This window comes from Ricinus communis, chromosome 6 (assembly GCF_019578655.1).
Source record: "Ricinus communis isolate WT05 ecotype wild-type chromosome 6, ASM1957865v1, whole genome shotgun sequence".
NCBI lineage: Eukaryota > Viridiplantae > Streptophyta > Magnoliopsida > Malpighiales > Euphorbiaceae > Ricinus > Ricinus communis.
The window spans coordinates 18,842,709-18,907,956 of NC_063261.1; the positions used below are offsets into that span (position 1 = coordinate 18,842,709).

At 30.9% G+C, this 65,248-nt stretch overlaps 12 protein-coding genes and 3 pseudogenes across 12 annotated transcripts in view; 7 read left to right on the top strand and 8 right to left on the bottom strand.

The window, feature by feature from the left end:
• LOC8268868 (protein trichome birefringence-like 13) overlaps positions 1-2,169 on the top strand; it is a 3,441-nt gene extending 1,272 nt beyond the window's left edge. Inside the window, exons 2-6 of the mRNA XM_002522011.4 lie at positions 1-141; positions 396-536; positions 750-870; positions 1,529-1,663; positions 1,830-2,169. The exon at positions 1-141 is cut by the window's left edge and continues 37 nt beyond it. Coding sequence (XP_002522057.2) covers positions 1-141; positions 396-536; positions 750-870; positions 1,529-1,663; positions 1,830-2,093 — 802 coding nt within the window. The 3' untranslated portion in view covers positions 2,094-2,169. The remainder of the gene's footprint in view (positions 142-395; positions 537-749; positions 871-1,528; positions 1,664-1,829) is intronic.
• Positions 2,170-2,227: 58 nt separating this feature from the next.
• Positions 2,228-5,364, bottom strand: LOC8268869 (branched-chain amino acid aminotransferase 2, chloroplastic). The gene is made up of 10 exons (XM_015721115.3): positions 5,226-5,364; positions 5,019-5,041; positions 4,491-4,674; positions 4,028-4,204; positions 3,765-3,896; positions 3,527-3,616; positions 3,323-3,439; positions 2,862-2,957; positions 2,648-2,760; positions 2,228-2,551 (listed from the first exon to the last, which is right to left on the bottom strand). The coding sequence occupies exons 2-10, from the start codon at positions 5,030-5,032 to the stop codon at positions 2,437-2,439; spliced, it is 1,038 nt and encodes a 345-aa protein (XP_015576601.2). The 5' UTR covers positions 5,033-5,041; positions 5,226-5,364; the 3' UTR covers positions 2,228-2,436.
• A 4,516-nt stretch (positions 5,365-9,880) lies between these two features.
• LOC8268870 lies at positions 9,881-12,340 on the bottom strand (annotated as a pseudogene).
• A 1,244-nt stretch (positions 12,341-13,584) lies between these two features.
• LOC8268872 (basic form of pathogenesis-related protein 1) lies at positions 13,585-14,518 on the top strand. Its single transcript, XM_015721112.2, has one exon. The coding sequence runs from the start codon at positions 13,884-13,886 to the stop codon at positions 14,373-14,375; it is 492 nt and encodes a 163-aa protein (XP_015576598.2). The 5' UTR covers positions 13,585-13,883; the 3' UTR covers positions 14,376-14,518.
• Positions 14,519-16,320: 1,802 nt separating this feature from the next.
• On the top strand, positions 16,321-17,040 carry LOC8268873 (basic form of pathogenesis-related protein 1). The gene has a single exon (XM_002522016.4). The coding sequence runs from the start codon at positions 16,362-16,364 to the stop codon at positions 16,872-16,874; it is 513 nt and encodes a 170-aa protein (XP_002522062.3). The 5' UTR covers positions 16,321-16,361; the 3' UTR covers positions 16,875-17,040.
• An 8,199-nt stretch (positions 17,041-25,239) lies between these two features.
• Positions 25,240-25,605, top strand: LOC125370312 (pathogenesis-related protein 1A-like). The gene has a single exon (XM_048375334.1). It carries the CDS (start codon positions 25,240-25,242, stop codon positions 25,603-25,605), a length of 366 nt encoding a protein of 121 aa, XP_048231291.1.
• Positions 25,606-27,224: 1,619 nt separating this feature from the next.
• LOC125370313 lies at positions 27,225-27,868 on the bottom strand (annotated as a pseudogene).
• A 1,883-nt stretch (positions 27,869-29,751) lies between these two features.
• On the top strand, positions 29,752-30,500 carry LOC8268875 (pathogenesis-related protein 1). Its single transcript, XM_002522018.3, has one exon. It carries the CDS (start codon positions 29,813-29,815, stop codon positions 30,293-30,295), a length of 483 nt encoding a protein of 160 aa, XP_002522064.1. The 5' UTR covers positions 29,752-29,812; the 3' UTR covers positions 30,296-30,500.
• A 1,854-nt stretch (positions 30,501-32,354) lies between these two features.
• On the bottom strand, positions 32,355-33,127 carry LOC8268876 (basic form of pathogenesis-related protein 1). The gene has a single exon (XM_002522019.4). The coding sequence runs from the start codon at positions 33,092-33,094 to the stop codon at positions 32,609-32,611; it is 486 nt and encodes a 161-aa protein (XP_002522065.1). The 5' UTR covers positions 33,095-33,127; the 3' UTR covers positions 32,355-32,608.
• Positions 33,128-39,683: 6,556 nt separating this feature from the next.
• On the bottom strand, positions 39,684-40,632 carry LOC8268877 (pathogenesis-related protein 1). The gene has a single exon (XM_002522020.3). It carries the CDS (start codon positions 40,345-40,347, stop codon positions 39,847-39,849), a length of 501 nt encoding a protein of 166 aa, XP_002522066.1. The 5' UTR covers positions 40,348-40,632; the 3' UTR covers positions 39,684-39,846.
• Positions 40,633-47,900: 7,268 nt separating this feature from the next.
• Positions 47,901-48,641, bottom strand: LOC125370314 (basic form of pathogenesis-related protein 1-like). The gene is made up of 2 exons (XM_048375335.1): positions 48,379-48,641; positions 47,901-48,021 (listed from the first exon to the last, which is right to left on the bottom strand). Exons 1-2 carry the CDS (start codon positions 48,639-48,641, stop codon positions 47,901-47,903), a joined length of 384 nt encoding a protein of 127 aa, XP_048231292.1.
• Positions 48,642-50,288: 1,647 nt separating this feature from the next.
• Positions 50,289-52,172, bottom strand: LOC125370469 (annotated as a pseudogene).
• A 131-nt stretch (positions 52,173-52,303) lies between these two features.
• Positions 52,304-55,934, bottom strand: LOC8268880 (V-type proton ATPase subunit F). Its single transcript, XM_002522023.4, has 5 exons — positions 55,760-55,934; positions 55,388-55,469; positions 55,112-55,193; positions 54,114-54,196; positions 52,304-52,693 (listed from the first exon to the last, which is right to left on the bottom strand). The coding sequence occupies exons 2-5, from the start codon at positions 55,448-55,450 to the stop codon at positions 52,529-52,531; spliced, it is 393 nt and encodes a 130-aa protein (XP_002522069.2). The 5' UTR covers positions 55,451-55,469; positions 55,760-55,934; the 3' UTR covers positions 52,304-52,528.
• Positions 55,935-59,073: 3,139 nt separating this feature from the next.
• On the top strand, positions 59,074-59,802 carry LOC8268881 (pathogenesis-related protein 1B). The gene has a single exon (XM_002522024.3). The coding sequence runs from the start codon at positions 59,087-59,089 to the stop codon at positions 59,573-59,575; it is 489 nt and encodes a 162-aa protein (XP_002522070.1). The 5' UTR covers positions 59,074-59,086; the 3' UTR covers positions 59,576-59,802.
• A 4,036-nt stretch (positions 59,803-63,838) lies between these two features.
• Positions 63,839-64,491, top strand: LOC8268882 (pathogenesis-related leaf protein 6). Its single transcript, XM_002522025.3, has one exon. The coding sequence runs from the start codon at positions 63,881-63,883 to the stop codon at positions 64,373-64,375; it is 495 nt and encodes a 164-aa protein (XP_002522071.1). The 5' UTR covers positions 63,839-63,880; the 3' UTR covers positions 64,376-64,491.
• The last annotated feature ends 757 nt before the right edge of the window (positions 64,492-65,248 follow it).

Consider the following 65,248-nt stretch of genomic DNA (forward strand, 5'->3'; position numbering starts at 1 on the left):
CTCTCTCTTTTGCACACTGAAAAGGGTGTCAAGTGAAGTGAAAAAGTGGCGTCCTGCTGGAGCTGATCGTGGGTTTACATTTCTTCGCTATAACTTTACTATTGCATACCATAGAACGAATCTCTTGGCGCGATATGGTAGGTAAGCTATACATGCTATGGTACTGAAAATTGTTGGTCGTTGTTATGTGTGTTATTTTGTATTCAGTTTCAGTCTTCCAATGTGACATTTGTTGCCTCACATTGTATACTATTTTCTTTATTGCTGCTTATGATATGCAATCTTGTTAAGCTTCTTAGTCAACTACTAATATTGTTCACATTCTTTTTCCAGTTAATTTTTTTCTTTTTCCAGTGTGAATTTATCTAACTTTATTCTACTGGACTTCGATGCAGGTGGACAGCTGATGCTAATGGCGGTAAGTTAGAATCTCTTGGATATAAAGAGGGTTACAGAGTTGATGTAGACATTCCTGATGTCACATGGACAGATGCTCCCAGCTTCCACGATATTCTCATCTTGAATACAGGACACTGGTAATTTCATGGTTTACTTGTTACAATTTTCATGATAATTTGGACTGTTGCTGTCAACTTCAAGGAATTTGTCTTATGGTTTACTGTATCATGAAACAAAATGCATCTAGTCATGGATCATGTAAATCCATGTGGTTAATTATTGTTATCTTCAGGATTTGCAGGATATTTATTTTCTATTTACTATTTGTATGGTTTTTATCTTATTAATAGGTGGTGGGCTCCTTCAAAATTTGACCCTGTAAAGTCACCCATGCTTTTCTTTGAGAGGGGTGAGCCTGTAATTCCTCCAATACCTCCTGATGTTGGCCTGGACAAGGTTTTGAAAAATATGGTATGGAGTTCATAAAGTTATAGAATTGCATTTTACAGAGTCGTGATACTGCACACAGAAGTTTTCTGTATGATTAGAGGCTTTATGCTTTTCAAATGTGCACTGATCTTAAGAATTTCCGATAAATAAGAATTTCGGTATGCATTATAGACTAATTGTAAATCTTATTGTCTGAATAAATCATATTAACTTATCTGGTATAAGTATGGAAATACTTCCAGAAATGCTCTCGAGTACATAATATTGTAAGAAACTTTTTTTTTATCTTTTTCCTCATTTGTTGGTACTTTCATGTTTTGAAAATTGGAACACTACTTGCTAATAGACATCACTTATATTCCTTAACAATTGTGAATAGCAAAAAACAAAAGAAGAGGAAAAAAGAAATGCTGACCACCACTGATTGGAAAGAATCAACTGTTATATGTTATTGGATATCCATCCATTTATCTGTATTAAACATGTATTGTATCGGTTTATGAGGTGATTCAAATACTGCTGGATAAAGGGGCAGCAGTTTCTCTCCCTTGCCTCTTACTTTCCTATTGTACAGGATGCATTGCAAATTGGCGGTATGATGCCAAGACAGGCTTGCTTGTGCATCTTCATGCTTTAATTCACATTTTTATATTGTTCATATTGCGCGGCTTTGTTGTAGATGCTGTTTGTTGAGAAAACAATGCATCCAGGTGGGATCAAGTTCTTCCGCACACAATCACCTAGACATTTTGAAGGAGGACACTGGGACCAGGGTGGTTCATGTCCACGAGTACAACCAATGTTGCCTGAGGAAGTGAGTAACATCCAGGATAATGAGCTTGAACAATATACTCTATTGGTCCAAATACTTATTGAATACTTCTGTATACTTAGCCATACATCCTCATATAGTTGTATAGCGTTTCACTTTCATGTCGCATTATTGTACAACATTAAGAGTTGCTTCACTTGCATTTCAGGCTGAAGAACTCTTCTCTATAAAGAATAATGGGACAAATGTGGAAACGCGTCTGGTGAATCAGCACCTCTTCAAGGCCCTTGAGGGGTCTGATTTCCATATTTTAGATATAACCCCCATGAGTGAGTTAAGGGCAGATGCCCATCCATCAACAGCTGGTGGGAAGAGACATGATGACTGCATGCATTGGTGCTTGCCGGGAATTACAGATACTTGGATTGACTTGTTCATTATGCATCTAAACAGTTTAAAGGTTAGAAATTAATGTGTAACTAATTATTCTTTTCAACAAATTTAGTTCTTGAATCGTCGATCTATGATATGATTTACTAAGCGCGCAATTGTTGTGTGTGTTTAAGCACCATAATGATGAAAATGATGAAGCTAAAAAATTCCGAGTGAAGAATATGAGATACTGAAATTTTATTTATTATAATTTTGTACTGCAGTCTTGATGATCTTTCCTTCCTCTTCTGTCCCCGTTATTTATCAATATGGCTTTCTTACAGAATTTTGTACTAGTGAAATAAAACATGTGAACTGGAGAGACCTTGCCTATTGATAACCCACATAAATGATGAAACACAGTTGAATAAGGAGGGAGAAGCTCAATCAATCATCACAGTCCATCCCTTCTTGTCCTCGGTACGACCAGTTTGAATTCCTGTTAGTGTAGCATGCAATTTCTGAGACACAGTTCCTTCTCCTATTTTATACTCAACCCTGCATTGAATTACCAGTCAGTGCAATCCCAAAGCCACAATGAAGGGAATATACTGTTGCCTTACAGTGGTGGTATAAAATGGCAATGGAATGTACCTCTTTCCACGATAGGTTATGCTACTAACAGGCTTAACAACCATGGCAGTTCCTGTGCAGAAAGCTTCATCGGCATCAATTAACTCCTCTAGTGGAACAAGACGTTCCTCAATCTGATAAAGAGCTTGTTGATTACTTGCAACCGCCAACGTGTTTACTATGTAAAAATTGAAGTTAACAAATAAAGTTGCTAGTGAATTGATTAGATAATTACTTGGTACCCAAAATCAAGAGCGATTTCAATAATGCTTCTCCGGGTGACTCCAGGGAGAATAGTTCCAGTTACTGCTGGTGTAGCGATCATATTTCCCTGCAAACGAGAAACAGGGTAATTATTGAAGTAAGAGAACTAAGAACCTTTATAGTTCTGGAAAAGCTTTCCTAGTCCAATTTTTTAGTTGTTGAATCTAACTTGAAAGGCAATATTTTCTTAGTCTTATTTCGTCTGGAGAAGGCACTATCCTTTTATTTTGGAGTTTCACTGAGAAGTTAAATCTAGGTCCCAAATTTACTTGTATTCTGATTAGAAAGATCAACCATTTTAAAGTTGGTTAAGCGAAGCAAGAAAGATATAGACCTAAACTAACATGGAGAAAAGGGATACAAGATAATCTAATAGCCTTCAGGTTCAAAAGTCTGATTTCAAAGTTAGGTTTAAATTGAGTTATTCTGTACCTTCACAACGAATATATTACATGCAGTACCCTCCTCAATATTTTTGCCACCCTCTGCGTCGAGGAATAACACATCAGAGAAGCCTTTTGCCTTTGCTTGGGTACTTGCTTTGTAAACCTATAGTAACCCGAAAGAAAAAGTACTAAAAAAATCAGGAACAAAGCCGTCAATAATGTAACACAGGGGAAGTTAAAACATGCTTACTGGTGAGTAATTGGTGATCGCTTTGATGCCGCCAGTTCCACCTGGAATGGCTCTGTGTACATTTTCTTCTACAAGGAAATGCAAGGGACCCTGTTAAATGATGAAAATAGACATCATCAGATGCATTTACTTCCCTTCAGGTAGGAACAAAACGTTGGCGAAAGTCACTTATTAGGCTTTCATAACGAGAACTATTTGTACAACCTCAAATGAATGGAAGTGAACGAAATAAACCAACCTTGCTGTAATTTCCTACAGGAGAAGCATAGAGCAGAAATGTATACTCCGGTGCTGGCCCTACACCAAGAATTGGTCCAGTTCCCATGAGCAGAGGCCTAATATAAAGTGACCCTTTTCCTACAGGAGGTATCTGAACCCAATTCAGGAAACAAAATCAGAATTCCAGGACATGTAGGGGTGTGTATCTACACTTGCAGAACACATGTATATGTGCGTGGAAACTCTGGAAGATATGGTACAGGGAAATGAAAAAAGCAATACCCATCTCTTGTTGGCCAAGGCAATTTGTTTCACAGCATCAGCAAATTGCTCAACAGTTGGACATGGCATACACATCCTTTCTGCACCCATTTGCATCCTCAGAGCATTCTCCTCCGGCCTGAACAGGCGAATATGGTTGTCTTCTCCTCTATATGCCTTTAGCCCCTCAAATAATCCCTATTACACACAACAGTTTGTGTTAGCATAACAAGTTCAATCCAGTGTTCTAAAACTAAACCAAAATTAGACTTATTCAAATCTCAGTTTGAATTTGAGTAAATCTGTTGCCATCGTAATTCAAGCATATAATTTAAATGATGTGAAATTAGAAAAAAAACAAATGTAGAATTTAATATAGTTCGCTACAAATAGACAGACCGTGATTAAATCTCAAATGCATTTAATTATAATGCCTGAGTTTTGGATTTGAATGTGTGAAATAGTGCAATTACATAGGACTCACTTGCCCATAATTTAGAATTCCTGAGGAAGGGCTCAGCTCAATATTTCCATAGGGAGTGAGGTTTCCTTGTCCAAATGCAAATTTCTCGTCATCAGAGCAACTCATTATGTACATGTAATCGGTTGGAATTATACTGAATCCAAGTTTATCCCAGTTGATTAAGTTGCCATTTTCTCCACCATTGCTGCTTTTATCAAACCCAAAAAAGAAAACGATCACAGTGTAAATTACCAAGGAAAACAAAATTGGCAAACTAAAAGAAATATATAATCTTGTTTTATCTATTTAAGCCTTTCTACTGCCCCTCAAGTGCTTCTAATTAAATTTGTCTTCACCCTTTGTTATACCTGATAAAACAATAAACCAAACAAACATTTATAAAGTAAATTATACTAGAAGGTCTCGGTTTTTGAATTTCATTTCAAAGTGATGCGAAGAGACGGCTACTCCAGCTATTTTAATATTTTAATTTACATGAAAAAATAAATTTATATATATATGTCTATATGGCATATAAAGATAACTAACCTTTTTCTATACATTTTGGTATCCTGAGAAAGAAAAAGAGAAGAAATTAAAGGATGAAGAAGATATGAAAGTGTCACTAGAAATTGTAGAACTTGTTTTTCTTTAATACAATGACATGGTACATATGAAAACAAGAACAGAAAGGAATTTGTAAATATTACTAACACAAGATCAATGGAATCAGAAACCAAGAATGAGAGTAGTAACCTGTTGGTGTAATGAGAAGAGTGTTTGTGTTTTCACAAAGAGGCTGCAGCTTGCAAAAGAAACCAAACAGCAGCTGCCTCTCTTTTACATTAGTGCCCTAACTGCTGTGGCCATGCTTATATTATTCAAGGTTTTTGGGTATCTCACGTGGAACTTACTATATTGAACAAAACTTTCTACCTCGGGCAAATCAATTTCCTTTTAAATATATAATTTCATTATTTAATAATTTTTTAAAAAATAATTCCTTATAATCACCGGACTTTAACGAGGTTGAGAGATATTTAGTGCCGGAGATTGATTTTTCGGTTGTAAAATTTTTATTTTATAAAATATGGTCTTTCTATAAAAACATAATAATTACTAATTATTGAAATTTCTTTCTAAAAAGATATTATATATCTATATTATTTTTTTAGTGTTTATTGTTTTCTCATGATTATGTATAATTTTAGGAATTATTAAATATAAAGAAAGCTGATTTTAATAAAACAAGTACAGTTACATGAAATTATGTTTTAGAATGATTTTAATAAAAAAAGTATTTGACTTAAAAAATGGTTTTCTTTGAATACATTAGCTTTATATTATTTTTTTATTTTTAATTTTTATAAACATTAATAAATTAATATTTCAAATATTAAACAATTTGTAGTTCACTAAGTATATTAATGATAAAAGAATCAACTATATATAATATATATAATTTTTTTATTATTAAATCTAGAAAGTTTCATAAAATTCTAGAAATTTTATTGAAAATATAAACTTCAAAACCTTTTATAAGTAAATTTCCTTATCAACTATTTCTAAGAAAAGAAGAGGACCGATTCAACTTTGCATATAACAAAATCATTTCATTTTTTTAAAGGTACTTTTCTTTATGCAAACCTTATTGTATGAAAGGTTTCTATGGTTCTAATTGTTCATTTAGTCAATAAATAATTCATGTTTCACGAAATAAAAAGATAATCTCAAAATTGGAAGGTGATGACTATGAGATCACGAGATACACAAAAAAATATATGAGATTAAGAAGACAAATTATAGTCAATTATTATATATTTAATTACTATTAGTTAAATATTCATAATTATATAATTTTAATTAGTATCTTAATTTAATAGTAAGAAAAATCATTTTAATTAATTCGTTTTTAAATCTTACTAAATTTTAAAAATAAACTTATAAAATGTTAAAGATCTCTTATTAGAATTTATATTAATATAATTTTAATTGTTAAATTAAAAATATTTATAATTAAAGTAACATGCGGACGGATAAAATTTATATATTTTACTAATTTTATTTTGTGTTTGATTAGGGTTTTTTTTATAAATATTTTTATTATTATTTAAACCAAGAAAATCATACAAGGCTCAAATTTCCCAAATATATGGTGTATATTTCAATTTCATATGCATTTTAATCAATTCATTTCTTCATGCAGTCCAAGGGAGTACCCTCGTATATGATTAGGCCATTCATTTATTATTCGTCCAGGAAATCAAAATTTGATTATTTCGGATTTGAAATCTTAATTTATTGCAATTATCATTTGTATAGTTTGAGTTTATTTCCAAATAAAGAACAAAAAATAAGAAAGAAATCTCCAACAAAAGGAGATTTAAAATTCTGAAATTTGATTTTGAATTTTCAGTTGAAAACTTGAAATTGAACAAATAAGGACATCTGCTAATTACAATGAAAATTGTATACATCACATACAATATATTATTCTGAACATAAATGCTTATGAAGAATCCATTAAAGAAAAAGGTAATCATCATAATAATAACATAAATTTGTAGTCCTTTTATATAAAAATCTAATCTCCCATTCATTAAAAAATATTATTTAATCGGTGAAAAAAAAAAAACAAAAAGAAACTACAATTAAGAAGTAAAATAAAAAAATCTTTAAATAATAAAAAATTTGTATTTATATTTTTTTCTCTATTAAATGTTTATATTCTTTAACAGCATTAACTGGCTCTTCTGTTTTATAATTCGGTTTATTTTATAATTCGATAGTCTGCACTCCACTATATAGCTATTTTATTATTTAATCATTTCTAATATTTTAAATTATGATTTTAAATTCTATTAAACTCAGAACGAATAACAAAAATAATAATAATCACTGGAAGGAATGTGATTCCCTCGTGCATAGAAGAATTCTTAAACTGCAAAAAAAAATATTATTTATGTTCAATAAAGAAAGCTAACAACTACATACTTTTTTTACCAATCGATGATTAACTGACTAAATTGTTCGATATTTTCTTAGTTTGTAGTTTTAATTTAGAGAGTTGCTGAGGTTAATTTAGTTTTAATTGACTCAGTTAAAGTTTAATATTTAATCAAATCTTTTTAATAAGCAAAAAGTATTTAATTGGGTTCAAAACTAAATTTTTTGAGATAATTATATATTTATTTTAAAATAAATTTAAAACATTTATCAAATTAATTTTTTAAATCAATATTTGATACTATTAGTATTTATCACTTAAAATTAATTTTGAATTATTTTTAATTACATCTAAATAATAATTTTTTATATATAATAATTATCAATACTTCTATAAATAGAAGAAAAAAGTTACTGGAACTAGCAATTAAAAGCAAAAGAGATACATGTACTTGGCATTCTTTATTGATCTAAATATTGTAGAAGATTGAAAATTTGGATATGTACCTAACAATGACTAAAAGAGTTGGCCAACCTTTCCTTCCTTTTCTTTATTTGGTTTTAGCTTTTTTTTTTTCTCTCTTTAGTATATTTTATTTTGACATTTTTAGTTAGATAATTACTAAAATAGGTTAAAAGATTTTCTAGATTAATATAAACTATTTAAAATTAACTCACTTGAATTATATTAATTATTACTTTTACTTTTGAAGATTATTAAGTGACTAAAAGAGTTGCTAAATAATAAAATAAATTAAAATTAAATAAAATTTTAGAATAAACTGGATTAAGAGTGTATGCTTTTTTGTTATTTTTATAATTATTTATTTTATTTATTGAAATTAGATTGCGGGTGTTTTTTATTTATTATTATTCTTATACCAGAATTGCCTTATTATCTTTCATTTATATTAATTTAATAAAATAGTTGTTGGTCATCCATTAGTCTCCAAGATATACAAAGTTAGTTAACAGGTATTTTTATCAAAGAATAAAATCTATTTTATAGTATGAAAAGTTAAGAGATCAATTGGACTGTATAAAATAAGAGTCAGGAAGGAATCAAATTGAAAGATGTCAATTTAGATACACGAAAAGCTTCATAATAATAAGCAAACCTAAACAGATTTATTTAAAAATAAAAAGTTGAAATAGCAATTGACAAGAGGAAATACAATATGTTTAATAATTTAGCATCTTTAACTTTAAGTTTAATAATTATTATTTTCCTAAGTTAATTCTTATTTTTTAATATTATATTGAACTCTTTGTATAATTTATAATATATTAATTTTTGCTGCTAATTTTTCGGTTAAATTAAAATGAAAATAAAAACATGTCCTTTTATTCGCTAAAATAAATTATGAAGGGGTTATTACTATTTCTCCAAGGAGGTTTACCATATTGGACTATTTCGTCCCTTATTTTTTAATATATAGTAATTCCCATGCAATTGTTTCAAAAAAAATAAAATTCTCATGTAATTTGTAATCTATATATATTATATTAATTTTTGAGACTTAAAATATTTTTGATATGTGTACTTAAATTTTGATACATAAGATTTCTATTTTGACACATGAGATTCAACTTTATATGTAATTTTATAGTTTTTTTTATTAATTTATTAATTAATAAATTACATTCACATTTAAAAACTGATTCTAAATTTAAGAAATAATATATTAATAATAAATTAGTTTTTTAATTAAATAATAACTTAAATTATAGAAATAAAATAATAATAACAGTTGTGTACACGGATAAATAACTAATAATTTTTTTAATTCTCTATTCTGTTAGATTTAGTTCAATTTGTTCAAAACATTTTCTAAATTTTAATATTTATTGTAAACTGTAATATCAGTTTTTTAAATTTATAATTGTAGCTTATTTTGGTGTTCTATTTGGGTTTGGAGATTATTTGAGATAAGTAGAATGATAGGTTCAAATATATGTGATTTTAGCAGCTATTTTTAAAAATTTATATTTTTATACATATTAATATAATTATTACTTAGTTATTTCTATGAATTTAAATAATTCAATTTAAATAATTATTACTTACAAATATTACGATGGAGAATGAGATTCCCCCTCACAATTCAGCAGGGACAATGAACTTCTTGAACTGCAAATACAATATGTTATCTGCCAAAATAAAGAGGGATAATAATACTATCATACTTCTACATTCTTCTTTTTAGCCTGAGACCTTTGTTTTGATGCCCTTTGGCCCTTTAACGGTGGAATATAGAATCAGCCCATAAAATATTCAATCTTTATACACTGTGTTTCACATTCTCTTGAGTATCTTGAAATTTCTTTCTGCACATGTGAATATCTTATAGAGAAAAGAAAAAGTGGTTTGTGATTAAGGCATTAAAGGTTGGACGCAAAATCTCTTCCGTTGTAGAAATGGACTTATTCAAATGATGCTAAGCTACAGATTAGAGATTAGAAGCTCAATCAATTAGAACAGTCCATTCTTTCTTGTCCCCAGTAAGACCTGTTTGTATTCCTGTTAATTTTGTTCTTAGTTTATGAGAGACAGATTCTTGTCCTGTCTTATATTCAACCCTGCAATAAGAACACATCATTATTAGTCTAAATTAGAGTAAAATGTATAAATGGTACTATAATTATGTCTAATATATCTATTTGGTACCGCAATTTATAAATCAAAATTAATAAATGACGTGACAGTACATGTATATTTCTCGATTATTTTATGCACTTTTTGATTGTTTTGTACTGATATGGCAGACGAATTTCTCATCAGATAACATGTCATTTTATCTAATATATCAATTTCTGGTGAGATGTTATCTGGTGATAAATTCGGCTGTTGCATTAGTATAAAACAACTAAAAATTATCAATTAATTCATTAATAGGGAGGAAATATATTATTAATTTGAATTTATAAATTATGGTACTAAATATATACATGAAATATAATTATAGTGCCGTTTATACCTTTTACACAAAATCACCTCACAAAATAAATAAATAGATAAAACCAACGTGCAAAATACTATATAATATTGTTGTTTACCTCTTGTCATGATAGGTGATACTACCAACAGGAGTGACAATCATTGCTGTTCCCGTGCAAAATACCTCATCTGCATCAAGAACATCTTCAACCGGTATAAGGCGTTCTTGGACCTGATCAAAATTACCAGAACTATTGCTTCAGTAAATCATATTTTTCTCCACAGCAGTTAATTAATTTCCATGTATTTCTTTTCCATGCTAACATTAATTCCTTGAGAGTGAAGTTTAAAGAAGATTGGCATATAGTTAATCTAATTACCTGATAACCAAAATCTCGAGCAATATCCATCATGCTTTTTCTAGTGATTCCTGGTAGAATAGTTCCTTGTAATATTGGTGTTGAAATGATATATTCCTACAACAAATAGATATACATATAAATTAGATCATTAGTTCAGGATAATTTAATTTAATTAATTAGTTTTGGATACTTGAAAAAAAATAAAATAAGGTTGAAATATGTAAGAAAAGAATTCATAGTAAACTAAAAATTTATTTAGAAATTTAAATTGTAATACCTTCAATATGAAAATATTGCATGTAGAAACCTTTTCCAGTTGCGGCATCTAAGAAGAGAAGATCATCAAACCCTTCAGCCTTAGCTTGCTTTACTGCTTCAAAAACCTACAATATACATGTAATGCACATCAAGCTCGGACACTCTTAACAAGATTTCTGGTTTAAATTGGTAGTGTTTTAGATCTTTAGAGGTGTACAAGGTTCTTACTGGTCCATAATTTGTAATACTGTTGATGCCGCCAGTTCCTCCAGGCGATGGGCGGAAAACCCTTTTCTCAATATACAAGTTCATACACTGTCGGCCCCGTAAAACATGAATAACATTCATGATTATTTTACTGCACTGAAGGGAATTTGACATGGTTATAGAACTCCTAAGACAACCAAATATATGTTTACCTTCACTTCGTAAAAGGTTCCAATTGGAGAAGCATACACAACGAATGTGGTTTCAGGTGCCGGTCCAATGGCCAAAACAGATCCACTTCCAAATAGTAGAGGTCTAAGATAAAGTGTTCCTTTTCCATGGGGAGGTCCCTGTTGCCATCTCACCATCACCTTCTTTATTCACCTCAGAATATAAGTCGTTTATTAATGTTTTATTTGCTTTCTCGGTGTTAAAGTTTTTAAATAAAGTCTAATGGAGATGTATGAATCTGAATTTTGATTTTCTGCAAATGTGAATTAGGCACTTGTCCATTAAAACGTATATAGTTATAACCATGGTCGGGCCCTAAAGTTCTTTGCTTTACAAAAAAACAAAATTTCGCGTCTTCTCTTTTGAGGTCATGTTCCTTGCCTAAAGCTCCTCTTCTGTTGAGCAGGTCCTGAATGGGAAAGTTAGTATAGTACCTATCGCCTGTTGACTAGGGCAATTTGTTTTACAGCATAAACAAATTGCTGGACGGATGGTGCTGCCATGCACAATCTCTCTGCTCCCATTTGCAAGCTTAGAGCATTCTCTTCTGGCCGAAAGAGCATGATTCTACCACCTTCCCTTCTGCACGCTTTCAAGCCTTCAATAAGCCCTGTAAAAAGTATATCACTGACATTTATTTAATTCATGACAAGAAGTATAAACTGATCAATCAATAACATAATGTTCGAATAAATTGCATTAATGGTCGTTTTGTCACTAATCTTCAGTTCTATGTACAACCTGTCACTTTGTTAATTGCTATAGTACCACAAAGGGTCGCATAATCACAGAAGAATAGAATGATAAATTAGTGATCAGTTACCTGTCCATAGTTTAGAACTCCAGCAGCTGGACATATCTCCATGTTTGCATAAGGAAGGAGATTGCCCTGTGAAAACTTGTCCAACAGGACATTTCATAATGAACATGAAATCCGTTGCAGTCATGCAAAAACCAATCTCATCCTAGTTCACCTTGACATACTCTTCATCAGGGTCACTGCACAGCAAAACAAGAGGACAATGATCAACTTTGATAAACTAAAAAATTGAAAAGAAAAAAAACCTGATGATCCGAAACTCATAGAAATCCCAAAATCCAAAAGCCAGTAGACTATGATACGGTACCTGTTGTTAAGGGTTGAGTTAGATAATTGCACTGAGGTTGGAGCCATATATGCAAACTAAGCTCTTAGCTGCAAGGAAGCTGTAGGAAAAGACTTGCTAAATATACGCAACTTTGAAGGAAGTTTGTAATTTTTGTAGTAAGAGAGTAATTCCAATAGTTTGAAATAGCAACTGTAGTTGAGAATAAAACAAAATAAATTTTGTACATTCTGAATAATAATAATAATAATAATAATAATAATAATAATAATAATAATAATAATAATACAGGAGATTCTTACCTAGGCCTGGTGTATACACCATAACTAATATGAGAGTGACACGTATGTATGAGTGATTTATATTTTGGTATTGGATGATTGACACATACCCCATTATTTAATATGTAAATTTATCGATTTAGTGTATAGGTGAGGACATACATCAAGTCTAGATAAAAAGATTTCTAATATTATTTTAAAATTCTATTTGGTATATTCGCCTATAGCTATCTCTTACGGCACAACTATATTAAAAAGTTTGAATCGATAACTAGTTCAATTTTAATCAATTGCTAATTATATCAGTTCTATTTTAAATTTTTTTTATTACCTGATAACTGATTTGATTTATTTATTTATTTGGATTCTATTATTTTTATTATATAATTTTTATATTTTATAAATAATTATTATTGTAAAGTTTTTAATAGTTAAAAAATTATAATATTTATAATTACGATATTTAAAATTAAAAATTTTTATTAGTAGAATTTAAATTTGAATTTCTACTTTTAAATTAATTTTTATAAATATTTTAATAAAAATATAATTGAGTAAAAAAAGTAACTATAATATTTTAGTTATTATAAATTATTTTTATTAATTTATATTATTGAATATAATAAAATAAAATAAAATAAAATAAAATATATTTAAAAAATTTATACTCTCAATAGTCATTTAACATATTAATAACAATCACTAATAAAATCTTATTAAATGGTTTACTTTTTATGGCATAAAAACAAACTCGTACCAGTTAGTTATATTTATCAAGCAACTCAAAGAAAAGTACTATGATTAAGTTATTGGAGTAAAATTTATTGATTTTATTCATGACATAAATTATAAATTACCTGGGGCCCTTTATTTCTTAGACAAAGAAACTTATTTGTATCCAAACATTAACATCTAGTATTAACATCCATCAGTTTGTTGTGTCTAAATTTGTAGTTGTGAACGAATTTTAAGGATAAGTTCTATTTTTTTTTTTTCGTTTTTGTCCCCTAAAGTCTCTCTACCTACAAATACGTCAAATTAAACCATATAAGAACCTCAGGTGTTCCTTTGAAGAGAAATAGAAAATGGGTTTCACCAATTTGGTAATAGCTCTATGTTTGGTGGCATCAGCCCTATCTCCAACATGTCTAGCTCGAAACTCCCGCGGAGACTACCTTGATGCACATAATGCAGTTCGAGCAGAGGTAGGCGTTGACCCACTTGTATGGAACAAGACATTGGCAGACTATGCCAAGGGTTATGCAAAAACAAAAATTAATAATTTTGTGTATGAGCATTCAAATTATCTTCAATTTGGTTATGGTGAATGTTTGGCAGCAAGTCCTCAACCCAACTTCAATGCCAAAGATGCAGTGAAAATATGGGCAGATGAGAAGAAATTTTATGATCGTAAATCAAATTCTTGTAAAGGTGATGAATGTGGGCATTACACTCAAATCGTTTGGCATGACACAAGTCAAGTGGGTTGTGCTAGAGTTAAGTGCAAAAATGGGCATACATTTATCAGCTGCAACTATTATCCCATAGGGAATGTTCAAGGTCAAAGCCCTTATTGATCAATTTTTAATGGTTAGGGTAGATATATGTATATCATCATTTGACATATATCTGTCAATACATTAATATAGTGATGATATAAATTTTCTTTTAATATTTATATATTTTTAATACGAACTAATTATTGTTATTATTTTGATTATAGGTATTTTTTAATTTAAAAATTAGAAATATATTTCTTTATTAAAAAATCTATATATATATATAAAATTTGTTGATGAAAAAAACGCTTAATCTAATATAATTTAAATATTTTAGGATTGTTTGCAGTGTTTTAAGAACCCAAATTACAAATTGTCGCTAACCTTTAAGACAAAGATTATAAGGCAGATGTTGTGGTAAATAGAATTTTAGATGAAAGTTAATCAAAACACTTCATTCAATTCTTTAATGTTTCAAGGGTTTTACAATTGTTATTAGTATAGAACAAAATAGTTGTATTTTTTAATATTAAAATGAAGTTGTTCAAAGGGCATTTCTTTTTCTTTTCTCTGAAAGACAATAGATTTATATATGGTCTTTTCTTATGCTAATTAAGTGGCCAATTTGTATTCCAAAAGTTCCTGCGATAATTCCGGGTTTGATTAGGAATACAATACTTACCAGCTGCAATCTTTAATTTCCACCGATCATCATATTTTAAAATAGAAACAAACACGGCCTCACAAAGTCATCTCTCTTCGTAAGAACAAGATCATGTACATTTCAAGCTATGACCATAAACTGTCAAAACATTGAATTTAGACAACTATACAGTCATTTCTTTTTCACTGCTGTAAAAATATAATATTAAAATTTATTTAAAATAATTAAAATATTTAAATAAAGATTTTAAATTCAAATCTTGGCCTGCCTCTGCGTTAAACGAGTTTCACAGTCATATCTTAATTTACATTTGGAGTACTTTCTTATGCATGAGATGAAAGAGTTACCATAACTGACATAAGCATGACAAGGTTTCCCTACCACATAATTAAGTCTGTTGTGAAACATCATAATTTGCATGGTCCCATTAGTATTATGTGTCTGATAATTGACTGTCTTCCTTGTGTTGGCAGGTTATTTATTCTAACCTTATATTATATGATATGACAGTGACTTGGGTTTATTTTAATCCTTTTACTCTATTTATCTTTTTCTTTTCTGATAACAGGTACAAAGAGTAATAACCTAATCTATAATCACCGCTCATTCCAAGTTGAACAAGAAATTCAATTTCTGTTGATACTTCCTTAATTAATGGCTTAAAACCTGACAAATAACCTAACTGTACTATGATTTGTAGAAGAATATTAAACCGATAACAGTAAACTTGACAAGTGGCAAATAACCCAATTACCATGATTTCTAAGAATCTATTCGTCTTGTGAATCTATAGAATTCAGATAATGCCAAATAAAAGCATCTTCTTCATTATATTTTCTCATCCTTATACAATGTCAAGCATTGCTACAAGCCAAGAAAAATGTTCCATAAAATAGAAGAACTGGTCGAGAAATTAAGATTTTCTTTGTCCCTTCTAAGTTTTAGATATATGAATTCTATTTATCCAAATTCTTGCCAATAAATATGCACATTTAATATTATAATTTAATATAAAATAAATTCACGTATTTACAATTAAAATATGATTATATCCAACTCTATTTCTAATCCACATAATGACGTATTTGATATTCTAATTGCTTGATTAATTTAAATATTATATTAAAATAATAATTGATACTTAATATTACTTTATAAAGTGACTAAGGGCTCAAAACAAAATATGCAATTATTTTATTCTTTAAAGATTTGTTCCTTTTTCTACAATTTAGAAAAGCTCTTCACAAGGCAGTTAAACTAAGTCTTTAACGTGCAAATAAAGAAAGATGTAAAGACGACAAAACTAGCCATCAGACTATGCTATTTAGTCATCTTCTTCTATAAATACCCAAGGTTTTTGTTCTCCATCTTAATCAAGAATCTTAAACCTCTCCATTTCCATGCCCTGCATAGAGATTTTCATAAAAATGTATTTGAACGACTTCTTTGCAGCCACAGTTATGGTGGGAACAGTCCTAGTTCACATCTCTCTAGCCCAAAATTCTCCCCAAGACTACGTAAATGCACATAACACAGTTCGTGCAGAGATAGGAGTCGGCCCAATTACTTGGAACAAAACAGTAGCAGCCTATGCTCAAACTTACGCAAATTCAAGAATCGAAAGCTGTGAATTTGAGCATTCATATGGACCCTATGGTGAAAACATTGCAGAAGGTTATGGTAACTTGAACGGGGTTGATGCAGTGAACATGTGGGTGAGTGAGAAGCCTAACTATGATTACGGATCAAATTCTTGCAAAGGTGGGGAAGATGAGTGCTTGCACTATACTCAAGTTGTTTGGCGAAACTCAGTTCATCTTGGATGTGGTAGGGCTAAGTGCAAGAACGGATGGTGGTTTGTAACTTGTAATTATCATCCTGTTGGGAATATTGAGGGTCAGCGTCCTTTCTGAATTAAATTTTTCTCGTTTGTTTTCATTGTATATTTTTGTTGTTAGTCAAGAAAATGTTGGAGAATTAAAAGGTTATATTAAATATTGATCATTATGTAAAAGAAGGATAAAATTACTTTACAATTGTGTCTCTATTGAATGAAGCTAAATTATGCATTTCCTATCAGTGCTTTTGCCCATGGACTCGAGCTTCTCTAGTTCAGATATAGCCTAGTTGAACTTTTCTTTTTCTTGGATAATTAAATTGTGAGTTGTCTAGTAATGATAAGCATATAATACTTCTTCTTTAATTGCTTATTAAGGTGCTAGCACATCCTAATTTTATGGGGTTAATCCTTCAAATAGTCATAGATTAATTCAGTATCAGTTGAAATCATTTCCAAATAAGAAAGAGGAAAAGAAAAACCAACCTGGAAAAAAGAAAGGGAGAGAGGCTCCATATTATAGTTTCAACACAAACCCATCAGTTCTTTTTTTTTTTCCCCCTATATTTGTCTTCTCAACGAATTTTTGAGATATGTTTTCCTATTTTTCTCAACTATAAATACCCTATAGTGCATAACATATTTTCTACTAATTAAGAAACTCATTTTCTTATTCTCTATCTCCTTATCTGTTCTAAAAATTCCCTAAATCTCTTTTCTAGTGCAGAGAGATAGAAAATGGGGTTCAACAAATATATATTACCTATATGTTTATTGGCACTAACCCAGTTAGAAAATATAAAAACATAAAGGATATAAAATTAATTGAAATTCTGCATTCTTTCTACTAAAGAGTTCCGCAAGTATTTATACAAGAGAGAAACAGAATTGCTGAGTAGTGCAAACTGAAAAATAGCTAACAGTAGACTAGAAAATGACTAGAAAAAAGCTAATAGCATTTGAAACAAGTCTTCCCATAACTAATCGAAAATATCTCTTCACATCCCTTTATTCTAGCTAATTAGTTGAAGACTAATTCCTATCAGTTGGCAGCTTGCACACATATTTTAACATCCTCCCTCAAACTCGAGGGTACCATACGGAGACCGAGTTTGTCACGCAGAAAGAGAAACCGAGAATGTGCAAGGCTTAGTGAATAAATCAGCCACCTGATCATAGGAGGGAATGAACCGAACATCAAGTTCACGATTAAGGACCTTATTACGAATAAAGTGAACATCGATCTCTATATGTTTCATCTTGGCATGAAAAACAGGATTAGAAGTAAGAGCATTGGCACTCATATTATCACACCAAGTAACTGGAACACCAATTTCAGGGATGCCAATTTCTTTGAACAATGACTGTATCCATGTAATTTCAGCAGCTACATGTGCAAGAGCACGATATTCAGCCTTTGTACTTGAATGAGCAACAACACTTTGCTTTCTTGAAGACCATGAAACCATCATTTCACCAAGGAACACACAATAACCAGCAGCAGAGCGTCGATCATCAGGACACTATGCTCAATCCGCATTTGAAAAACCCATTAGATTGACTCGTTCATTGCATTGGATATGCAACCCAAGATGAAGAGAGCCGTGAAGATACCTGAACACACGTTTTAAGAGTTTCCAATGTGCATCAGTAGGAGCTGATAAAAATTGACTTAAATCTATTGACAACAAAGGCAATGTCTAGCCTTGTGTGAGTAAGATACTGAAGGGCACCAATAGCACTATTATACATTGTAGGATTAGCTAAAGGACTGTTATCATTTGCACTGATGAGTTTGCCTATGCTCATAGGTGTGGGACAAGACTTGTACTTTGCCATATCAAACTTGGACAACAGATCTGTAATGTACTGAGTTTGAGAAAGAAACAAACTAGAATGATCTCGACGCACCTCAATACCAAGAAAATGATGAATATCACCAAGATCTTTAAGAGAAAACTTTTGATTCAGCTGCTGGATGAAGTTTTGCATCAGAGATATATCATTACTTGTAATGATGATATCGTCAACATAAACAAGAGCAAAAATTATGTGTTTGTTGGTGTGATGAAAGAAAAGAGAAGAATCACACTGAGATTGCATGAAATTCCAACTGCAAAGAGTGTGTTTTAAGCGATCATACCAAGCCCGAGGTGCTTGTTTCAAACCATAAAGTGCCTTGTCAAGTTTACAAACATGATGAGGCTTTTTCGGGTTAATGAATCCTTCAGGCTGACTCATATAAACACATTCAGAAAAGTTTGCCATTCAAGAAAGCGTTGTTGATATCAAGTTGCTTAATATTTCAATTTTTTGAAACAACAATAGTGAGAATGATTCGAATTGTGGAAGCTTTTACGACAGGACTGAAAGTCTCAGTGTAGTCTATCCCTGGTGTTTGAAGATATCCTTTTGCAATAAGACGTGCCTTATATCTTTGTAGAGAACCATCAGCATTGTGTTTGAGACGAAAGACCCATCTGTTGCTCACAACATTCATGTTTGGAGAAAAAGGAACCAATTTTCATGTCTGATTCTTGACAAGAGCAGTTAACTCTTCATGCATAGCTGCTATCCAATTAGCATCTTGAAGAGCTTCTTTGATTGAAGTTGGCTTAGAGACAAAAGATTTGGTTGTAGTATGGATAAAGGACTTCGGTTTGAAAATTCCAGCTTTTCCTCGTGTGATCTTGCTATGAGTCTCTGCATACTGTTTTGCTCTTCTTTTCAGTGCAGAAACTGAAACTTGAGAATCAGTTTGCTCATCATTCAGATTTGAAGCAGTAACAGACTCTGGCGAAGCATTTTGATCTGTTTGGTGCGAAGCAGCTTGTGTATCAGCTGTACAAGAGATCTTCATCTCACTTGGCTGATTTGAAGAGTTTTCACTTTGATGTTGTAAGTTTTCAGACTGAGTTGGTGCAGGTCCTTCATCAAGAGATGCTTGGAGATGATTTATACCAATTAAACCTTCACCTGTAGACTCTAAGAACGGAAAATACCAACTAGACTGAAGAGAACAGGTTACAATGACATCTTTGGAAGTCTGATTTGTGAGAAAATTTGAATTTTCAAAAGGAAAGTCATTTTCATTAAAATAACATTTCGTGAAATATAGACTCTTCAAATGGGACTTAAACAAAGATATCCTTTGTGACTTTGACTATATCTTAAGAATACACTTTTAATGGAATGAAACTGAAATTTGTTTCTTTGATATGGCCTAAGGCAAGGAAAACATGCACAACCAAACACTTTGAGAAAATTGTAGTTCAGTTTTTGAGAAAATAAAATTTGAATTGGAGACTGAAGTTTGAGAACAGGTGTGGGCATCCTATTTATAAGATAAACTGCAGTTTGAAAAGTATACCACCAATATTTAAGAGGCATCTTGGCTTGAGCTAGTAAGGTGAGTCCGATTCGACGATATGCCTATGTTTCCTCTCTGCTCTACCATTTTGAGAAGATGTGTGAGGACATGGGTGTCTGAATTCTATTCCACATTATTCTAAAACTTTTGTAAAACTTCTATACTCACCTCCCCAATCAGATTGGACAATTTTAATTTTCTTATCAAACCTGTTTTCTACCAATCTTTTAAATTTAACAAACATTTCTATTGCTTCACTTTTATTTTTTAAAGCATATATCCAGGTGTACCTACTGTAGTCATCTAGGAAATGCATGTAATACCTGAAACCTTCAGAAGATGTTATGGGTGCAGGTCCCCACAAATCTGAGTGGATTAATTCAGTAGGTGATTTTGCATGATATGAAGAGACAGGAAAGGGTAAAGCATGAGATTTTCCATATTGGCAAGCATCATAAAAAAAAAAATTAAAAACCATGGACTGATTACATGACTTCAAAATTTCAGACAAGACTTTATGAGAAGGGTGACCAAATTTCATATGCAACAGTTTATTATTCGAATTCGAAATACTAGACTCAAACAAAACATGTAACTTAGTTTTAGCAGCAAGTGATTTGGAGAAGTTAAACGATGATGCTGATTTCGTGACTTGATTCGGAAGATTTAATTGATATAAGCCATCTTTAAGCATCCCTTGAAGTAGAACCTATCCCGTTTCCTTGTCCTTGACAAAATAACAATTAGAGTGAAACTCAACAAATACACTATTATCAAAAGTTAGCTGAGAAACACTAAGCAAATTTTTCTTGATAGAAGGCACATGCAAAACATTTTTTAATTCCAAAATCCTTTTATTCAAAGATGGCAGATGAATAATACCAGTATGGGCAATAAATAGTTTTGAGCCATTTCCAACCATTAATTTTTCCTTACCAGAATATTCTCCTGCATTGGTGAGACGGTTCGAGTCATTGGTGAAATGGTTACTTGCTCCACTGTCCATAAACCAACCAGGACCGGGTTCAAAATCAAGAGTGCTTGTAAATGCAGAGGCCTGTGAAGTGCTCTCTTGCTTTCCTTTCACATGTTGTGAAGTACTTCCCATAAATTTTTTATCATATCTACTCCAACAGTAAGCAGCAGTGTGTCCAAGCTTTCCACAAATTTGACATATAGGCCTAGAGTTATTGGTTCTACCGCCACGACCTCTTCCTCTGCCATTTCCATTTCTGGGATTTCCTTTGCCTGAAGAATAACCATTGTTTTTGTTATTTGAAGTGGTTCTACTTGCAAGTGCAGCAGTTGCTTGAGTCGCTTGCACTCCTGCCATGCTCAAACGGGTTGCATTTAATTGCTCTAGCGACTTTTAAAAGTCATTAAGGTAGACTGCAGCTCTCCCCAGGTAATAGATTCTTTTCCTGTGATTTGAAATACAATTGAATTGTAATCTTCATCCAGTCTAACAAGAACTTGATTGATGAGATCAGAATTTTCAATTGTTTTTCCTGCTAAAGCCAAATTATCGGCAATTGACTTCACCGAATGGAGATATTCTTCAATTTACATTGATCCTGTTCTAACCTTTTGCAATTCTCCAGTTAGAATAATTATGCGAGATCTGTTTTGCATTCCAAAATATTCTTTAATACCTCTCCACAGGTCCTTGGAGGTTGTGAAACCCATCACACAAACTGCAACTCGTGGTTACATTGAGTTATACAGCCAGCCTAACAGAAGCTGGTCTCTTGAAATCCAGACATCATACTCTGGATTTGGCTCTTCCTTTATGGTTGGACTACCTGAAACAACAGATGCAGAAGTGGTGATTGTGGAGACTATGGACTTAGCTGGACAAGGTGTTTCACCAGTTAAAAAGCTTTCAAGTTTGTATCCTCTCAAAACTGGCAGTATCATATTTTGCCAAAGTAAAAAATTATCATTGTCTAATTTAAGTGACGAAGGTTGAGCAAGCATTCCTCCGAGAGAAAAGAAAGATGAATTTGATGGAGGATTGGCGTTGGCCATATAGGCTCTGATACCAAGTTAGAAAATATAAAAACAGAGAGGATATAAAATTAATTGAAATTCTGCATTCTTTCCACTAAAGAGTTTGCAAGTATTTATACAAAAGAGAAACAGAATTGCTGAGTAGTACAAACTGAAAAATAGCTAACAGTAGACTAGAAAATGACTAGAAAAAAGCTAACAGCATTTGGAACAAGTCTTCCCATAACTTATCGAAAATATCTCTTCACATTCCTTTTATTCTAGCTAATTAGTTGAAGACTAATTCCTATCAGTTGGCAGCTTGCGTAGATATCTTAACAAACCCTACCTCCTTTCTCTCTAGCCCAAGGTGACGCCAAGACTTATCTTGCGGTACATAATGCAGTTTGGGCAGAGGCAGGTGTTGAACCACTTGTGCGGAATGATGCATTAGCAGCCTACGCTCAGAACTATTCGAGCTCAAAAATTGATAATTTCGTATTTGACCATTCAAATTATCTTCAATATGGTTATGGTGAATGCTTAGCAGCAAGTGGTGACCAAAACGTTAGTGGTCCAGATGCAGTGAAATTGTGGGCAGACGAGAAACAATACTATGATTATGCATGAAATACTTGTCAAGAAGGTCAAGTTTGTGGACATTATACTCAAGTTACTTGGCGCGATACACGTCAAGTAGGTTGTGCTAGAGTTAAGTGCAACAATGGCTATATATTTATTAGCTGCAACTATTACCCCATTGGGAATTATGTTGGTCAGCGCCCTTATTGAGTTTTTGCCATTTTGAGGTGTCCAATGGTTAGTTTTGTTTAAACATATATCAAATTATATATTTTGCCTTGATTAGAATTTTCAATGACAATTGATCGAGTTCTATTTATTCATAATGAAAATACTTTTTTTATTGATGAATCTTTAATGGGACAAATGGGATTTTTTGTTGCGATAGACTCTTTCATTAATACCCAAAAGATTTAATTCCTAAGCAACACAAAACCATGTAAGAGAATACAGACCTGAAACCCTATGACCAGAACTAACTGAGAATACTATCGCAAAGCAGAATCAATAAAAGCTATCAAAATGATTTGGCAACAACAATAAGACACTACAACAAATGCATATAATTTGTATAAAAAAGCCCTGAAATTGGGATGATTATCACCATCATACCTCCGATCCACAAAAGTGTCATCCTGTAAATTGAGTGCGACCTGCAAAAGCTTAACTAGCAGGAGGTAACAGCAGAAGGCCATTAGAAATTAAGTCGCAAGACTATAAGCTTGTGTTTTCAGCATTTTTTTGCAAGCTAGTCAAGCAGACAATACGATATAGGGGTAATTACAAAGCTTATCAAAACGTAATCCATTTATACATATGGTCGAAAAGAAAAGTAGCACCCTAGAACTTGAAACAATATTAACATATTCCAGAGCCACAAAGCAACATTTAAAAGTTCTAAAAAAATAAAAAGACAACATCATATTCCAACACCAATAAAAAACCTGCAGAGCTACACAAAAATCCAAAGACAAAAAATTTTAGGGTATGCAACATAGATAAACACATTTAAAAGTAAAAGACTGAGCCAAAATAAGGATTGTTTTCATGATAGTTTTTATCTTCTATATCCAAGCAACACAATCCTCCTTTCTATTGACAATAGCCTTGCTAAGGAGTTAGCAACATTATTTACTTTTGTTAGAGTGTAAAAGAATAAAACTTAGTGTATTTTCTTTCTTATTTTTAGATATTAATATTGCACTTAATTTTCTAAAAATCTTCATGGGAAGCTTCTAGAGGTCTATAATCTATTGAACCGCATTGGAAGAATCTAACTAAGAAATAATTGGTTTATTTCTATAGTCTTTTGATTTTGAAACATCAATTTCTCCATTGCACAAGTATATACTCCTTATTCTCATATTTTGCTATCATCCTGCCCATTAGGACCACTATATACTTCACCCTCCACCGCCTGATTATCCTCTTCTACTGAATTCACAACCTTCCTCCTTGGACAATCACTACAACTATGTCTCCCCTCATTACTTTTAAAATACTTGAACATTTAACATAAAGATTTTTAATTTTAGCAGGATTCAGACAATTCTTTATTAATCTTAGAAATTCAGTAATAGACACTCTATCCACTATCTAAACCCTCTCAAATCTGATTATAATTTATATTATAAAATATTTTATGGTATTTAATTGTGTAATAGACACTCTATCCTTTAAAAACTCGTCTACATAGATAAATTTAAATAATAAAATAGATAATCGATTAACAAACTCATTTAATATATAAATATCAATGGAATTAAATGATTAATGAAAATTAAAAATAAGAGTAAAACTTATTAAATAGGGATTCGATATCCGCAAATATAATATCCATATTTTTTTATGAATATTAAAAATTAAATTTGAAACCACCAAATTTGATTATATATTTTTTAAATTCATCCCATTAAAGTCGGATAAAATTGGATACCCGTAGTCGTCCTGTTGCCATTCCTATGACAATTGCATATAAATATTTGCGCCCATTAGCTTGAGCTTCTCTAGTCACAGCCTAGTTGCTGTTGTTTTTATAAATTTTTATGTCATAATTATCTTTGATAATGATGAGTTGTTTACTAATTGCAAAGATATTATATTTTTGTTTTCATTTGATAATTAAGGTGATATCGCATAGGTTAGTCTTCAAATAGACATTGATCATTCGATCAACTGAAATCCCTTCCAACTAAGAAAAAAAAAAGAAAAAAGACAACTTGGAAAAAGGAAAGCCAGAGAGGGTCCATATTATTGTTTCAAGTTTCAACACAAATTCACTATTTTTTATCTATATTTGGTCTTCTCAATGAATTTTCAGTTAATGTTTTCCTATATTTTTCCCTATAAATATCCTACATTGCATAATGTATTTTGTACAAATAACCTCAACTTCTCATCTCTATCTCTTTATCTGTGCTAAAAATTAGCCAAATCTTTTTATTTTAGCACAGAGAGATAGAAGATGGGGTTCAATAAATTTATGTTAGCCTTATGTTTAATGGCAATAACCCTGGCTCCTTTCTCTCTAGCCAAAGGTGCTGCCAAGGCTTATCTTGCAGCACATAATACAGTTCGGGCAGAGGTAGGTGTTGAGCCACTTGTATGGAATAAAACATTGGCAGCCTATGCTCAAAACTATTCAAACTCAAAAATTAAAAATTTTGTATTTGAGCATTCTAATTATCTGCAATATGGCTATGGTGAGTGCTTAGCAGCAAGTGGTGACCAAAACTTCAGTGGTTCAGATGCAGTAAAATTGTGGGCAGACGAGAAGCAATATTATGATTATAAATCGAATACTTGTCAAGAAGGTCAAGTTTGTGGGCATTATACTCAATTGTCTGGCGCGACACACGTCAAGTAGGATGTGCTAGAGTTAAGTGCAACAATGGCTATATATTTATTAGCTGCAACTATTACCCCATTGGGAATTATGTTGGTCAGCGCCCTTTCTGAGTTTTTGCCACTTTGAGGTATCTAGTGATTAGTTTTTTTTAAATATATTTCATATGTTTGGTGTTGATTAGAATTTTTCATGAAGCTATATTTAATATAAGTTTATTCCTTATGTCTTTAGTACTTTTTTTGATATTTAAATCAAATGAGAACCTGTAAAAAAAAAAATCAAATGAGAATATCAGAGGTATAATGAATATGAGTTAGAATAATCAACCCTTATTTTTATCATATAAGTAATTAACTTCAGCAGTATTGATTTCGAGAAAAAAAAAATTTCACTAATATTAATGAATAATAGATAAAAAGATTCGAATTCGAGAGTTTTCAGTTCTTATAAGTAAAATGCCAATTAGAAAATTTTCTAAATATAAATACAGTAAATTAAAATGCAACATAGAGCCTTTTTCAAGAGACAATGATGATGACGATAATAATGATATAAAATGTGTGTGTCTTGTTGGACCACTTTTGTTGGAGAGGAGAATGAGATAAACACAATAAACAAAATATAAAAAGAAATTCTAAAAAAGATGAAGATATATTATAAATATATATTTCTATAATCAAAGCACATAAGACATCATTTTATCTCTTACTGGAAATAGCTTATCTACTCTACCAAATTACTAATATTATAAGCTATTTATAATAGCACTTACATGACGCTTCACTTATAAAAATTTAATTATTCATATTCATAACACTTAATACTCTAAATGTATAACTTTTCATATACTTAGACCATTAATATAACCATAGAGTCTTCTTCACATACTTTATAACTATTAATTGACTCTTAAAATAACAATAATAAATACTTAATAATTTAAATTTACTATTTTCAACATCCCCAATACTTTCCTGATATTAATCAGAGAGGAACTCTGTTAATTCAGATGCATTATAAGATCATTCTAAAAAAAGAAAAGAAGATGCACTAGAATGCGAAGGATCAAGAAAGAGATAAAATAATAATGACTTTTAAGCTTTAAGCTTGAAAGCGACTAATATTCAAGGGAGACCAACATCATAAGAAAAACACAATAAATAATAATCAAAAGAAGCGTATATAAAGATTGTTCTAAATTAATAATTTGAATAAAGAAAGAAAACCAGTTGCAAGGAAAACATGCAAGTTCCCACTGAAGAATGCCCCAAAAGCAGTGACAAAGATTTTACGTGCTATGCAGAAGGAAAGTCTCACATAGCTATAATTACTTATTTATTTAAGAGAAAACGATCTCAGATACCCCGATCTTTAACCGTTTTTTACGAATCTACCCTCACCTTTAAAACGTATCAATTTGGTCCACCATGTTTGCGTCTTGTATCATTTCTATCCATTCGCGTTTTGGCGTATGCCACTAATGATATGGTGTCCAAGTAGCTCTACATGTTTGTCTACGTGGCTGAGGATATTGAAGTACCTCAAAACTCATCGTTTTCTCCCCAATTCTATCCCTAGTTCTAATTTTTAAGATTTACAATTACAATACAACTAATAACTTCCAACAACACCAATTGCTAAATAGCCAGAATAGCAGGATTAATAGGGTTAGGTCCAAACACTGCATTAGCTATAGTAATGACGCCAGGATTCTGACTGCTCAAACCAGCAAAAGCTACTGCATTCTTCTTTGCAAGATTGAACTGGAAGTGAATCAGACCAATTGGGAACACGAAAACATCTCCTGGGTATAGCACTTTTGAGACTAAGCAATTAGGGTTTGATGTAACAAAGCCGACATAAAGAGTTCCTTCAATGACCACAAGAATTTCTGTTGCTCGAGGGTGAGTGTGCGGAGGGTTTAAGCCACCATTTGCTGCATAGTCAAGACGAGCAAGAGAAATACCAAGTGTATTAAGGCCTGCAATTTGATCGACATTTAAGAGAGTGACATTTACTCCATTTTGGTTTGCAATATCTCTTGGGATGTTTAATCCAGAAAAAGAAGTCTTCAGCTACGATAAGATTTGGGTTCTTGCAGAATTTTCTATTGATAAACACTGCAGCATTTAGTTAACAAATAAACCCTAGAAATTGTAAACCTTAGAAATTAGAATTGGGAAAAGAATTCGGGAAATGTTAGGACGAAACGGTGAGTTTTGAGGTCCTTCATTATGCTCAGCCACGTAGACAAACATGTGGAGCCACGTGTGGACGCCATGTCATTACTGGCACACGCCAAAACACGGGTGGATAGAAATGATACAAGACGCAAACATGGTGGACCAAATTGATACGTTTTAAAGGTGAGGATAGATTCGCGAAAATGGTTAAAAGTTAGAGCATCTGTAATCGTTTTTCCTTTATTTAATTTTGCCTAGCCTTGCTAAATTAAGAGATAATGATAGCAAAGTTAAGCAGGAAAAACCAACTCTGGATTCTTAAGGTCTTGATGATTTCTAATTAAGAGCACATGAAAAATATTAGAGTTTATGCAAAGCCTGTATCGGCTCTTAAAGATCTTTTGGCATTTGATCCTTAAAAACTATGTTTGTTTTTTTTAATCTTTGAAAGAAAGTTTTTGTTAAAATTTATAATTCAGGCCGCAGAGAAACTACAGCCAGGCCACAAAGTCAGACGTTCTTTCGACTGCAGATTTGGCAAGTCCATCAACCACTTGGTTGCCTGTTCTTGAGATGGGCGAGAAGGAGATGAAAGGCAGCTGAGTGGCTGCAAGTTCACTGATTTCCTCAAGAGCCATTCTCCATTTCACCCAAGACCCAACCAACTGTATTTGTCGAGTCAGACTCCTTAATTGTTTCGAAGTTTCTGAAATTGCTGCTCGAGGTAGTTAGCTGTATAGCCTTCAGGATTGCGTGAAGCTAAGCTTCGTTGGATTCTTTAATTCCAGTAGGACAAGAGAACAAGGAAATGAAAAATGGCCTTCATTACTACGGAGGACGCCACCAATCCATGGGGGAGGCGTAGACGTTCCACTTAACCGAAGAGGCAGCTGGTGCTTTCCAGACAACATTCACAGGAGACTTTCTTCTTGATTCCCAGTCTTTCGCACCCATTAAGGAGAAGACGAGTTGACTGCCGGAGTAGGGGAAGGCTGGCTCTACAGCATTGATCCATGAGGAAAAGCCTAATAATGATTAAGTCAAAACATTTACCCCAATTCGGCGTACAAGTGTTGAAGGTAATGTCGTTTCGGAATAACCAGAGGCTCCATAGGGAGGAGAAGAGAAGAGATTGACAGAAATTACACTGAAAGCGGCCTTCAGCAAAAAATAGGCCATTGCTCATAAAGATCGGAAAGGGATTTGGGTGCACAACATTGATATCCCCACCAAGCGACCAACTGCACCAAAATTTCCAAGTGATATTGCAATAATAATAGATTTAATTATGAATTGTCAAGATGATAATAAATTTTTAAGATATTTTCGTTTAATTATTGAATAAGTGACATATATTTCAAATATTTTATATTTGTTAATGAAAAAATAACATATATTTTAAATTTTATAATTATTTTATATGTATTTTTCATCCAATAATAAAACGTTATATACTGAATAGTAAAGAAAAATTCTATAAGATAAAAGTAATAACAATTTGTAGTTCAGTTTTACAATAGGTCCCACCTTTTTAAATAAAATTGAAAGTAAAGTAGAGCAATAAGCATACATTATAGGCTAAAGAAAATTGAAAAAATCTCCTGTTTTTTCACCTTACAATGTCTGTTAGATTAGGGATAATTAAAACTCTGTTACCCCACCGCCATATTATCATAAATTCATAATCATTGATTTGTTTTTTCATATTCTCATTATGCAACGGTTTGTTTAGAATCATGCAATTTCTATATCACCTGAAATATGATTTGAAAATACAAATGTACGCACATTCAACCTGTCAACCAGAAATAAAGGCAGATCAGATCCTACAGTTTACCAATGTAGAAAACTTAATTTCTATCCAATAATTCTGTAATATTACTCACATCCACTTACTTAGTTGCTAAATTTAGCATCGTAAACTGAGCCATAGGCATGATTTCCCCTATAAATATACAAGTTAATCTAGAGTGCACTCTGCTGAGAATCTCAATCTTTTCTACTCTCTGTCTCCCTAGCTTTGCCCCGGAGAGACAGAAAAGATGGGGTTCAACAAGTTCATAGTAGCTCTATGTTTAATGACATTAACCATAACTCCTGTCTCCCTAGCCCAGAATTCTCAGAAGGACTATGTTGCTGCTCATAATGAGGTACGTGCTGAACTAGGGCTGGGTCCGGTTCGCTGGAACGAAAAATTGGCACTGTATGCACGTAAATATATACAAACCAAGGTTGAAACCTGCATACTAGAGCATTCCAATGGCCCTTATGGAGAGAACCTGGCGAAAGGTTCCGGTGAAGGCTTCAGCGGTGTGGACGCAGTGAAATTGTGGGCAGATGAGAAGCCTAACTACGACTACCTATCTAACTCATGTGCTGGTGGTATGTGTGGACATTACACTCAGATCATTTGGCGGGACACCAAAGAGATTGGTTGTGCTAAAACTAAGTGCAAGGATGGCTGGACTTACATTAGCTGCAACTATGACCCTCCAGGCAACTATATTGGGGAGCGTCCTTTCTGAGTTTATTCTGGGTTGGGGAGTATTCTCTGAAAGCTTTTTTGGTTAAAAAGAATACATGGTAGTTAATGTCATTAATCATCTGTTAAAAGGGTTTCACTATTGCATAGAATTAGCATTTTCAACAGGCTAATTAAGTTATGTGAATACTCAATATATATATGTAATATTGGTATAATCGTCAATAAAGCTACGAACTTCCCCTGCCTATAGTAAGAGGTTAATTTTAAATCTTTTTTTTTTCTTTCTATAAGTTAGGCTCTGACAAGACCTCAAAAAAAAAAAAAAAAAAATTTGTATCTCATATTCAGATCATATATTATGATGTGTTTTTTTTTTCTTTAATCTTAGGTTCAACAATTCCGAACTTAAACTAAAGATCGATTTATAAGGTAAAACAAGAAATTTTCTCAGCCTTTTTTAGCCTACAATGTAAGCTTATTACTCTACTTCCAATTTTGTTTAAAACTGGGCATCTGTTGTCAGAGGAGAGTAACATACTGAAATTAGGGTAAGATCATTAACTGATGATACTGTGAAATGGTATTAATTAAACATCCGCTGAAAACAAATACTGGTATTAATTGTAGAAATAATCTCTGAAGAAGAAATCAAATATGCCCATTTTGCCTAAATATGCCATTGTCCTTCTAAGAAATGGAATGGTGGTGTATCCCGACAGACATTTCTGCACTTTATTCAACTTTTGGGTTCAATTTATTTGCAATAAGTTTCAAAGAAAATGCTGGCTTTCAAAATTCTATTCTCCACCTTGTGGTCAATTTGGCTTGAATGAAACAACAAGATTTTTAATAATAATATAACAAATTCTTAAAGACTAAGAGATATCATCTTCCTAAGGGCATCTACGTGTATTAAAGCCATCGAACCTTCATTCCCAAATAATAACAATTTTTCTTTTTAATAATAACATTTTGTTTTCCTTTTTGTTTTACAACACAAACAAGAAAGTTAGGCAATGGATGAAAAGCCATAACATGTTTGATTGGTACTTATAGGCGTAAGGGTGTGGAAAATTCTATACATTGAAAAAGAAAGGCGTGGAAAAAAAAAATTTAATTACTTGTAATGAATGGAGGAACTGTAGTTAGTTATTCTAAAGCACTTCCATGGAAAAGTCACATTGATGTCACTTCATATCGAGTGGACACTGAATTAATTAAGACTTCGGAAATGTACAAGAGAGTTACTCAAGGATAAGTTGATTTTCTTGAATGGATAAATTAAATTTCTATTAACTACATTTGCAAAAAAGGATACTGGAAAAATTGGAAGGAAAATGATTTTCTTCTAGTTCTTATGGGAAACTGTTTGTTAATTAGAATGGTGGAGATGTACCATTTCATGTATTAAAATGCAAACAGTAAAGGAAAGAAATATCAATGTAAAACTGAAAAATGATATCTATCATTATTAAAAATAATTATAAAAATAGTGTGTGAAATTATTAAAATTTAATAATTAAATATTTAAATTTTTAAATATTATAATATATATATAATTAAAAAATTTTAACATTTAAATGTGCCAAACCAATACCAATAATCGTATAAAAGCGATATGCAAATTTATTAAAATTTAATAGTTAAATAAATTTATAATTCAGTGTATATTTAAAGCCTATGGCCAATTATCTAATTAGAATATTAGAATCCAGATATTGACTTCTATATATTGAAAAAAATAAAATGATGAGAATACAATAATCATCCTAGTGCTCTTATCATAAAAGCTAAATTTATTAACTGAATTGAGCTCCATATCTTTGTTTTTAAAATTTAAAAATTCTTATTATTTGAGCTAGAGCTAAAAGTTTAAAAGGGTTACTCAAATTTTAACTTTAGCCTTTATTGATTGTAACCCCAGTTGGATTACCATAAACCAAAGTCATCTGTGAGAAATTCCAAGAGAACATGTCTCGCAAGAAGAGTCAAAAATTTTATTAATCTTTGGAATGACATACTATCTTTTATACATATGTGATCTATATGATATAACAAATGGAGTAAATCATGAAATAAGGAATACGCAGAAACAAGAATGAGGTGCAAAGTTAATCAAACTATTGATAGAGGAACGGATTACACTTATATTCATGAACAAGTACATGCATGAAATACAATTTTATAATTTGTTTCATAATCTATTCTCCTTATTCTGTCTGTAATCCTCCCATTGTCATCTCAAACAGGAGTAAAAACTCGATAATTTTCTCAGAAAATCTCGAGTTCTTTTAGACTTATTCATAGAGAAATCGAAAAGCATCACAAAAGCAAGCTATGATAACATGAATATCTAATAAGGACGCTGGTTAACAAAGTTGCCAGGAGGATCATAGTTGCAAGTAATGAAAGTGCCTCCATTTCTGCACCTAACCTTAGCACAACCCAAGCGAACCGAGTTTCGCCACACCACCTGAGTGTAATGCCCACACTGCTGCCCTGCAGCACAAGTATTGGAATTATAATTATAGAATGCCTTCTCATCGACCCACAACTTCACAGCAGCTGTCCCAGAAAGGTCACCACTGCTCCATGCAATGTTCTCCCCGTAACGTCCACCTGAATGCACAAGCCTGCAATCGTTGATGCGTTGGTTGGCGTAGTTCTGTGCATAGGCAGCTACTGTGTTGTCCCAAGTCATAGGCCCAACACCTACAGCTGCACGAGCTGCGTTATGGGCATTGATGTAGTCTTGTGGTAAGTTCTGGGCATGAGAGGAGAGGATTAAGGACAAGCTAATGAGAAAAGAAAGGGCTGCTGAAATCTTGAGTGACAACATTTTTTTTTCTCTTACAATGGATATGAAAAGCCATAGCTTGTTTGATTGGTATTTATAGGCATAAGGGTCTGGAAAATTTTATTGGAAAAAAAAGAAAAAGAGATTAGTTACTTGTAATGACGTTGAGGAACTGTAGTTAGTCTAGAGCACATCCATGGAAGGTCACCATTGATGTTACTTCATAGATGTAGAGGGGACGCGGAATTAAGATTTCGTAAATATACTAGAGAATTCATGAAGGAGAAGCTGATTTTCTTGAATGGCAAAATTAAATTTTCTATTAAACCAAATCCTGCAATTTTTTTAAGCTTGAATTCTTGACTCTTCTTCAATGACATTTTTCTGTTGGATTTTCTCAAAAATATGACTTTGGCTTATATTGCTCCAGTTAGGGTTACGGTCATTAAAGGATAAAGGTAAATTTTAAATACTTTTTTATGGTTAAAATAAAGTAACCATATTTTATTTTAACCCACCAATAAAATAATGACATCTTATATAATTTTTTTTTAAAAATTGGTAACCGGTAACAAGTTACTAATTAAAATAAAATTTACTAAAGTAACATAGAGTAGTTTAAAAATCCATACACCCTCAAAATGTATGAAAAATTAGTTTAATTTGTAAAAAAATATAAAAATGATTGCCTTTTTTGCAATTCAGTAATAAATTTTATAATTATAAAAATATTTAGTATTTCTTATAAATTTACCAATTTATGTAAATCGTTAAATTTTACAAAATTATCATTTTTTCGCAACTAGTTTCACTTACGAAAAATTAGTGTATTTTACGAAAAAATACAGAGAGGATTGTCATTTTTCGTATTTTAGCAATATATTTTACTATTACAAAGAATTTAATATTTTTTATAGATTTATCAATTTTTTATAAATCACTAAATTTTGTGAAAATAATCACTTTTTTGTAATATGCAAGTAGTAACATTTATGAAAAATTAGTATAATTTACGAAAAAATATAAAAAAAATTATCATTTTTTGTAATTTAATATTATATTTCAAAATTATAAAAATATTTATTATTTTTTTGTAAATTTTTCATTTTTTTCATAAATCATAAAATTTTGTAAAAGTAATCACTTTTTTCACAACTAGTAACACTTATGAAAAATGAGTATAATTTGTAAAAAATATAAAAAAGATTGACATTTTTTGTAATTTAACAACATATTTAGCGATTAAGAAAAAATTTAGTATTTTTCATAAACTATTAAATTTTGTAAAAATAATTATTTTTTTGTAATATCATTCATTTTTCAGTAGCTAGTAATGCGTACAAAAGATTAATCTGATTTGCAAAAAAGTATGAAGATGATTGTTATTTTTTGTAATTTAGCAATAAAATTTATGATTATGAAAAATTTAATATTTCTTGTAAATTTTTTAACTTTTTTATAAATTATTAAATTTCATAAAAGTAATTATTCTCTTGCAACTAGTAACACTTATGAAAAATTTATATAATTTACAAAAAAATACAAAAAAATTGTCATTTTCATAAAATATTAATTATTTTTTTATTATAAAATTGTAAAGGATTCAATAGATTGTAAGTTATCTTTACCTATAATTTTTAAAAAATTAAATTTAAATTAATTTAAAATCAATAGTGTTTAATACAAAGTAAGATTACTTTGTTTTAAACAAAGTCAATATAAAAATGATATTTTTAATAATGTTAAAATAAATATAAAAGAATTAGTTTGTCCTTCACAGCTTTTACATTTCGTTCTTAATTAAAAAAAGATAATCTTAAAATTATCTTATATATTTCTTTTATAATAAAAATATAAAAATAAAAAAAAAATTTAGAATGGAATAGAAAAACGTCCATTATCTAATGAATAGGAGAAAAGGTCTTCTAAACCTTTTGGTATACGCTAAAATTTTATTGGGCAATCTTTTTTAATATATATATAATAACCTATATATCTTGAGACTTTTTTTTTTGTTTTCCAATTTAATCCACGAAAAGAATCCAAGCATCCTAATTAACAAAGATTGCATAAAACCTAGAGGAAATCACTAAATTTAGGAGTTTATATATTTCTCTCTTCCCTCCGGTGAAGACCTTTTTTTTAAGTCCTAATTTTGTTGGGACCCAAATAATTGTAAAACGTCCTAATTTCTTTTTCCTTTATTTGCATTCATTTTGTATTTCTATGTACAAAGAAATTAAGTTAATTTCGTATTAAACCTTATATTTTGAATAATTTTAAAAACAAACCATAGATTAAAAGACTGTTAATTATGATAAACTTAGTTCCTATTGTGCCTTAGAATTAGACTATAATTAAAAACAAAAATTAATACTATATTTTTGGGATGACATGCTATCCGATACCTAACTATTTTTAAATATATATCAATGCATCACATCATATCACATATACCATCTACCCTTTCATAATTTTAATCGCCAAGGGTGTATGTACATATAAATGAAGGAAAATATTAAGTACTTAATTCAAGAAAATAAGTGATAAAAATTATTTAAAAATTAAAATCCCTAACCTCCATTTTAGAAAACTAAACATTAAAAACCTATTTAGTTTGGCTAATCAATATAGCCGATAGAGATAGTTAATAGTTAAACTATATAGTACAGTTTTATTAGTTGTTATTGTTATAGTATGTTGAATGAATATTGATGGTATGATTTATTTTTATATATTTTTATTTTAATAATATTATTTTCAATAATACAAATTAAAAAAATAGATTATAATAATAATAAATACTATAATTAATTTTATTTAGCTCAATTGTTTTTATTTTTAAGAATATCTATGAAAGTTAAATTAAAAAGGGGTTAAGATTTAAATACCACTAATAAAGATTACTAATTTCAAAGCTATAATTATAATTATCACAATTATTTATTTTTAAATTATAATTATTTATTATAATAAAAGACCAATTTTATGAAATGAAATTAAAATAAATTATTAATAATTTTAAATAAAAGTAATGTTATTTAAATAAATAAAAGAAAAGTTAAATCAACTATCACATGTAGCTCTTGGATGAGAAATAGCTAATATTTAGTATTAGTATATGATGGTAATTAAATTTATTTATTTTTTAATGTATAAAATAATATAAAATCTCAACTAGATATTGATGTCTTCCTCCCCGCCATCAGAAGCCAAAATAAATAAAAATCAACCTTACCTATTCCATGTGGCAATAGCCATCACATCGCTACGTAATTGTGAATTAAAAGAAGATATATATGCATTTGGTCACTCTCATTGACCATTTCATATTCCCTCATTTCGTTTCTCACATCATTTCAATAATTATTTTGCCCAAATACTTGAAATTTTCCCACATTAATTCAGAATTAACAACTTCCATTTGTTTACACGTCAAAATGGTTTCAATTTCTTAATCATTTTTAAAGTTGTCTTTAACAGAATATTAACCTCACAAAAGTTGTTTTTAAGAAACCAAATTTGATTTTAGCCTCATGAAAATATGAAAGTTCTTCTTGCAAAGCCATTAAAAAGACTAACCTAATTTGATAGATCACCTAAGGGTCTCATGGATGTCTTTCAGAAAGAATGTCACTGAACCAAAGAAAAATAAAAAAAAATTGAATGGCCATATTTTATAAGAAAACAATTCACTAAGTTAAAAAGATATATAAATTTACTATTTATAAGCAAAATAACCTGAACTAGATAAGGGAAAAAAAGAAAAAAAAAACTAAGCAAGACATAATTAGTGATAAATGGTAAATGGTAAATTAATTAAATGAAGTTCATAGCATTAGCCTAAAATGCTAAATTGTAAAATTACATAATCAATATTTAAGTAAAATTAACAACTATTAACAAATTCTGAACATTTTTAATGTAAATAAATTATATATATACATATATATGTATTTAATTCCCACCAAATAAAATGAACGAAAGCCGCCTACAAGCAGACTACATTATATATTTTGTCCACTTGGTTCATAAAAACCAAACATTTCTTGATTATCATTCTCCTCAGTGTAAAATTTTATTTATTTTTATGAATTTTTATCAACACATTTATACATTTCACATTTTTGATACCATTTCTTCTGTCATAAAAAACAACCTTATCCATGTGGCAAGACCAAAGATTACTAAGATTACTTCCACGTAACTGTAAATTGGAAAAAATATTAAGCTGTATATGCACATGGTCAGTCATTGACCTTGTCTAATTCCCCCTCTTTCGGTCTTAACACATGAACCACCATTTCATGACCTTGAAATCATGAATCTTGCTGATTTATGTGATCAATAATTCTCCTCTTCTCCTCTTTTCTTTTTCTTTTTTTTTTTTAAATTTATTTTACTCAACTACGTAAAAAAGAAACTTCCCCTACACTAAAATGTTTAGATTTTCCCAAGATTATTAAGTTGAAGTTGAATTCTTCCCCACACTAGAAGGCTTTAATTGTTTGGTGACTTCATATTCTATTTCAACTATAGGTTAAAATTAATAAGCATATATACTCTGGATTGGGTCAAATTAGTTAAGATGAATATGTTAGGAATTTTCACTAAAAAATAAGAAATATAAATAATTTATTTAAATAAAAAATTAACAATTGAGTAGTTAGTTCTAGTCATTTCGATATTGATTAGATCCAAACTCAATTCTATTAGTTGGGTTTTGCTAGGTCATTCATTTAATTCTTAGCTTAATCAAATTAATTAAATTTCAAATAAAATATTTTTTTTAAGTATAATTGGATTGGGGTTTTCTCTTACAAGGTATAGAAAGAAAAGAAAAAAAAAGGGATTTTTTAGCTTGAGATGAAGAATATTCACAACGTTTTTGTTGCTGGGTCAGTCAATAGCAGACACTAGACCAGTTCATATTTTGTTATGTTTTTCTATAAGTTTGTGGAATAAGAGTGCAAGCATTTGAGGTTTGTTTGGTGGCCATGGATAAATAATAATCATCCATCGCTAATTGCGGGACCAAATTTGTCATAAACTTGGGAGAACTACACATTGGCCTGTGACTCTTCTATATGATGGCAAACTCTCAATACATGCACTTTTTGACTAAAGGCAAAACGACAGTTCATTCAGTTATCCCTTTCTTTCTTTTTCTCCTTTTTAATCAAATGAAATGGAATAATTCTTCATTTTTTTTATTTTATTTTAGGTGTTATGTCAAATAAAATGAAGTATTTCATGTGACCCAATAATATGTTCATCTGTTAAAATCTCTATCTAAATTATGATTTATGATAGATTATAATATTTCATTTGAATTTGGACGTATAATCCTTTTTATATACTATAATCAATCACTATATGACATATAATAATGAATTATGTAACATGCAAGGGAGATAAAATCCTGTTATTTCATTATATGTTATATGATGATTAGTTGTAATGTATAAAAAAACAACTAACAAAAAAAAGTCGAAATGTATAAAAGGAATATTCCAGTAATAAATAAATATTTTCTAAATTTTATAATTCTTCCATCGTGAGTTTTGGGTGAATTTTTTTTTCATATAATTGACCTAAGAACCTTAAAACCTAAACTAATAAGTACATAATTAGCAGATTAACTCGCTAATTGGCCCAGCTAATAGAACTTAAATTAGCCATAAATTTACCCCCAAGCTATCTAATAGAACCTAAATTACATATAATTAACAATAAGACCCATGAATTCTTTTTAGACATCAGAATCTTATTCCAATTGAACCGGACTAATCATTCTTAGACTCCCAAAGAGCTGATAGCAATATTATCATCTCTACATTTTTACATTTAGTTTTATTTTAGTCATAAAACTGTAATTTTTTTTTTCATTTCAGCTATCCAATTTAATTTTATTTTAATTTAGTCACTTTACAAATAAAATATTAACACGTGGCAAAAACAATCAATATAAAAAGAGTAATTAAATAAGAAAAATGTGACATGCTAATTTTCTACTGACAATATGACTTAATTGTAATTGAATGACTGAAATGAAATAAATTAAAACTTTGTAACTAAAATAAAACTAAATGCAAAGTTCAGTGAAAGTATTAGAGTTGTAACTTAAATAAGAAAAATGTGACATATCAATTTTCTACTGGTAATGTGACTAAATTGTAATTGAATAACTAAAACGAAACAAATTAAAATTTTATAATTAAAATGTACTTTGATACATTTTATGTATTTAGATTATGGCATATTATATCATTATCTCCCCAAACTCAGACCCATAATCTAAATACATAAAATGTATCAAGGCACATTATATTTCTCCTGTTTGAGATGAGATTTGAAACCAGTTAATCTTCACTTTGGCCTACTAGTCCAATATATAAAGTTAACCTTTTGCTAAACATGTGAACATAAAAATCATAGTTGGGAAGGTTATAGTAATAAAATCCGTTGAAATTATTATTTTATATGCTGGAAGGATCCATTTTGTTATTATAAAAAGAAAAAAATAATCAAAAGAGAATAACTCAATTAGTTATTAATTAAAATTTCATTTATTCGACCCAAATTAAATGAGAGATATCTTGTTTGGAACATTTCTTAAGATACTATAAGCAAACATAAATAACTCAATTTCTTTATTAAAGCAAAGAACTTGCTACAATAAGTCTACAAATACATAGAAGCTTTAACTGTTGATTCAAACATTTTTCTTCATTGATTTCTCTCATTCATCAAAGAAACTCCGCACTATCTATAACATCTGTGAAACCAAAGATTTAATAGGGTCGCTGGCCAATAACATTGCCAGGAGGGTAATAGTTACAAGTAATTAAAGTTCCTAACCCATTGTTGCAAGTGACCTTGGCACATCCTAAGGAAATGGAGTCGCGCCAAACCACCTGAGTATAGTGCCCACATTGCTGGCCTCCAGTGCAAGTATTGGAGTTGTAATCATAGAATGCCTTCTCATCAACCCACATTCTGACAGCATCCAAGCCAGAAAGATCACCGCTACCCCATGCAAGATTCTCCCCATAAGGTCCATCCGAATGCACAAGATTGCAATCAGCAATACGTTGGTTAGCATAATCTCGTGCATAATCTGCTACAGTTTCGTTCCAAGTCATGTTGCCGAGTCCAGCACCTACAGCAACACGAGCATCATTGTGAGAATTGATGTAGTCTTGGTTCGTGTCTTGGGCATTAGAGGAGAAGAGTAGGGCTAAGCTCATGATCATGAAATAAAAGAGAGGTAGGGAAACCTTGGGCATCGCCATTTTTTTCTTGATATGTTGGTAAAAAAAAACTAAATAATCTAATTGGTTTTGAATGAAAATTATTTAAAAGCTAAATCTATGTTTATAGGCATCAAGTGTAGCAAAATTTGGCTAATAGATTAGGTGTAATTGTTGAGCATTGTGAACACAATACAATTAAAGGAAATGAGCAAGTAATTTTGCGTGTAATAAACGAATTGGATGGTATTTGTGTGAAGACTGATTAAAGACCATAAATACATCCATAAATAAATAAATAAATAAAGTCAAAAGTTAGAATCACATTAGCAAAATTTTTTTTTTTTTTTTTTTTTTTTTTTTTTTTAGTTTTGGGGAAGAGAATTAGATAAATTGATAGTTTTTTTTTTTTAAATAAACAAAAAGGGTTATGGATGAAAACGATCTTTGAATATAATTTTTTAATATCTAATAGCAATTCCAAACAAATCCATTAAAGAAAATTTCGAATTGAAGTTGTAAAAATGGGTGATGTAAAGAATTCATAGTGAATTTTTCAAAATTTTCTTTCAAGAGTTTCTTTGATCAAAACCTTAAAATGGAAAGAATTGGGGTTTTCTTAATCATTTCCAATATTGGACATCACTAAATTATAAATTTCAATTGTTTAATATTTATAAAAGGAAATATCAATCCGTTGAGATTTCATTTACATATGTGGGTTTAATTTCCTTTTTAATATTTGGAGAAATTAACTAGTGTCTTAATATAATGATAAAAATAGAAATGATAGGCTTCAAATATCAAAAAAAAAAAAAGTTGTAATGATAAAAATAAAGAGTTAAGAGTAATATAACTAAGGATAAGTAGAAAATTGATTTAGAAATTTTTAGGTAGACTCGATGTACCGGATGATTTGTAAATAAAACTAATTGCATAGTGACAAGTGGCATTATTTATTAGTTATTGCATTTGTATTGGTTGGTTTTTAATTATGAGTGGTTAATTGTAATAAATAAATCAACCAATACATATGCGCATATAATAAATAATGTTATAATGTCTATAAATAACGTGATAGACCGAACCTATCTAAAAATTTCTCAAATTAATACTCTAATTCTTAATGGTTGATTGGAGTAAGTAGAATAGGATCCTTACCAACTAGAAGTTTTAATAGTAAATTTTCTTTTTATGAATAAATTTGTCACTACATACTATTTTTATTTAAAAAGCAAACACATATAAAAAATTATGACAAAGTGAATTCACATGGTATTTTGTTTATTATTCTTTTCTTGTATAACTCTAACAACTTGATACACGGCAATAGAGATAATAAAAAATTATAACATTTGGATTATTTAAAGAGTGTACTAATAGGAAGTTCTCTCAGTCGCCCATAGTTTCACCCCTACAACAGCAGTGATGCCGTAGCTCGCTTCAGCGATGTTCTCATAATATACATCTGAAAAGATTCGGATCAAATTGCAGCAGTTGATCCTCTCAATCGATTTATTACGTGCCACTTCTGCCATTGTCTCATTCCAGACCAGCGGCCTCGACCTGATCTCTGCTCGAACTGCATTGTGGGCATCTATGTAATCTTGAGGGGAATTTTGAGCTAGGGAGACATGAACATTAAGGGCTAAACCAATTAAGCATATGGCTAATGGTAAGTTATACACAGACTTCATTTGATGTTTATAAGTAGAGCGAAGAGCAAAATCTCAAGTACTGAGATTTCTTGTAATATAATATAAACCCTATAATGGATACAAGATATCTAGTATTTTAATTAAAGGAATTCATATAGCAAATATGGATGTATCACACTATACTAGAATGGAAATTAATTCAGAAAAATGGTTAGCAGAGAGTGCCCACTAATGTATCCCTGAAGAGTTTTCCTTTTAAGCTAAGATATTGAATATATATTCTTTCTTTTACTAAATATACCTTGCCCGTTTAGTTCTAGTTGTTCTTGACAAATTAAACATAATTTTCTAAGGTACCCTCATTAATTTCTTTCAATACATTTGTTAATTGTAGGAATACGAATATTCAAAATAAATAAAAAATTTGCAGTTCAAGTAAGAAAGCAAAACATGATCATTTTCAATCTTTTGCTACATAGAGACTATATATACACAAGTAAAATGATTCTGCATGGAATGCACTAAGACAAATGACAAAAAAATAATTGTGTTTAGCATTTTCCTTCTTTACTAGGAGGAAATTTTAAAAGGGGATCCTCGTGATTCTTAATTGCCCTAATTCATTTAGTAGGGGCTCTAGTTAAAAGATTTAATTATGTCAAATCTAGCATTTTTCTTTCCAATAATGTGGATTCTAATACAGCTGCTATTTTGATATCTTCTTCTGGTATTCGAGTTGAATATAATTTGCGTTTGTATCTCGGGCTCTTGAATTCACGAGAGACTATCAAAAACATCTTTTAATCACATTTTGGAGAAATTTCAAGGAGACTTGTTGGTGGGAAAGCCAAACCAGTTTCCTTTCCCAGTTAGAGCTTGCTTGTTCATTTTGCGTTGATGATTGTTCCATACTTATATACCCCTCTTCCGATTGTTGTGTCCAAAAAAATGGAAAGACTTTCTCAAACATTTCTCCTTGGGGGTGTAAATGATCAATGGAAGACTCGTATTTTTAAGATGGAAAATAATGATGGCTCCTAAACCTTAAGAATGACCGGGTACTTAAAACATGCATCAGATTCTTTTGGCTTTCCTTGGCTTGCAAATTCTGACCGAGCTTGACGTAACACATGGATTAAAGAAACGGTCTGATGAGAGCCGTGCGTGAATACTGAGGTAAGAGCAATTTTCCTCTAAAGTATTAGGGTGCAAGAATAAATCGTACGTTGAAACAGCAGAAGAAATGGCTAATAAGTCTCTTCTTCCTAGTGTTCTTAAGGGTTTTGGTGGGGTGTCATATATATATAAAACATTATGAAGCAGATCCTTATAGAATTATATGAACAGATAGGAGGCACAAGTAACAAAATAAAACATTTTTATATATTAATAGATTGCCCTAATATTACAATTAATTAATGTTTTTCATAAGGTCGCTGCAATGCAGTATTCCCAGTAGGGTGAAGAGAATTGAGCCCATAAAAAATAATACCATAAGAAAGAAGAAAAACAAACTTAGTCAAATACATAAGACTTGTTTCTAGAATGAATTATTAACAAGGTGAAGCCTCCATTATATATACATGGAGGAGCCTTGCATTCTACTACATTTCAATGTGGTAAAAGAATAACAAAAAAAAATCTCAAATCTCCAATTTTTCAATATGGGATTTAACTAAAAAAAATAACAAAAATACATTAAAATATATTAATTGATAATGATTCTTAACACTCCCCCTCATTATTAATTTCCTCCTTGATATGTTTCCTTGAAATCATGCCAAGTAGTTTTTTAAACTTTTCTAACTTCATATTATTGAATCTTTTAGTGAAAATGTCAGCCAATTGATCTTCTGTCTTTACCTGTAACACTTTGATTTCTCCAACCAATACTTTTTCTCTAATAAAATGATACTGCACCTCTACATGCTTTGTCCTTGCATGAAATACTGGATTTTTAACCAAATTGATAGATGATTGATTATCACAATATATTGGTACTGCATAATCTATTGGCTGATGTAGATTCTCCATCAACTGCACTAACCAAGTGCTTTCTTGTGCTGCCATTCTCGCTGCACGATACTCAACTTCTGTTGTTAATAGTGACATTATTGGTTGCCTTTTACTTCACCAAGTAATAACTCCCGATCCCAGACTAAACACATACCCAGTAGTTGATCTTCGGGTATCACAATCTCCTACATAATCAGCATCGCAGTATCCTTCCAATTTGCATGGTACTCCATTTCTGTAGAATATATCAAGATCAAGTGTACCTTGGATATATCTCAGAATTCTCTGAACTGCTTCTAAATGAGGCTTCTTCGGATTTTGCATGAATCTACTCACTACACCAACTACAAAAGCAATATTTGATCTCGTGAGAGTCAAATATATCATACTGCCTACAATCTATTGATACATAATAGAATCCTTCAAATCTTTGCCTTCTGATATGCTCAATTTTGAGTTCACCTCTATTGGAATAAAAAAAAGGCTTGCAGTTAAACATCCCATATTTCTGAAGAAGATTCATTGCATACTTCTACTGACACAAGAACAATCTTTCTAATGTTCTCTCTACTTCTAAACCAAGAAAGTGATTCAACTTTCCAAGTTCCTTCATCTGAAATCGAACTGATAAATTCTCCTTTGTCTAGTGGATCTCTGTCACATCATCTCTAGTGATAATAAGATCATCCACATAAACAAGAATAATTGCTAGTTTCCCTTCTATAGCTTTCACAAATAAACTGGAATCTGCTGGTGCAATTGCATATCCACTGTGAATTAGAAACTCAACAATTTTTCCATACCAAGCTCTAGGAGCTTGTTTCAATCCATAGAGCGCTTTCTTCAACCTGCAAACATATTCAAAATTTAGTTGGTTATCAAATCCTTCTGATTGCTCCATGTACACATCTCGACCAAGCTCTCCATTCAGAAAAGCATTTTTCACAGCCATCTGCCACAAGCTCCAGTACTTACTTGCAGCTAGAGCTAACAAAACACGAACTGTTGCAATCTTTGCTACAGGACTGAACGTCTCATCATAGTCCAATCCATACTACTGTGAAAAACCTCGTGCTATTAGTCGAGCTTTGTACCTCTCAACTGAACCATCTGGACGAGTCTTGATCTTGTACACCTATTTGCTGATATGGGCTTTACATCTTTTGGCTTTGGGATTAAATTCCAAGTCTCATTCTGAACAAGAGCTTCCATCTCTTCCTCCATCGCCTTTCTCCATTTTGTCTTCAGGAAAACCTACTCAAAGGACTCTGGTTCTGTTTCTTCTTCCACCAGTGCAACATTAGCATATCTAGGATTTTCTTTTCTAACCCTCTCAGATCTTCTGAGTTTTTATGGTGATGCTGTCTCCTTAACTGATTCATCTTCCAACAGTTCTCTAATTGGATGATTCTCCACCTCTACTTTCTGATAAGTACCAGTCTTCCATGATCTTTCTTGTGATGAAGACTTTGCACTACTCTGTGGAGTTTGCTGAACATTTCCTTTCAACTTTTCTTGCAATTTTTCTTCTGTTGAATAAGAAAGTGTAACATATTCCGGTGTCCACCATGATGATGCCTCATCAAATACAACATTTCTAGAAACATGACATTTGCCTGTGGTAGGATCGCAACATCGCCAGCCTTTTCTGCTTTCATCACATCCCACAAAGATACACGTGATTGCTTTCTTGTCAAACTTGCTACGTAAATAATCAGACATAAATACATAGCACACATAACCAAATACCTTGAAATGACTCACTGTCGGTTTCATGTTCCACAGCTTTTCAAAAGGAGACATGAAATCCATTTTCGGTTGAGGAAGTCTATTGATGATATGAGCTGTTGTTCTCATGCATTCATCCCAAGATCTCCCAACAACATTCTTAGCATGCATCATACTCCGACATACTTCTGCCAAATGCTTGTTCTTTCTCTCTACAACACCATTCTGCTGTGGTGTGTTTGGACAATTCAGTTGCCGTCGGATCTTGCTCTCAAGTAGATATTTAGAGAACTCATTAGAAATGTATTCTCCCCCATTGTCACTACAAAGACACCGAATCTTCTTTCCAATCTCAGCTTCAACCATCAACTTAAATTCTTTGAATTTCTCCAGTACCTCAGATTTTTTCATGAAGTACACCCAAACATATCTTGAATAATCATCTATGAAAGTCACCATATAGTGCACACCATTGATTGAAGGTTGTCTCACCTTTCCAAAAACATCTGAATGAATCAACTCAAGTGGCTCTTTGGTTTTGAAAGATGAATCCTCGAATGGTAACCGATGCGCCTTTCCATACTGACAACCAGCATAAACTATATCAATATGAACTTCAAGATTCGGAATTCCATTCACTGAAGACTTAGTCATCATCATCTTCAGCATGTGATAATTTACATGTCCCAGCCGTGCATGCCACAAATCAGTTATTTCATTATTTCTTGTCTTTTCCACATATGCCTCCTCTGCCAGCATAACATACATGGAATGTATCTTCTATCCTTCCATAATTGGTATGTCAACTATTTTGACTTGTTGACAAACCTTGACATCTCTAGGGCCAAACACAACAAATTTCCCATTATCAATTAATTGTGAGACTGATAAAAGATTCTTCTTCATTCCAGTAACTCAATAAACATCTTCCAGCTGCACTTGCTTCTGATTGAGACAGGAATCAATCACCGTATCACCAATATAAGTGATTGGTAGCCGCGAGTCATTTGCAATTACCACAACTCGCCTGCCTTTGTATTCTGAAATATTACAGAGTTTATCCATATCTCCTGTCATATGACCGGAACACCCAGAATCAAAGATCCAGTTTCTCTCATAATCAATTCTATGAGAACTCGAAGCACTAGAGGCTTGCTCCTCTGTTTCTTCTACTGTAGTAGCCATGAGGCTAGGCACAACCACAAATTCTGAACTGGAAGATTCCTCAAACTGCATTGTCTCAAAATTCACAAACAATGCCTCAGCATCCCATTCAGGTTCTGCCTGGTTATAGTTGCTCACTGCTGCATTACTTTCATCGCTCTTCTTCACCAAAGAATTTCGTAATGTTCCTTTTTGCCACAATTGAAAGACTTGCCATTCAGATGTCTGAAATTTCTAAACTGACTGTTGTTCTGGTGCTGCTTCTGTTGACCTCCCCTATATTGGGTATTCCCTCGAGTCTTTTCTTTGTTCTGACCATAAAATTGATTTCTCCTTTTATTGGTGTAGAGTGCCACCTCCTCAGAATTTAAAGATACTCCAGCCATTTGTTTTGCTAGAGTTTCTTGTCCTACTAGCAGATTTTCCAACTCCTCAATAGAAGGTTGTGTGGGCTAACTTTGAACTGCAGCCATAAATCCTTTGTACTCTGGTTGCAATCCGTGTGTGATAATCCGTCTCATCCTGTTACTGACAATTTTGGATGTCTCATCTAACTCAGCAATCTCTCTACAGATGGATTTCACCTTCGTAAAATACTCACTAATTGTCATATCTCGTTGTGAGACTGACATTAGTTCATTTTCCAACAATTGTAACCTTACATCATTCTTCTTTGCAAATCGTGAAGCAAGACAATCCCAAGCTTCCTTTGGTGTAGTAACTTCTCTGATATGCTCCATCATCTCTTCTTCAATAGTGGTTTTAATGGCAAACATAGCTTTGCCAACTTTAATTTTCCACTTTCTGATATTACCAGCTTCATCTTCTGGTGGTGATGTAGTCTCGGTCTCGGCAACAACCTCCCAGAGGTCTTGACCTTGCAAGTATGACTCCATACAGATCTTCCACATGCTATAATTATTATTATTCAATTTTCTAATAACACCAATATTACTTGAATCTGCCATCGTGACTTGGTTTCAGCAGCCCCGCATCTCACCAAATAATTCCGGTTCCAAACCAATAAACTCATAGTTCCAAACTGTGCACGAACAGAATCTCCCCCGTACAATTGCTTTGTACGTTAATAAACAGGACCCTTGACAGATTAGTACCAAAATTCTTTTCTAATGTGGAAGTTGAGACTAAGCTACAACCACAAAGCATACTAATAAATTTTTAGCTCTGATACCAATTGAAAAGACCCATAAAAAATTATACTATGAAGAGAATTAACCCCATAAAAAATAATACTATAAGAAAGAAGAAAAACAAACTTAGTCAAATACATAAGACTTGTTTTTGGAATGAATTATTAACAAGGTGAAGCCTCCATTATATATACATAGAGGAGCCTTGCATTCTACTACATTTCCAATGTGGTAAAAAAAATCTCAAATCTCCAATTTTCCAATATGGGATTTGACTAAAAAATAAACAAAAATACATTAAATCCTATTAATTAATAATGATTCTTAACATAGGATAATAAAGGCAAGATACAAACCAAAACCCGCTGTTGCATTGAGCCCTAGCACATCCAACGTCGGTTGTTTCATTCCAGACAACTTGTGTGTAGTGTAAGCAATTTCTACCAGTACATGAATTACTGTCATAATCATAGTAAATGTTCTCAGTCGCCCATAGCTTCACTCCTTCAACAGCAGTGATGGCATATGTCGCTTCAGCGATGTTTTCTCCATCTAGATCGGGAATCAAGTTGCAGGTGTTGATCCTCTCAATCGATTTATTACGTGCAATATCTACCATTGTCTGATCCCAAATCAACGGCACCGACCCGACCTCTGCTCCAACTGCATTGTGGGCATCTACGTAATCTTGAGGGGAATTTCTGAGCTAGGGAGGCATGAGCTTTAAGGGCTAAACCAATAAATTACATACCTAATGGTAAAATATACTAAACAGACTTCATTTTGATGATGTTTATATGCAATTTGTAAAGCAGTAAGAGCAAAAGTGTTGAGATTTTTTGCATTATAATTGAAAATGAAACATATATGGCTTAAGTTATATATAAAGGCTACATAATATTTAGTATTCTGATTACAGGATTCATATAGCAAACATGGATATACTTACCAAACATATGTGAATATATTAGACTATACTAAAATGGAAATCAATTCAGAAAATATTTAGTGTATAGTGTCTACATGCTAATTTTTCCATGAGAATATTTAATTTTATAACCCAAGTTATTGAATTTGTTTTTACTATATATACTTTTCCCATTAACTTCTAGTTGTTCTTGACAAATTAAATATTTTTAAACAGTTTTTAATATTTTAAAATAAAAAAATAATTTTAAAAATATTAATATCATATCAAATGGGTAAAAAATGAGATAAAAAAAAAGCGGAATGTTTAACATTTTCTTTAAATATAATTTTTCAGGATCGATTTCTTTAAATAAAATACACAATTTTCAAAATAAAGCATAAAAATGAATCTACATATCTAATAATAAAGGTAAAATGGTAACTTGGTGCCGCTAAATAAAGACTATATATATCTATATATATAACAAATGAGACGATACTGCATTTACTTAGTGGGATTTGCTTTTTTTCAACAAATATTTTTAATCAAAATCACAGGTATTTTTCTTTCTTTTTGAATTTGTTCTTTGAATTAGAAATTCATTTTTGTGAGAATAAATTTATTAATTATATACTATGAAAATTGACTTAAGAAAATGTATACAGAGATGGGATAATAAAATAAATTTTTATTGAATTTTGCACTTAGTTTTTTTAAGTTACAAAATTTTAATTTGTTTCATTTCAGTCATTCAACTTTTATTTTAGTTGTAATTTAGTCACATTACTAATAAGAAATTGACATGTCATATTTTTATTTTTTAGTTACTCTTTTCTTATTGGTTTCTTTAACCACGTGTCAATCTTTTATTTGTGAAGTGACTAAATTGAAATAAAATTAAAGTTGGATAACTGAAATGAAACAGATTAAAATTTTATAACTAAACTGAAACTAAGTGTAAAGTTTAATGATCATTTATATCATTATTCCAGCATATATCATTATTGATTATAATTCTTAATTAGTTTAAGTAAAAGAAAAAGTAGAAAAACATTTGAACCTTCGATTATTCACTTTTTATCAACGACTTCCACGTTATTGCCACATATATTTACACATCATATACAAGTTACCAAAGTCAAATTATAGATAAACAAGAAAGTGAATAACAAATAAAAATCATGAAAGGATGAAGTCATTTCTTCACATTATTCGTGATTTTATATATTTCTTTTAAGAGTCTTTTCTTCACATTCTTGTTAAATGAACTAATTAACTCTTGGTTCATGGACTGCACATAGCATTTTTTCCCTATTTTTTTCTAAGAAATAGATGTTTGTAGACAAAAATGATAAATAACAACATAATTAAGTAGTGGCCCTTACAATCATCATTGTTGTACAAGGCTATTAACATAATATAGATATCTGCTATAGAAGATAATAGTTAAAGTTACAAGTCTTTCAGATATCGTTATTTACATGCATATATATATACATATTTATTAATCGAAACAACTATTGATAATAACACTGGCCAGTTTGGCATTACTATAGGCAGCCTGCTTTTGAAATTTGAGTTTTTATCTTTCAAAATTGATACTATTACTGCTTCTGAAAGCTGTTTCTAGAAATAAAAAAAAAAAAAAAAAAATTATTATGTTTTTCCTGTAAATCGAATTTCGACATACAGATAAATAAGAAATAAATTTAAAGATTAAAGACAAGCGGAAATAGTAATTCCAAAATGACCCTATATAAATGCATCACTAATTTGATATATGAATTGTATAGGAAGATTTAATAAGGTCGCTGACCGGCAACATTGCCTGTTGGATCATAGCTGCAAGTAACTAAATTTCCCCCGGTGGTGCACCTGACCTTAGCACATCCTGCATAGACTGAGTTTCGCCAAATCACTTCAATATAATTTCTACACTGATAACCTGTGGCACAAGAATTTGAATTATAATCATAGCAAAACCTTTATCAGTAACCCACTTACTCACTGCATCTACAGCGGTTAGGTCGCCATGTCCCAAGCAATGTTCTCGCCATAAGGCCAGCCTGAATGCACAGCATTGCAGTCACCAATGTGTTGTCAGAATAATTTAGTGCATACATTGCCAAAATGTGCTGTTCCATGTCAGATTTCGAACACTGACAGCTGAACGAGCTTCGTTATGGGCCATGAGGTATTCTTGTGCATGAGAAAAAAGCAGGATTGAGGCTAGGTTGATGATTATGAGATAAAAGTGAGATAGTGAAGGCTTGGATAATGCCATTTTTGGTTTGCTTTGTATGTGATACAAAATTAAACAGCAACTTTGGTGTTGGAGATGAAAACTTGAGATGCCTGATGGGTACGTACTTATATAGGTAATATATATATATATATATAGAGAGAGAGAGAGAGAAGAGAGATAGAAGTAGAGGAATTTGTGAATGACCTGATCCAAAGAGCTACCATGGGAATGTACTTCCATAAACGAAATTAAAGCTGCAAGGTGCACGAGGAAAATTTTACGTATTTTTATCGTTAATGCCAACTATTGTTTATGTTATATTATTTGAGATGATCGATTCAAATTTAGAGAGAAAAACTTTAAGTAGCTTTATATATATATATATGCGATTAATATTCGAATACATTTCCACTTTCGTGGCAGTTTATAGCTCAATTAATATTAAAAACATTTTTAGTGTTCAAACTCTAATTGGAGCCAATTAATAAAGAATAATATTACAATAAATAAAATTGATGTCAAAATTAAAACAGTAATAATCAATCTCCTATGTATACAGGAGAATGATATTCTCTTTCAATTGCTATCTAGCTTTGCCTTATCAATGCAGTAGGGTTGTTATCTTCAACAAGTCTCGAGACATTGTCACTACGTATGAAATTAAAGAAATTTGTTAGTTGAATTTGGCGATTAATGTCACTTATTTAATTTAGTCTAGTCCGTGTATTCTTAATCTTTATGTTGTTGAATGAAATGAACAAACTCATTATGACAAGTTCAAATTCAGAAGGAACCATGTTCGGTTTGGACACAAACATTTCTAGACTATTCGAGCCTTGATTAGTCATGAATCATGATCCCGAGTTTAACCAGTTCAATCCCCAGGTGGAACCAGCCAGGAACGTAGCAACTGAGTTCAAACCCTTCTCTCCGAGATCAAAGAGGCACGTCTTTATAACTGGATCCAAGTAGGAGTTCCATGGCATTTCTGCCAGTCAAGCTAAGTGCAGTTGAGGATATCAACTAAAAATTTAGGTTTTTTTCATGTCAAGCCAGTCAGTTAGCTGCTTCATCACACAAAATATGACTCGAGTTTAGTTTTTTTACACATCATAAGTTCCTGATATCACAAACATTGATGACATTGCCTTAAAATCATAGTAGTTGCAGCTCACTCTCTTCTTCCTACTATCTTTTATTCATACGCATCGACCACAATATACTCCCAAATTGCAATAACAATATTGACAAAGGAATAGATTAAGAGAAGCAACTTAAAAGTAATAAATAATACGATTTCTTCCACAATCAAAGTTGAGGGAGGTAAATAGAACATAACAAACCATCACATCTAGCGCCTCCCAGATGCCACTGACTCGGCTGAGAAGAGGTGCTTCACTCGTGAAAGAACTGAATCCTGTGAGGGATCGTAAGGATGGTCTTTCGAAGGAATTTCCAGGATTGCTGGTACTGGCTTGTTATAGCTATCTACCACAAACCTTATCATATTCGCAACCTGATAGTGAGATGGTAGATGATCACTAAGTAACTCAGAATAGCAATTAGATTGAAAGAAGAAGATGAAATATAAATCATATATAGGATTCTCTATGACCATTACAGAGAAAAGATACAGGTTTAAGTAATTAAAATTCCAATTGATCAACTTGATCAGAAACTATTGAAACACATCATCTAACAATTGTTGAGGAGATCAGCAGTCTATTTGAAAAATAAAAATTTACAAAACCCAGAAAATTCCCCAACCATATATAAGTTCTGGCATAAAGGTAGATAAATTTATAGAAATATAGGTGAGAAACAGAGTAATTATGCAGAAGTCCAGACTAAATAATAAGCAAACAACCCTTCTAAAATAGTAGCTTCTCAACCAAAGGTGCTAGCCCAAAAGTGAACTGCAAAACTTAATTGTTTTCTCGATATTATGGAGCACCAAAGCATGCTGGTGAACATGCCCCAAACACAATAAGCATCACTTGGGGAGAGGAAATTGCCCTAAATTCAGAGCGTAGACAATATCCGAACTACAACCAATTTAATCAATGGCTCACTTAATAGTCTTCCTCCATAGATGTCTCGGACCTAGAGTGAGTCCATGCATCATAAGCATACTAGAGAACAACGGCTTTCAAAAGACTATCATAGCAATAAATTCATAAATCACAATCTTAAACTAAATTGAAAGCACGACAGAGAGTATAGACCATAAGCATCTCCAGTATCCATCTAATCTAACAGAGACAGAGATGAAGGACAATATTTCTGCAAGATCAACTTGACCGAATACCATCGTTGAATGAGAAAGTAGGCAAGAATAATGATTACCACCAAAGAAAGTCTCAGATTACATATCTTCTGAATGAGAAGCAGATAGTGACATAGCACCAAAGGATTCAAGACCCAAAAGAAAACAAAAGGTAGAGAAGACAAATCTAAGATGATACTTAGATGATAAGTTGCTCAATAAGCTATTTACTGAAGCAGTAGTCCCAATAGTTGCAGATCCCACTGTATCATGTTCACTAGGTGCGTTAAGTGCTGCTAGCTATGCCTAAGACCTTTAAGCATCCATACGGTACATGCGAAGACATAATTGCTCAATCTTCTTAGCACACACTTCATGTAAAACTACACAAGCATTTCAATCAATGTACGCTCTTGTCCAACATGTGTCAGACCTATAAATAATTCATGCATCATAACTAGAAAAAAACACTTGCAAGGCCTGTGGCAACTATTAGTTTGATTTATCATACAAAAACAAGATGTTAACATCTGTTTTAAGTCCTTTCCACATTTAGGTCTCTGCAATTAATTTAAAGTGATGGTGTTCATTCCCTTCAAAAAGCAAAAAGAAAAAAGAGAGAGCCACACACAGAGACAGAGACAGAAAAAACAATAAAATGAGAAATTACATATTGACTAATCATCACTATGGCGATATCCTCCCTTGTCGTGAAATCCTTAAAAGCATCTTCAATTTGTTTGACAGTTGTTTCTACAAGACAACCAAAAATTTTCCATGGACACAAAATAATAGCATTAGCAAATCAAGTTTAAAAGAAATAAATACTAGAAGAAAGACGGAGAAATAAAAAATCCTCTTCACCTATTATTTCTTATCCACCCTTTTCTTAGCAATAACATTATTCCATCCTACCAAAGGCTACTCACTCCATAAAAAACACTTTTGTTCCTTAAATTGACAAAAAAAATTATAGTTTTGAATTGAAACATCCATGCTAGTGATAATCCATCATACATAAGTCTTTTTTTTATAAGATTCACTGTTTTCTACTGATTGTGATAAACACTCTCGCCAAGTTTGCAATTTGATATGGAAATCAAATTAATTTCATAACAACAAGAACCTGAAGGGAAAATTAGTAGATCTACAAACCAGCCAACAGACGTATGACTCTTGATATCAGCGTTATAATATTGGCAAGAATTTCAAAACATTCATTGACTCTAAAATCTGGGATGAGCATGTAATTATTTAGCTGATGGTCACAAACATGGTTCCGTAAAAAAATTTATACTCGTTCAGAACAAGTATTGGGCCAAAAATTTGTACTCATCTAAAAAAGATATAGAAACAGTCACTTTTGCTTGGTCTACTACTTCTCCATACAAAGTAATGGAATCCTAGGTAGTTTTGTATCCAGTCTTTAGTCAAACCCTTACAAGAAACAGGACCTAGATATTTGTCCATGACTTCCTATGTAGCTTTATAAATGGATGCCTGATGTGATTTAAGGAAGAATTAAGGATAATAAATGTATTTCAGCACAGAATTTATGGGGTACTAGTATGAACCATGTTCACATTTCTTGGTCCAAAATAGCAGTACAAACCATGTTTACTTAACATTGTTTAAAAGTAAGGAAGCATTCAAGTTTCAAAAGCATACTCGAGTCTACAAGGAGGTAATTTGTCTTCCGCCTCAAATCTACATTGCCAACTCCAGCAAGCAGAAATCCAACTACTGTATCCTATATCAAAAAGAGAAAAAAGAATCAGACTTTAAGCACAAATTCACCATAGTCCAAGCAGGATCAAAAACTCTATCTCATCAAGCCCCATATCTGCACAATATCACATTTGATTCACCAATAGAACACCACCAAGACTTTATTAAACCTTGATAATACGACATCAAATATTTTTACCTACACAATATTCTTACCTCATCTGCGATCATTGCAATGAGTGCAGTGTTGTTAGTCCGGATTTGATTTCTGTTAGCCATTTTATGATGAATGATACAGCTGCAACCAAAAAAAAACAATTAAAAAGCTTCAAAAATTCTTAAGGGAAAATCAAGATTCAAAGATTTATAAAAAAAAAAACAATTAGAAATTAAAAGAAACATAAGAGTAGATAAATACCCATTACTCAATTTTCAAATCTCTTTATGATCTTGATACCCAAAAAAAATTGAAACCATAAAATTTTAATCGTATGAAATACAAAAAAGATTGAACATAATTGAAACCCAAGAAAAAGAAATTGAAAAGATTTGAAAAACAAATAGAAGCAAGAATTCAATTAATCTTACCTGAGTAAGCTAATCTGATTTTTGAGATCCCAATATCCGAATAGCTTTTACAGTTGAGAAAAACAGTGAGAGAGAGAAATCAAGAATCTGTCGATAAAGGAAGTTTCCACTGGTTGATTCCGTTTAGGTATTATTGTAATTTCAATTTATTTATGATGGCAGTTTCATCATAGCGACGTAATTCATAAGAAAAAATATTCAAACAAACGACATGAGAAAACCAACTGCCGCGTTGTCATTTTATATTAGAAAATCTCTCTCGTTAAATAATCGTTAATTTAATTTAATTTTTAGTGTAATATATAAATTATTTTTTATAATTTATTTATGACACTAGAACTCTCTTGTTTTTTAATAAAATTAATTATTATATTTTTATCCAAAATCAAGACAGTTAAAAAATAAATTAATAAAAAAATAAATTTAATTAAATTAATTATTAAGTATCACTTGAACTTATTCTTAAATCAAATTAAAGTAAGATTTATTCTTTTGGAAAAATCAACTTCATTATCTATACAAAAATAATTAAATAGCATTCTTTTATCTACTCTAATTTTTAGTATAATTTAATTTAATAAAATTTAAAAATATTTATATTTATTAAAATATTAAAAATTCATATAATTCAACTTTAAGTTATCAAAATAGATATTATTTTTATTGCTAATTTTATTATACTAGAATTATAACTATGATAAAAAGTTTGATGATTAAATTATATTTTTAATCAATTTAGTCATTTAATTGCATTGACTTTCAAAATGCAATGAGATTCTAGTATAATAAATAAACATATAGGGCAATTTTTATTTTAAACTAAAAATCAGGAGGTAAATAATATAAAATCAAACTTAATTAATGATTGTTCAATTGAAAATTCAGACAAAATGACTTTTTAGTATTAAATTATAAAATAAAAAATAAAAAAAATATAATTTTAGATGTTAAAGGGATAAATAGTATAATATAAAAATATATAATAATTACATCTTATTTTATTTATCAGATTTGAAAGGACATTGTTATTTTCAGCTTGCTAGGAACATAAACATCCTTGGGCAATTGTAGGCATGTTCATGTTCATTTTAATCATGATTTATTATGTTTGAAATCTTTACTTTTTATTTTAAATTGAATGATTAAAAATTTATTAAAGACTTAAGTCTTTAAAAATAGTTAGTGATTTTTTCAAACAAATCTCAAGCATTGTTTGTGAATTCAACGGTCAAGATTACATAAATATAACCTAACATGTTAATAACAACATAAGAGAAGATTTAATCCGTAAAAATTTTACCAGACAAAATGTGAGTTGTGTTATAAAATAATGAAGATATGAAATTATTCTTAACATCTCATCTATCGATCTACGTTATTTAAACCGGTGATTATTTGATATGTTATTAAAATGCTTAGAATTAAAAAAATTTAAATTCAATTATTGCTTGTCTTCATATTTAAGTACAGAATAAACGAAAACTAGGATTTTTTTAAACAGAAATGGTTGTTTGATTAAGGTCATTTTCCTATGTTCCCGTAATTGGGGATGACAACAACGTAAGGTATGTGTCACCTAAATGCGGCATTTGTCGAAAATGAAGAACAAATAAAACAGTCTGGTCTATACAGAAAAGTAATGACAATAATTTCAAGTTGATGATTCAAATGTAGAAAATTAGAAGATCTTTACCCACAATTTATTTGGATGCCATAAAGAAAAGTGAAGACTGCTTGATTGACATATTACGATGGGTTGATTACATTTTCAAAAAGACAAGGAAAAAAAAAAAAGTGATAGGTTTTACAAGTTCTTGTTTCATATGGTAAGTCATGAATTGGATATGAAGAACATTTGAACCAACAAAATTTCAAATTGATGATTAATTACACGCCTATAATTTAAATTAAATTATTTATTTAGTTAATTAATTGAATCTATGTAGCCAAAAGTTAATAATGTTTTAGTTAATTGGTCCTAGTTAAGATTTCAACTAAAAAATTCATAACTATAAAAATGATTCAGTACCAATTAAATTGCACCAAATTAATATGTTATTTTACTACTTGATTGCAAAAAGGAAAAAATAAAAATAGAAGAGCACACACCATTTGAAGATAGTGTACTTAGAATCTTACTCTTCATAATGATTTTCCATTGGCCAAGAATTTTTGTTGGGATGAGTAGTCTAGTTGATACTGTGGAGCCTAGTTTTATTTCTAAAAGCATATATATATATATATATATATAAATTAGAGTGTGTTGTATATAGCTCTTAACAGTGACAAATAACTATTTTAAAAATTTAAAACAACTGCATACTTAAAGTTTAAATTCAAAATTTTAGTTAAGAGCTTTAACGTAACTATATATTTAAAATTTGAATCAAAGCCTTAATTAAACTATAAAATACTTTTATTATTTCATGTACGTGTCCAAGCTTAATGCCTATAAATACCCATCAAACATCTCATCTATATTCATCCACTCCACAAAGAAAGAAAAACAAAATGATATCGCACAAGACTTCACTAGCTTTCATTCCTCTGATTGTTAGCTTAGCCCTAATAATCCTTCCCTCCACTTATGCAAAACTCAGCTCGATTAGGTTGTGGTAAAGCAAGGTGTAGCAATGAACGAACTCTCATTACTTGTAACTATGATCCTCCCGGTAACTATATTGGGCAGCGATCTAACCAAGTACTTTTAGTTTATAGTGTCACAGCTTCCATTACCTGAAAGCTGAAGCTGTTCTAATGCAATATATTTATATGTCTTGGCATCCAGCAATAAAATGAAATATGATCTCTTATAATATCTATAATTTGCCACTTCTGTGTTTTTGACATCTTTGATTCCAGATATACATGTCATATAACAAACATTTTCCAAAATAAGAAAAAAGTTTCAGTTAATCGGCTCTAACTGGATTAAGATTTGAGACCATACAGCTTTGAAGAATTTGACCTATATATGATTATTTAGTTTGCTCGTTTTACTAGAACACAAATATATTCTTCTTTTCTTTCTTTCTTTGCTAAATAAATCAATGAAAGTTTAGAAATCGCAAAATAATTGGTGAAGAATATGTTAGTTCGATAATAACTTAATAGTTGTCGTATTTGTTGATTTGCATAATAGTTTAAGAATATGTTATTTGATAGGCCTGTGATTTAGGATGATAATAAGGTCAATGGCAGCATGTGAATGTGCAGTCCTACTGCAGTTCCAGAAGTAACTACTAGTACTGCATATTCAAAATAGTTCTGAACATTCCTATAAATACCCATCAAAGTTTTCGCTTGATACATAACAAAAACCACAAAATGAAGCAGTTCGATCCCTCGTTAGCTCTTGTTTGTATCATCTCTATAGCCCTAATCTTTTCATCTCATGCCCAGGACACACAACAAGACTATCTTAATGCACACAACTCAGCCAGAGGAGATGTTGGCCTCGGACCCCTGACCTGGGATGACAAGGTTGCATCCTATGCACAGCACCACGCCAATCAACACAAAAGTGACTGCAGCCTTGTGCACTCTGAAGGCCCTTATGGCGAGAACTTGGCATGGAGCAGTGGTGACTTATCAGGAACAGATGCAGTAAAAATGTGGATAGATGAGAAGCCTTACTATGATTACAATTCTAATTCCTGTGCTTCAGGACAGATATGCGGGCATTACACTCAGGTCGTTTGGCGCAGTTCTGTTCGATTGGGATGTGCTAAGGTTAGTTGCAACAATGGAGGAACATTCATCGGATGCAACTATGATCCTCCTGGTAACTATATTGGGCAGAGACCTTACTGGTGATGGATGGCTATTAAAATTATTTGTTTAGTGGATAATTTCCTGGAATTTACCTTGTGAAAGCTAATGAAATCTGCATTACCTACTAAAGTTTTTGATTGATACCCTGTAAATCATATATATGCCATTAGGCTAGCAGGGCAATTGGAGTGCTTATTTTGCCATATGATTCTGATGTCTGTGGTGCATCTCTTGTTTCTTTGCAGGCAAATTTGTTTTATTGTATAATTTTTCAGTGATTTCTTTTATTAGAATGACAATTTGTCTTTTTCTTAAAAGTCACTTCTTATCATAAATCATGCTCTGTTATATATATATATATATATATATATATATCTACAACTCTAGAGAATGAACTACTACATAAATTTTCGGTGCAAAAACATTGATGTATTGACCTTCCACTGAACTTTCAAATGCATGTTTTTACTCTCCTGATTTGGTTCATATATAAGTACCCCAAATCATGGCATGATAATTAACGTCGATTGCAATTGTTCAAAAGAAAATTAATATTTCTAATCCCATAAGTTATATCTTACAAATTCAATGTAGGTAGGCATTCATGCCAGTCTAATAAACTTGCTACTGTTATATAGATGAGCATGGATATATATATATATATATATATATATATATATATATATATATATATATTTTATACATCCATTCTTTCATTTTCAGCGTAGTATAGATATGCAGTAAATAAAATATATATATAAACACCGGCTTTTAGGAATTTTTTTATATAAATTCAGTGTATACACCACAACTAATAAAAAAGTTGTTGATAGAAGTTTGTATTTCTCCAACGTTGCTAAGTTATTAAATTTGAAGAGTATCTCTCCCACATTGCTAAATTAACAATCTTGAGGTACTTTGCAAGTCCATATAATGCCTCTATTGTATAGACTTGGAAGGTAACTCAAGATTGTTAATTTATGTGAGATACGACGTGGAGAATAAACCCTAAATATTGTTGATATTTAAGGAGTTTTTGTATTTCTCCCACGTCGCTAAGTTATTAAATTTGAGAAGTATCTCTTCCACATTGCTAAGTTAACAATCTTGAGATACTTTCCAAGTCTATATAATAGAGGTCCCATTTTGTTATTCATTCATTTCAAAATTAAGAGAAAAATATTAGAGAATTAAGCAATTATTTTTCTCCTATTATAAAGAGAGAATTTTAACGTTTTCTCCTTTATAAATAGAGAGATTGTATCTCATATTATTTTCTTATAGTGAAATTTTTCTATATTTACCTGTAGTTTTTACCTTAATTTATTATTGTGTATTTTATTTTTATTTTCTTAAATTATTAGTTGTAATTTTGCTCTATCAGGTTTATTTTCTTCTACAAAAGTTACACGTATATACAAGTGTTTTACATTAATATTGAATGATTTACACATACTATATTATTTAAAAAATTAATAAATATGAGTTTATCCTTGCTCTAAGATTTCACATGCCTTTTCCTACTGTCATAAATTTCTTCATAAATTCCCTAAATCACGGCATTATAAATGATTGTAATCCCGTAAACCATGGTTTTATATATTTTGACTACAGATTTTATGTACGTATCCATACCACTGCACTGACTCTAATCAAGCCATTCATCCATAAGTGCACTATGAATGTCTTTCATACATAATTAAATAATTCAATCCATTACTTAAACAATCATCAACTTTCAAATGGTAAAAGTACTGGTTCTCCTCTCTTTAATTAATTTTATTGTGAATATAATTTATTAGGTTTTTCATGAAATGACAAAGAAATTCCTATAAAATGTGATTATTAACTAGTTGAAAAATAAAAATATTAATGAATAATTAAAACCTAATTAATTTGAAATATTGTGGACTAATTAAAAGATAATAAGGTTAAAAACGATCTATTCTGTCCGTCAACAGAATTAATGATTATTGGAAGTAAATTTTTTTACATGTATTTATTAATATTTTATAGTTAATTTTATTTATTTATATCAAGATATATTGATTAATCTTTATTAAAAAAATATTCATATATTTTTTTAAAAATATATATATAAATAAGAACCTTACAGGTCTCTACTAAAAAAAAAATTGTTTATCAGATTTCTGGTATATCTAAAAGTAAATTTAACAAAAAATCGTCATCCACTTGAACAACATTAAGATCTGGAATTGGTCCTGGAATCACAATTTCTGACATCCAACATCTGTTCTCCTTGGAAGAATCTGCAGATGGGCTCAATTCCTTTTGGATTTCACTATCCCTTTTCTTAGGCCATTGAGGCATAACTTTTCTAGCATAAGTGTCCACTTCAAAATACAAACCATCTAAATCCAGATTCAACAACATAATTAATTTTTTCCAAGGTCTAGTGGTCCTTGGCTTTCTGGTTATCTTTGGTTGTAGAGACCTAATTACAGAACAAGAGTTAGTGCTATTGGAATTTCTTCTTGGCCTTCCTCTGCCTCGTTTATTCATGATTCAAGCACTGCTCATTAATCATTGAATTAAGCTGCAATCTGCATATATAAATAGTTTTGTAATCCTAATCCGAGAATTAAACTGAATAATCCTGATTTTTGAATACTAAATCCTATAGTCTTACAAGGAATTCCTAGTCCTATAAGAACCATACAACTCTATCTTAGTTCTTAATTAATAGTTCACTATTATTGGATTGAATCAAATATATTAGACATAAGGTGCGATCTTTAAGAAGATAAAAAGTTGCTTATTACTTCAAAATAGAAAAAGTTATTAGCTAGAATGCTTCAAAAAGAAAAAAGAGCAAAAGCTTACCAAGTGTAATTAATCTAAAAGTTTTTCAACTTTGGTTTATTTATTTCTTTTGCTTTCTTTTCTGAAAAGCTTAATTATCAATTAAATTTTATATTTTTACACTTTTTAACTTATCTAATTATTTTAAAAAAATCAATTTATTCTCAAAAATAATTTTCATTAATAACTTTTATAATTTTATAATGATAAAAATGACATGACAAGTTAATTATGCTTAATAAAAATAATTATTAAGCCATAAAAAATTTATTACGTTAAAGATATAAGATATGTAAAAGGATGCACATATGTGAGATAATTTAATGGCAATATTATTAAATTTAAGATAATATCTTTATTACTTCATAATTCTCTAATTATGTTAGTAAGCATAATCGATTTGTCACTTCATTTTTCTTACTATAAAATTTCAAAAATTGTTATCGGAGAATGCTTTTGAATAAATTATAAATTTAAATATTTATTTTAAATTTTAAAGTAATTAGATAAAATTATTAAAAAATATAAATTTTAAAATTTAATTAGTAGTAAGAATTTATTCCAATAGATGTATGTTTTGCTTATTTTCTATGTAGAAAGATACAATAGAAACAATGGCTAAGCTGAAATTAAATCCTGCAGCCAATCAGAGAGCTAGCTGTCTATGTGTGAGGATTAAAAGGGTCCCAAGTCCAACATTTTTTATCCACTGTCTTGCATTATCAGCCATTGGATTTCTAATAAGAAAAAGTTGATAATATATATTATCTAATTAGACCTTACATTCATTGATTTCGCTGCTTATTTATATCTTAATGCATATGTTACTTTTGAATAAACCTGTTGACATTATGGTTAGGGCAAATTTATACCGGATTTGAATTTAATTAAATATAGATTTGGGTATTTAGGTTTAGGATTTTGGCCAAACTTGGCTACAATTAAAATGATACAATTTCTTAAATGTAATTTGTTGAGTGTGTTGGATTTGTTAGATGGATTTTAAAAAAAAATCAATTAATTTATATTTGGACTGATTGGTTTAGGCTGCATCCTTTTCCCTTTTCTTTATTGTGATATCCACAAGCTCACTTTCTTGTATTATTAAACATCATGAAAACATATATTCTCCTAATAAAATAAAATAGAAAGAGCATAGAACATGACAAATTAAAACCCGAAAGAGAAATCCAATATTTTGGTTCAAAGTGCTTTTTTTTTTTTTCTTTTATGATTTTTTATTGCTTATTTTGGCAAAATCAAAGGCAACAAGAACATGCAATCTTCACAGTTATCAAAGCAAGACTTGCTAATTTTATCATTTCAAGTCCTAGTTGCCAGTGGAAGCAAAGTGACCATGTCCAAGGGAGACGTCTTGGTCACTTTAGATTGCTTAAGATAGTAGTGATAAGCAAGTTCACATATATATATATATATATATATATTTTGCTCCTATAAATACCCATCAAGATCATGATAAGTTCTCATCACTGACTCGAAAAGGTTTCCTCAGTAAATCAAACCATGGGTTCGTTAAAGATTTCACAGGTTCTTGTTTCTCTGCTCATGGGCTTAGCCTTGGTGGTGCACCCCTGCCATGCCCAAAACTCACAACAAGACTACCTTGATGCCCACAATGCTGCTCGTGCACAAGTAGGTGTAGCCAATATAGTATGGGACAATACTGTAGCAACCTATGCTCAAAACTATGCCAACTCAAGAATTGGTGACTGCAATCTTGTTCATTCTAGCGGATCCTACGGCGAAAACTTAGCCAAAGGCAGCAGCAGTTCACTTACAGGAACTGCAGCAGTGAACTTGTGGGTGGCGGAGAAGCCTTACTACAACTACACTTCCAATTCCTGTACTGGGGGTCAACAATGCTTGCACTATACTCAAGTGGTTTGGAGCAAATCGGTTCGTCTAGGGTGCGCCAGGGTCCAGTGTACTAATGGCTGGTGGTTCGTTACTTGCAACTATGATCCCCCTGGCAATTATATTGGTCAGAAACCTTACTAAGTTGGCTCTTGGATGCTTAATTAGTCCATTTGGGCACAGCATAATTCCAAAACCATTAAAATAATAAAAGTATAAGTAATGAATATATTCATTATTTATATGTACTTTTTTTTTTATTATTGGTTTTACTGAACAATAAGTTAATACATATTTTATCTAACCTACTTGCATTAAAAAAAGTCTACAAAGTTTAACTTAAATTCAGGTGTGCCTAAAAAATATTCAGTTCATGAAATTCAGATCCGGACGAAGTTTATTGAGAGTGTAGAGAAAAGTGATTAATTGAATTACAGGTAGAAATAAATTTCTTAATTCCAAAAAATTGATAAATAATCTGATAAAAAAATAATAAAAAATACTTAAATTTGTATGTGTATACGCTTCATATAATTATTATGAATAAATTAATATTATTACTTAATTCTTTTCGTTTCACTATATTTTAATATAAATTTATGATTACAGTGTTTATATATTTCTATATAACTAATATAATAAATAATTCCATGGCAATAATTATATATATGCCTTTATATATGTGAATAATAATTATGAATGTTAATTGAAAAATCTAAAAAAGAAAAAAAGGACTCAGTCAGTAAACGTTTAGATTTATAAAATTGCTCAATGTTTTGATTAATCTCATTATTTCAATATAGAAAAAATTATGTATAAGGTCCAGGTTATAACCATTTATTTCATAAAAATACTAGAATTGGAAATACGAAAAGTTCTAAATAATGTAGAAAATGATGCAATTGAACCCATCATACGAATTTAATTTTTGTAATTGGATGCAATTAGTTGTAGTAATATAATTACTTATAATTAGCAATATGAACACCTTAACTAATCCATCTTTCCTGGTTTAGT

What these genes read in the sequence shown, in the direction of transcription:
- LOC8268882 (XM_002522025.3), top strand. Translation starts at nt 63,881, where the DNA reads ATGGGTTCGTTAAAGATTTCACAGGTTCTTGTTTCTCTGCTCATGGGC.
- LOC125370314 (XM_048375335.1), bottom strand. Translation starts at nt 48,641, where the DNA reads ATGGTAGATATTGCACGTAATAAATCGATTGAGAGGATCAACACCTGC. An exon ending in CAATGCAACAGCGGGTTTTG is followed by an intron (nt 48,022 to 48,378) that starts GTTTGTATCTTG and finishes TTGTGGTTGTAG; the next exon opens with CTTAGTCTCAACTTCCACAT.
- LOC8268880 (XM_002522023.4), bottom strand. Translation starts at nt 55,450, where the DNA reads ATGGCTAACAGAAATCAAATCCGGACTAACAACACTGCACTCATTGCA. An exon ending in TTACCTCCTTGTAGACTCGA is followed by an intron (nt 54,197 to 55,111) that starts GTATGCTTTTGA and finishes GTTGTCTTGTAG; the next exon opens with AAACAACTGTCAAACAAATT. An exon ending in TAGTGATGATTAGTCAATAT is followed by an intron (nt 52,694 to 54,113) that starts GTAATTTCTCAT and finishes TCTCACTATCAG; the next exon opens with GTTGCGAATATGATAAGGTT.
- LOC8268876 (XM_002522019.4), bottom strand. Translation starts at nt 33,094, where the DNA reads ATGTTGTCACTCAAGATTTCAGCAGCCCTTTCTTTTCTCATTAGCTTG.
- LOC8268881 (XM_002522024.3), top strand. Translation starts at nt 59,087, where the DNA reads ATGAAGCAGTTCGATCCCTCGTTAGCTCTTGTTTGTATCATCTCTATA.
- LOC8268872 (XM_015721112.2), top strand. Translation starts at nt 13,884, where the DNA reads ATGGGTTTCACCAATTTGGTAATAGCTCTATGTTTGGTGGCATCAGCC.
- LOC125370312 (XM_048375334.1), top strand. Translation starts at nt 25,240, where the DNA reads ATGGCAATAACCCTGGCTCCTTTCTCTCTAGCCAAAGGTGCTGCCAAG.
- LOC8268875 (XM_002522018.3), top strand. Translation starts at nt 29,813, where the DNA reads ATGGGGTTCAACAAGTTCATAGTAGCTCTATGTTTAATGACATTAACC.
- LOC8268869 (XM_015721115.3), bottom strand. An exon ending in CCTTGGCCAACAAGAGATGG is followed by an intron (nt 3,897 to 4,027) that starts GTATTGCTTTTT and finishes AATTGGGTTCAG; the next exon opens with ATACCTCCTGTAGGAAAAGG. An exon ending in CTCTTGATTTTGGGTACCAA is followed by an intron (nt 2,761 to 2,861) that starts GTAATTATCTAA and finishes GCTCTTTATCAG; the next exon opens with ATTGAGGAACGTCTTGTTCC.
- LOC8268877 (XM_002522020.3), bottom strand. Translation starts at nt 40,347, where the DNA reads ATGGCGATGCCCAAGGTTTCCCTACCTCTCTTTTATTTCATGATCATG.
- LOC8268873 (XM_002522016.4), top strand. Translation starts at nt 16,362, where the DNA reads ATGCCCTGCATAGAGATTTTCATAAAAATGTATTTGAACGACTTCTTT.